At 44.5% G+C, this 72089-nt stretch overlaps 1 protein-coding gene across 1 annotated transcript; it reads left to right on the forward strand.

The window, feature by feature from the left end:
• The first annotated feature begins 8263 nt into the window (after nucleotides 1–8263).
• Nucleotides 8264–41263, forward strand: PSAT1 (phosphoserine aminotransferase 1). Its single transcript, XM_002819889.5, has 9 exons — nucleotides 8264–9209; nucleotides 12527–12587; nucleotides 13892–13961; nucleotides 16664–16869; nucleotides 17856–18028; nucleotides 19910–20079; nucleotides 28796–28924; nucleotides 39233–39370; nucleotides 40145–41263. The coding sequence occupies exons 1-9, from the start codon at nucleotides 8889–8891 to the stop codon at nucleotides 40248–40250; spliced, it is 1374 nt and encodes a 457-aa protein (XP_002819935.3). The 5' UTR covers nucleotides 8264–8888; the 3' UTR covers nucleotides 40251–41263.
• The last annotated feature ends 30826 nt before the right edge of the window (nucleotides 41264–72089 follow it).

The following is a 72089-nucleotide window of genomic DNA, read 5'->3' on the forward strand; positions in this document are numbered from 1 at the left end:
TCCGTCTCAAAAAAAAAAAAAAAAAAAAAGTGATCATGTGTCACATTTGCCTCAGGAAACCTTAAAAGGGATAAAACAGTTATGGAACAATAAATGCTATTAACATTTTTCCTACATGAGGAGATCTAGAAAAACAAAGGCAAAGTATTTTAGTACCTGAAGAAACAGGTAATAAACAGTGTATAAACATGTCAAGTTCAACCAGTAGGGAAGGAGAGAGACTCTTCCGTTCACTGAGTCTTCTACATAAACACGTCTCAAGATTTTTATTGCAAACCAATAGCTTCTCCTCTGAGCCATACCCCTAGGATGGTTAGACATTTCCCTATGGCACTCAGCAATCGCAGAAACATCGAAGTCCAGGATAATGGCAACAACTAACTCGATGTTAGACAATGAGAGGTAAGAATTAACTGAGCATGAAAAGAGGAAATGTACAGAGAAAAATGGAAAACCTTAACCCAGGCTGCTTAAGAGACTCTGAATAAAATCTGGGGGTGGCGGGATAGGAGGGCATCACCAGCAAAAAGCCACAGGAGCACTCTTTGAGGCCCTTGTCTCCCGTTTGGAAAGGATGCAGCATTTTATTGAGGGAGCGGCAGCATCCCCAGGCAGCAGGGCAAGGCAGGGCATGTCACACGCTTGTGCAACAGCTTCCTCGCCTCACACCCTTGACTTCTTAGATCCCATCTGATTGCTCAGGTTCAGCTTGTATTACTCGGAGCTTGCTCTCTTCTGGGACAATTTAAATGACTTTACTGACACCTTTACATCATTTTTAAAATAGGGCAGTGTGCTTAACACAAAGAGTTGTATTCTTTGGAATAGAAATGCAATGATTTGATGTTCTCTCCATGGTTCAAAGCCCAGAACAGACTCCTGGTGATCCTGGACAAATCCTGGATCTGGGTTTTGGCTTTTCTTTCTATGAAATGGAAAAGTATGTTACCAATAGGTTCCAGGACATCCATGTGTGAAGCCACAGGTGGAAGAACTGGCCCAGCCTTACAGCATCACTTTACCTCTTTGCACAATTTTTCTCATCAGAAAGTGAAGGAGTTGGCCTAACTCCTGAGATTTGTGAGTCAAATTGGATAATTCAATCACAAACACCCCAAAATATATGTAAGACACACTGGAAATACTTTATATTTTGATACATGAAAATGACCCTGTGTTGTCTGGAAGAGAGTGGGTGCTCTTGGCATTATTTGTCATAAGCACACTTGGTGATTTTCTTTGATCTCTAACCTTACAGTTTAGAATGTTTACAGAGTTCCTTTTGGCTCCTTGATTCCACATGGTTAGTATACCCGATTAGGATTCATTAATCATCTTTGGCTGTCCAAGGAAGTTTATGCATGTTTAGCGACTTGAGACACTGGGGCCAGCCTGGGGACACCAAGTCATTCTGTTACCTAAGAGTTCCATTTTGGCGATGAAAGTTAAAGTATGCTGGGATATACAGAATCAGCATAAATGTTATTACTTTAAAAATTCTTTCATCTCACTCCTCAGTTCTGCAAACCTCCACCCAAATCCTTGGGCAGTCATCTGGGAACGGCTTTGTACTGATTTACAGGGCAATGTAATTTTTCCTTCCCATTGCCTCAGGACAATGCTAGGAGAGACTGGCTCTCAGAATGCATGGGTAGATGATTCTAAATGACATTCCAAGATTCCTTCCAGTTCTGTGAGTTTGAGAAACAAACATATGCTACCCTGTGGGCCTGGCTCTCTAACTAACTCTTCTCCCTCCACAAAATACATCCCTTAACAACCTGCAACTTGCCACTGTCTGCCATGAACTTTGAGTGGTTGTGCAAATTCAGACAAGTGTGACTGGATCCAGTGCAAGCTGAATGGAGGTGAATTATTTGGTGTATTCATCCACTCTCGCACTGCTGAGAACTACCTGAGACAGGGTAATTTATAAAGAAAAGAGTTTTAGTTGATGCAGAGTTCCATGGGCTGTACAGGAGGCATGGCTGGGAGGCCTCAGGAAACTTACAATCATGGCAGAAGGCAAGGGGAAAACAAGCACGTCTTAATATGGCAAAGTGGTGGTGGGTGGTAGGGGGAAGTGCCACACACTTTTAAACCATCAGATCTCATGAGAACTTACTCACTAGCATGAGAACAGCATGGGGAAAATCTGCCCCCATGATCCAATCACCTGCCACCAGGCCCCTCGCCCAATATTGGGAATTACAAATCAGCATGAGATTTAAGTGGGGACACAGAGCCAAACCATATCATTTGGTAAGCTTCCACATGCAGCTTCACTCAGCATTGAAGAAACTGACCTAGAATCCTAATTGCATGGCGACATGTTAGGACTCGATGAGGCCTTCAGCCTTGGCAGAAATGACTTGTGGGAGGATGGACCTGGAGAACCACAGGCTCTCAAAGGGTGCAGAGTGGCGTCCCAGGATCTTCAGGGGTTTTTGGTGTTCTTATGCCTATCCTCACCTCATTCTTTTAGAATTATCAACCCAGCAACAGACTGTTAGCATTTTCATTAATCTCCTTCTTCCTGCCCTGTACATTCACTCGAGAAATACTTATCAAGCACCTAATATGCTTGATGCTGGGGATACAGCAGTGAAAAAGGCAGGTGCAGTCTCAGCTTCTCTAGGAAGTTACGTTCTAGTGTGGAAATGGACAACAAACAAGTATTATTGCAGAGGCTGGTGAGTTTCCAGAGAAACAAGCAAGGGCTGAGCCAAGAGATGACCAAGAACCAGGCTAAGTATGGTCTTGTGGGCCCATTAGGAGTCTGATGGTTGTTCTAAATGTAACGGGAAGCTGTTAGAGGGCTTTGAGCAGAGGAGCTACATGATCTACCTTACATATGTTTTCAAAAGTTCACTGTGGTTGCAGTTTGGAGAGTGGATTCTAAGTCAGTGATGTCAACGCAAGGAGTCCAGGCCCCGGAGTCTAGAAGAGATCATGGGAGCTCGGACGAGGCAGGCAGCATGGGGATAGAAGTCGATAGAGTGGAGAAAAGTTGTGAAGCAGAACAGATTGAATTTGAGAATGAGGAAAGATGAAACCTCCTTTGAAACTTTGCTGAAAGGGGTGCAGGATAATTAATAATAATAAGCAGTTTTCTGTCTCTAGGGGTGAAGACATCAACTTTGGAACAGACCTCTCTTTGTTTTAGCAGAATTACCACAATAGGTATAGTAGGTGTAACCTCATTCTTTCATTCAACAAATCTTCACTGTATTCAGTGCAGTAACATGCTGTATAGGCTTAGGCTGTATCATATAGCCTAGGTGTGTGCAGGCTGTGCCATCTAGGTTTGTGTAAGCACACTCTATGATGTTCACACAACAATGAAATCGCCCAAGGATGCATTTCTCAAAACATATCCCTGTTGTTAAGCGATGCGTGACAGTATTTGTTGAATGAATGAATCTGAACACATCTGTTGATGTTCTGGTTTGGGACTATCATTTGTTGTCTAAGTTTGAGTAGAATTTGTGACTCCAAGGAGGTGGGCTTAAAAAATTGTTTTTGGAGATAATTGTTGTGCTGATGAGAAGCAGCTTTTTCTTTCATTTTGATATTTCATGTGAGGCGTATTCTTACGTCATTAAAAAGTCTTCACACACACCCTGCTTAGATATGCCTCAGATGCACACACCACAACATGCTGAGCCAGTCTTCCCTCCCCTCCAGCTCCCTCCCCTCAAGCCAGCTGCTCCCCTTGCCCCTGCCCAGTTCGTTTTGATGGTTACAGAAATGCCTCTCACCCCCAGCAGCTTTGAATTCTTGTTATTTTTAATTAATCTTTGCTGCCTTTCTGTACAAAACATAAGCAAACAATACAATTAAATGACAGTCCCTGCTTATCTCTGAGGCAGTGTGCGTGGTTCTTTGGAGCTGGCACTCAGTTTGAAGCATGAGAAAAAGAAGAGGAAAAAGCAAGACTTTTCACATCCTGAACTGGCTTCTGCTCCCGTCATCCCTGGATTTTCTCTCTCTGTGCTTTGCGTTAGTATTTCCTCTGGCCTCATAAAGAAAAGCAAAGAACAAAACAACCCACAGACTATTAACTCTACAAAAGTCGTTCTCAAACAGCCTGGATGGTTGTCTGAAATAGGCACGTGTTGACTTTGCACAGGTGGTGAAACGAGTGGTCTGTGGCTAGTTTTCAGGCTTCCATGTGGAACCCTTCTGTGAGGCAGCCCTCATGAAGAGTGCTGATCCCAAAAATGCACACGCATATGAGCAGAGCCAGCGAGGCTGGGAGTGGAGAATACCAGTGTGTAAACACATTACAGAGATGGTGCCAGGAGTTGTGCCCCTTTCTCTAAAAAAAAAAAAAAAAAAAAAAAAAGTTAAATAAATTCTGACGCTTTTTCTACTTTGGAATCTTTTTAGGATGTAAGAGGTAGAAGTGGTGTGCATCCCCTGTGTAATTCTGCCCACTAGTCCACAGAGAGCGTGCCTCTTAAATAGCCTCTTTAGGGATTTCACTTGTGCAAAGCTTGCAGATCTTTTAAAGATCTATACTAATCTTTAAAAATAAAGCAAAATGAGGCCAGGTGCAATGGCTCATGCCTGTAATCCCAGGACTTTGTTAGACCAAGGTGGGAGGATCACTTGAGGGCAGGAATTTGAGACCATCCTGGGCAACATAGTGAGACCCCTATCTCTACCAAAAAAAATGAAGCACAATGGGTAAACCTTGAAGACATTATGCTAAGTGAAATAAACCAGTCATACAAAAGGGCAAATTCTTTATGATTCCACTTACAGGTGGTACTTAGAGTGGTCAAATTAATACAGACAGGAAGTAGAAGGGTAGTTGCTGGAGCTGGGGAGTGGCGGGAGTTGTAGTTTAATGTGTACAGAGTTTCAATGTGGGAAGATGAAAGGTTCTGGTGGTGGATGGTGGTGACTATTGCACAAAAATATGACTGTACTTACTGCCACTTAACTGTACACTTGAAAATGGTAAATTTTATGTTATGCATATTTTGTCACAATAAAAAAATGAAGCAAAGTAGGTAAGGAAATAAATTGAGGTAAAGAGAGTAGGATGGATATCTTCTCCTATCTGTTGGGGTCAGAATAAAGAAAGTAATAGGACTTTGATTTTTGGTTTATTTTTGCTACATAAACTATGATTACTGCCTCTCTCCCACTTTTTAAAATTGTTGTTTGTTTTTGAGACAGGGTCTCACTCTGTCACCCAGGCTGGAGTGCAGTGGCGCAATCTTGGCTCATTGCAACCTCCGCCTCCCGGGATCAATCATTCTGTATGATTCCGCATACAAGAGGTACTTAGAGTGGTCAGATTCATAGAGACAGGAAGTAGAATGGTGGTTGCTGGAGCTGGGGGCAGCGATTCTCCTCCCTCAGCCTCCTGAGTAGCTGGGACTACGGGTGCCAGACACCATGCAAGGCTAATTTTTAAATTTTTTTTTTTTTTTTAGTAGAGACGGGGTTTCACCACATTGGCCAGGCTGGTCTCAAACTTCGGACCTCAAGTGATCCGCCTGCCTAGGCTTCCCAAAGTGCTGGGATTATAGGCGTCAGCCACCGTGCCCAGCTTCCGTTCCTCATGTTCTCTGGGAATAATGATAAGGGAAAAGGATCTTTAGCTCCAACTACAAAAAGGGCAGCAGAAATAATCTTGTCTCATTCCAAATAGATTTTCTCCCCTGCTCATGTTGCCTGCTTCTCTTCTCACTCCTCTCTAAACAGGATGGCTGGATCTGATTGGCAATCGCAGCAGATCCCAGCATCTTTCACGTATAGAAGTACTCAATGAATAATACTTGTGAAAACTGAATTTCTGCCTTTTTACAAAATATGTATTTCATAAAGAAGCTTCTTGTACTTGCTAAATGAGAATCTACTAAGAGGGGAGGATCCCTCCCACATGCAGGGGTTCCTCTGGACTGTCTTTTTTTTTTTTTGAGACGGAGTCTCACTCTGTCTCCCAGGCTAGAGTGCAGCGGCGTGATCTTGGCTCACTGCAAGCTCCGCCTCCCGGGTTCATGCCATTCTCCTGCCTCAGCCTCCCAAGTAGCTGGGACTACAGGCGCCCGCCACCATGCCCAGCTAATTTTTTGTATTTTTAGTAGAGACGGGGTTTCACCGTGTTAGCCAGGATGGTCTCGATCTCCTGACCTCATGACCCGCCTGCTTCCGCCTCCCAAAGTGCTGGGATTACAGGCGTGAGCCACCATGCCCGGCCTGGACTGTCTTTATAGATCAGTGCAAAACAGGCAAGAAGGACAAAATAATATTTTGAGATTAAATTATGTTTCCTCCTTTGCTGCTTCTTTATTCAAGCACTTAGCTGAGAGTGTTCCTTGTTGAACTGGAGGAAATTTGGGGGCAGAACACTCTAAACAGTCCTTCAGAGAGCTTGTTACCTGTAGGCTCAATAAGGCCTCAGATAAGCTGGAGTTTGCCCCTCAAAATATTGATCTGTACAGTGTTTTGCTGAAATTTACATTTGTAGATGTTTAAAAATGAGGAGACGTCACATAAAAATCTGGGTTCCTGGGTTTTCTTTCAAAATGTGAAGATAGCTCAAGCAACTTCATTTGCCTACTTGGCAACAACAAGCTGGATCTGAACTTCAGCTGTTGCATTTAGGATGGCATAATAATTAGGATAATGTGAGCTGCTGTAACAAATCGCCTCTCATATTTCAGTGACATAGCACAAAAGAAGTTGATTTCTCACTTACATATGACAAGTCTGGTGCAGGTGATTCAGGGACCTGGGGCTCCCTCTTTGCTGTGTCTCCACTGTCCTTAGGGGCCAGGGAATTTTTTGTTTTCAGCCTGTGGAATGGGAACAAGGAAGTGGAGAAGCACACTCATTTCTCAACTGCCCTGGCCTGAAAGTGACACACATCCACTTGGCCCACATTCCACTGGGGGGACCCAGTCATGTGTCTCACCTAGATGCAAAGGGAGCTGAGAAACATGAAGCCGGTCTGAGCAGCCACTTCCTGCCACCAACCCTATCCCATGGATGGGGGAATCATAAATGTGCAGTGGCCGAGTGCACCTCTGCCACAAATGGACAGATGAACTCAATTTGCCACAGTTCCCACTACTTGTTTCATATCCCTGAGTGGCCCCTGGAGGCATTTGAGTTTGTGGCTCTGGTTTAAGGTGTTTGTGGGCACAGTGTGAGGAAGAAACATGGAAAAGACAGATTTTCTCTAGACTGAAAAGGAGATTGCCCAGGGGTGGGAGGAAGACAAACAGAGGTCCTGAGGCTGAGGGTATGTGTGACTTGTGTCCCTGAAATACCATCTTGGAAACTGCAGGATCCCCGGGAGGAATAGCTGCAGGGGATGTCTTAGCAGATGAGACAATAGCCACCGCCACCCCACCCCAAATTCCTGTGCCCCTAGTGGGATACAGAAGTAGTAGGGAACTCATCAACCCAAGCAGCCACATCAGCTTGGGCAGTGGAAACAACTCAGCCATATCTTTTGGGAACCGAGGACCAAACGGATGTGCCATCCCTTCTCCCAACCCACTACATGGGACTGTGTATATCCCTGGTGTTAGGAACTAACTCCAGGAAGGATGAAGGCTGACTCCCTTAGTCTCCAGTAGATTAGCTGCTAGGGGCAGCTACTAATATATAATAACAGAGTTATTTACATAAAATAATGGATATGTGACGCTTCTTGCATGCCTGAGTTTCTAGGCTGAGATTTATTCTGTCTTCAATGTTGCGGTTTTCTTAATGAAGTTGCTGAGGAACGCAGGGGCCTTGTTCATTTTGCCTTTTTCTGGAAACTTTGTCCTCCAATTCCCAGATCCACAGCAGTGCCTCTGCTCTCAGCCCCACACCGCCCACATTCTCATTAGGAAAAGCAAACAAAAGCCAAAGCCCTGTCCAGTTACAAGCCTTCTCTAAACGGGGCAGTTGGACTGTATATATTCCTGGCGCATCAGTTTTACTCAGACAGGGAAAATATTTTTACATTAAAAGAAACTAGGTTAAATTATGGCAGAGAATGCAAAATTCACAGTTTAAAAATGATGAAATTCCAGACTTCAAAGGAACTTCTTTCTTGCAGGGTAGGGGGAGGGTTTTCTGTTTCAGAACCCCATGCGGGTCTCCACTGGAGTTCTTTTAAGAAGGACACTTCTGTGGAAAAGTTTGAGCAGCTCTGGCCCTGCGCCTGGCCTGGCTAGGGGCCACCTTCTTCTGGTTTGGGCTGCAGCGCCCTATGGGTATCGCGTTCTTGTTAATATCTCCTCACGTTTCTAAACTCACAGCTTGTCAGCGCGGGCGCAACCTGAGAGCTGTCGCAGGGTTCCAGCTCACTCGTTTCACAAAGGAGGAAATGGAGAATCAGCGACTTTAAAGGACTTGCCTGGGGGGCATCCACGCTTCCCAGGCTATCGCTCCTCCCTGCGTCCTCGGCCACCTCCGTTCTTTAATCCTGCAGGAACTCGGGACCCACGTGCAAATACAAAGAACCGTATCCACCCACCCCCGGCCCTTCTTCATCCTGCGCTTCCAACCTTGGGGGGTCCTCTCTCTCCACTGGGGTATCTGACGCCTGTGGGGGTGCTTAGAAAAGTTTGGTAGATTAGTGACAGCTGGTTCTGGAACAAATACATCACAGCCCAAACTGGGGGCTGGTGGTGGAGAGGTGGGTGGATGGGGGCTACAAATCTGCTCGGCAACTGCCCTTTCGGCCAAGAGAGAGGAGCTGAGGTCCTCTGGGGTTGGAGGACTGGAACCGGCCAGATTGAGGGCTCAAGGGGCAAAGGCAGGTTGGCAGGGGCAGCCTCTTCCCGCCGCCCACAATCCTCGGGCGGGCGCGCAGCCGAGCCGGCTCGGCTGGCTGGCGCAATCTCGCGCTCTCCTTGCATTGATCAAAAATGGGGGTTGAAACAGTAAACACGAGGAGGAGCAACTGCTCCGACTCGGCTCAGAAGCGCGACCAATGGGGATGCCAGCTCCTTCGCGCGAACCAATTAGCGCAGGGCCTGCGACAGCACGGGCCAATGGGGCGCCGACTCGGCGCTGTAACAAGGCGGGGGTTCGGAGCCGGCTGCAGACTCTCACCGCAGCGTCCAGGAACGCCAGCCGTTCACGCGTTCGGTCCTCCTTGGCTGACTCACCGCCCTCGCCGCCGCACCATGGACGCCCCCAGGCAGGTGGTCAACTTTGGGCCTGGTCCCGCCAAGCTGCCCCACTCAGTAAGTCCCCGCGAGCGGGCGCCGGGAGTGAGGTTCAGGCGGGAGCACGCACGCGGGTGGGTTTGCATCCCTAAGTGTGGCACTCGGATTCCCGCTCCCTGCCTTGAGTCCCGTAGGCGCTTTGCATCAGCGTGCACAGCGGGATCAGCAGCTCTGGCAAGCGGGCTTCGGGAAGAATGCAGTTGGTGAGGAAGCTCGGCGAGGCGTGCCCGTGCAGCTGCCCCTGGCCCTGACTGCTGGTGCGAGGCAGTGCACGACTCAGCTGGCCGGGGCCTGCTGTCCCGCCGGTGCCACGCACCTGCAGACGCCCGGGCTGTGCCGTCTCCTGGGCCGGTCCGGGGGCTGGGGCGGGGCGAAAAAGAAAAAGCTCTGATCTCTGCGTTCGCCTCGCGCAGCTGTGCGGCGAGCCCGGGCAGTGAGGAGCGGATGCATGAATGGACATAGTGTGAATGAGTGATGAATGGGAATGAACCGATGACAGGTTTTGCATATTGCAGTGGATCACGTTAGCTGAAAGGGATTGCAAACTTAAAGGTCCGCGTGTGGGTGCCCCCCTACGCCTTACACCAGTGTTTGCTTTAGCCAGCACTTAGGAACACTGCTTTTCAGAAATGTAAATTTGAACCTTCAGTCCAACTTTCCCCTCCTTGTCCCCTATAGAACCTACCCTTTCCTAAAGCCTTTCTCCCCACCTCCCTCCTTTTTTTAACCTGCTTGTCCCCTAAAGGCGTTCGAGTATTCGAACTCTGGTAGACTTTGGGCTGCTTAACCCAATTCCTTGTTCATTTCGTTCTGGAGTAAACCGAGTGATTGAATTCTCTCCCGGGCCACAATCAGATCTTGCTGGTGGAACTCATTCTCTGCCTTCCCAGGCCCCAGCCCGGCTCCTCCCCTCCGCCGCCAAACCCACCGTCCCCAGCCCCACCCGCAGTGAAGAAGGCAAAGTCTCCGATGTGCCTTGAGCCCATTGTCAGGCGGCTGCTGCTGCTGTTAAATTTTTATTTTTCTAACCAGGATAGAGCTGATAATACGTTGGAGCAGCATGAGGCATAGCCAAGTATTTTACAATTATCAATTGTTGAGCAGAGTAGAAATCTCCCTGGGACAGAGCCTCCTCTGTGTTGTGGTAAGAATAGAGAATCCAATTTTAAAGGGGAAAGGACTTCTTACTTTTCTAGGGGTAGCACTCACAGTAGCTGAGAGGACAGGGCTTATTTTTTCTCAGTCGTTACAGTTCATTTTAGACGAGATTCCCTGCTCCAGCTGTGGAGATGTTTCCTGTAGCCTCCTCCTCCACCCCCCATGTTTTGGAGTGTTCCCAACGTTTGTTCCCTACGTAATTCTTTATTAATTTATTACTATAATTGTAATGGCAATTGTCATCAGTAATACAGTTATTTATTATTAATTTTTCTGGGAGGATTTTTGCCCTTGGATTGCATGTAACCTGGGGGGCAGGAGGGTGAGGGGGCAGGCAGATGTTGCTTTTTATGTGTTTCCTTGATTTAGTTGAATTGTAAAGATAAGAGAAGCTTTCAAACTTCTTTTGACTGTAACCTACAGTGAAAAGCATGTTTACAAAATGACAAAGTATACACATTCAATTGTAACAAAAAGAAATGCCTTATGAAATGATGTGTAGCCTAATTACCTGTGACATACACTATTTTGTATTCTATCCTGCTCTAGTCTGTTCTGTTTCATTAAAAAAATTAGTCGTGAGCTGGGTGTGGTGGCGCACGCCTGTAATCCAAGCAACTCAGGGGGCTAAGGTGGGAGGATCTCTTGAGCCCAGGAGTTTGAGGCTGTAGTGAACTGTGATTGTCCCACTGCATTCCAGGCTGGGTGACAGAGCAAGACCCTGTCTCTTAACAACAACAACAAAAAATTGGTTATGATCCACAAAAGCAATGCATTCTTCAACTGGAAAAAAAAAACCTACTGGATTAGGGAGGTGTGATTTTTCAGTAGGAGTCTTTAAAACTCTTTGTAATTATTTTGTTTATAAACTTTTATAGAACTATTTTCAACGAATGCTGTCTATAAGAAAGATACAGTCTCAGGAGCGAGTTCAAAGAGTATTCACAGATGAATGTTTCTCTTTACTAAAAGAAAAGATTCACTCTATTTTATTTGATCAGCTAGTGCTAACAAGCATCCAACATTTCAGAAAACAATAACACATTCTTAGACCCAGTCGTCAAGGCAGTCTTTTTTTTAATCTAATTCTTTTTTTTTTTTTTTTTTTTTGAGAGGAGTCTTGCTCTGTCACGAGGCTGGAGTGCAGTGGCTTGATCTTGGCTCACTGAAACCTCTGCCTCCCGGGTTCCAGCAATTCTTCTGCCTCCACCTCCCGAGTAGCTGGGATTACAGGCACCCACCACCAAGCCCAGCTAATTTTTGTATTTTTAGTAGAGACGGGGTTTCACCATGTTGGCCAAGATGGTCTCAATCTCTTGACCTCATGATCTGCCCGCCTTGGCCTCGCAAAGTGCTGGGATTACAGGCGTGAGCCGCCGCGCCAGGCCTTGTCTAATTCTTTATTGTTAAAATACTGTTTTTTGAGACAAGTTGCAATCCAGTTTAGGTTATAGCTGTGTTTTAATGATGCCCTCCTTAGCAAGCACCTTAAAAAAAAGTGCCTCCTATTTGTAGACCTTCTCTGGCTGGTTGCTTTTGCACTTATTTTATGTTCATTTTTAAAGCCTTTCTTTTTCTCTTTATTTTTTATTATGGGAATCCTCACATACACAAAGATAAAAGTAGTGTAATGAACCTCCAAGGGCCCATCTCCGAGACTCAACAACTATCAACATTGTGCCAGTCTTGTTGCAGCACCCCGGGATAAATCTTATTCACAGCAGGCTCTTCCTTCTTCCTGCTCACCCCACGCTTCCCAGTCTAGCACCTTAGACCAAAAGAGATCGGAAAATTGAGTTACCTGCATAATCTGGGCATAATTTTTTTATTGTTGTCCCTTTAACCCAGAACTTTATGCATTCTTTACTTTAGCTTTAGGAGAGTGGTGAATGAGATTTGTGAAGGGGACATTTTCTAGGGAATCGGTAAATTCAGGCCTTTGGAAAAAGTGTATCAACATCAGTCACATTGCCTAATTTCATGCTTACCTTGTGTGTAAGTTGCATAATCGCTGGCTTTGTGGACATGGGAAGGAAGGAGACTGGCTGTGGGTGGGGATGGATGCCTGGGGACCTCACTGTAGACCCTTCCTTGTCCTCTCGTCAGGTTTGTATGTGCGGACGGAAAGCAGTGCAGAGCATATTTAAATAACCCTATTTTCCTTTATTGTTTTCTAGGTGTTGTTAGAGATACAAAAGGAATTATTAGACTACAAAGGAGTTGGCATTAGTGTTCTTGGTAAGATTTACTTTTGAATTCTGTGAATGTCCATGTTTCAAAGGAAGCTTTTTTTTTTTTTTTTTTTTTTTTTTTTTTTTTTAGAGGCAGGGTCCTGCTCTGTCACCCAGGCTGCAGTACAGTGGCATGATCATAGTTCACTGCAGCCTCCAACTCCTGGGCTCAAGTGACCCTCCTGCCTCAGCCTCCTGAGTAGCTAGGACTATAGGTACACATCACCACACCTGGCTAATTTTTTTTAAATGTTTAAAACATTTTTTAAAGATCCCATGAGATGGAATCTCACTTTGTTGCCCAGGCTGATCTGAAACTCGTGGCCTCAAGCCATCCTCCCACATTGGCCTCTCAAAGTTTTGGGATTACAGGCTTGAGCCACTGAGCCCTGGCCCAAAGGGAACTAATTTAAATGCATCAAATATAGAATTACAGGGCCTATAGGGTCTTCCTATAGGCCTTTATAGATACATTTTTAAACTTTAATAGCTTGGGTTGCATGTCTGATAGAAACCATTTTGAAAATAGCATAAATGCTGGTGAGAGGTTCTGACATCTCAGCTTACCCTGTCATAATTGGTTTTTGCTAATCATAGGATTTAGGATCAGAAGATACTATATATTTGCATAACAGTGCCTCCAAACATTTATAATATTGCTTTACATTCAATTTACAGTTTTTATTGTACTTAAATACAACCTCATTAAAGTTTAAAAGTACATAAGCCTTTTATGAAGACCTCGCACATTGATAATCTTATCAAGTTTCCCCTATATTTTTTGGGAAGAGGACCTCTGCATTCTAAAACTTATTTTCTTTTATTTTTGGTGGTTCTGAAGACTGCATGGTATTAAGAGACCATAAGGTTAACTGTATTGCTTATTTCTGTTAAATTTTGTTCCTGTTGGTTTGGGACATATACTTAGATTTCTGTGAAGTCAGATCACAGCATGGAATTTTGTGCTCTAGACCTAAAGGGCAACTGTTGCACATAGATTCCTGTTTGTGAGAAAGAGATGGTAAGAAGAATCACAGAGAGCATCACGGAGTGACGAATTAATAAATAGCTTGCTCAATGAATGTACCACTTGAAAAATCCTTCTGCCATGACTATAAAGCTAAAATGTTTGCAATTTGAAAATCAGTTTGGATGGTCCCCTAAACTAAGTGAGCCTTGGCCCACAATTTGAATGCAGAATAACTCAAAATTTCCCTGTATTATTGTTTACTTGCAAATTTCATAGGTATTTCCGTTCATTTGGTTCTGAGCTGGAATTTTTGTTATTGTTGTTTATCTTTCCTTTCACAGAAATGAGTCACAGGTCATCAGATTTTGCCAAGATTATTAACAATACAGAGAATCTTGTGCGGGAATTGCTGTAAGTTTAAAAAAGATCAAATCATGTTACTTTTGTTAGATACTTCCTAAACCTGGATGTCTTCCATTATTTTCTACACTCTATTGTTTGTTCAGAATATTTCATAATTTAAAATAATCCTTTTAAGATTCTCTCCAATTCACTATTAGTACCTAATGCTTTTTATTTGTTCCCCATCCTGTGTTTGTATGTTTTTGTTTTTATTTTATGTGATATTTCCAAAGATTTGAAATCATTGTATCTAGGAAAGATTTTTCAGCACTGTGGCAGTTAAACTGGCATGAAAGAGGTGTAAATGACAAAGAAATGGTCATCTTTGTCAGCATAATTGACTATAAACTGGTTCAGGTGTTCTCGAAGTTTGAGTCTCATACGATCTGTCAGAGTCACCTGGTTAGGGGGAATATTAAAAAATTCAAGTGGGGCCAGGCAAGGTGGCTCATGCCTGTAATCCCAGCACTTTGGGAGGCCGAGGCGGGTGAATCGTGAGATCAGGAGATCAAGACCATGCTGGCTACCACGATGAAACCCCATCTACTAAAAATACAAAAAAAGAAAAAATTAGCTGGGCATGGTGGCGCATACCTGTATTCCCAGCTATTCGGGAGGCTGAGGCAGGAGAATCGCTTGAACCAGGGAGGCGGAGTTTGCAGTGAGCCCAGACCGTGCCACTGCACTCCAGCTTAGGTGACAAAGCGATACTCCGTCTCAAAAAAAAAAAAAAAAATCAAGTGGCGGGCACCACTTAGTCCTGCTGAATCAGAATCTCTGGAGAGACTTTATTTTTAACAGGCTCTTTGGGTAATTGTAAGAGTTCTGAACTGTAGGAACTGCTGCTTAGACGAAATCTCGTGGGTTATCTGTACTGCCTTTCCTATCCAGAGAATACCTTATTCTTAAATAGATTGCTATTTAAAGGAGAGATTTTTATATATTATATAAACATGTTCACATAAACCTACGAATATAGCAAGTTTGAAAGCATACCATTTTTTTTTTCCTGCTCACAGAAATAATGCACATTTATGGTAGGAAAAACACTGTAACTCACAACTAAACTGAAATTAACTTTACCCCCACTAATCAGGGATAATCACTAATATGTTAGGACCCATTCTTGCATTATTACATTAACAAAATTGGAATTATACTGATTATTTCAAGTTTTCTTTTTCGAATTGCTTGATAAAATGATTCAGATGGGGCAGGCTTGGTGATATTTCTGTGAGGAGCCATAGACGCTAATTGCAATGTGAATGTTCAGAGCTGGTAGCCATCTGCTTGGCTTCTCTTGTTCATTGGCCTGCTGAGTATCATGTCACATTCATAGGACAATCCTGTCCTTCATGGAGTGGGTATTTGGAACATTAGCCTGGGAGAGATGGCATTTGACCACATGGCTATGAACTTCCTCTGACTGGGGTCCCAGTTCAATTGAAGGGCCTATCTTTTCTTCTCCTAACCTGGTTCCTACCTTGTATACCTGTACCTAGACCTCGGCCTGGTTTCTTTCCATCTAATTCTTGGCCTTGTTAACTGCCCTGCATCTGAATAATGTGAACCTGGAACTCTGTCTTGGGTTATCAGTCTTCCCAGCTGCTAAGAACCTCATGGCTAGAGTCTCCTAAGACCTGCTGGTTGCTTGCTATCCTGCTAAGCACTGAATTTAGGTCATGCATCTTTCAGGACAAGATATTTACACTCCTACCACCCCATTCCCCAAGACTCTGCCACATTGCCCTGTCCTTTATTAATTTACCTCTATATCTTTGCTGGAGGTCTGTTCCCTGGCCATCTGCCTTCCGTACACCTATTCCCAGGCTCTGACCTTACTCAAAGGCTTGGGTCCAGTTTCCATGGCCTTGTCCTTTTGGAGCTGGGCTTATTTCTACCGCCTGTAGCCATTCTCATCATTATCTTAATTTTTCATCCTGGAGTCAAAGAGTTTTGCTTTTTATTTTGATGTATAATAGATACATGATTTCATGGGTAGGCCTAAAACATTATCAAAACCCCCTGCCCAACATCCACCTGGTTCATAGCATGGTGCATAACACAGGATTATTGGGTGCAAGTTATAGGACCCCCAACTCACTGGCTTAAGTAAAAAAGAAATGTATTATCTCACCTAACAGATAAATGCAGGAGAATTTAGGTGCTTCTAAATGATTGCAGAAAGGTGATTTCCCCCCATCTTCTGGCTCTGCTTTCTTATGTGTTCTCTTCGCTGGGTGGCCACCATTGGTTGCAGGATTAGCTCCTACAAGTTTCTTCTTTCCCTCAATAGAAACAGCTTTCCTTACCTAGAAGTTTGAGTAAAGGTCTCAGTACCAAATTCCATTGGCTAGCCTGGGGCAGGTGCTCATCCCCTTGAGCCAGGGTTGACCACAGTTGAACCATGTCGACTGAGAGTGGCAGAGGGGTAATTTCCTAAAGGAACATCAGGCTGTTGTCACTAGGAAGAGGAGGAAGAGCTTCAGGTCAAACAGTAACCCTAGGCTTTCAACGCAGTCTCCAGTAAATAGTTGTCCAAGGATTGCATAAATAAATGAGTGAATTAGGGAAGACAAAGTAGTATTGGAACATTACCATATTTCTTGTAGTAAATCCACCCAAGGTAAAGCACTTGGTAGAGCATCAGTTGTTCTCAATCTTTGACCACATGAGTTTATGTATTTACTGTTACCTGTGCTTCTGCCCAGAGCTGTTCCAGACAACTATAAGGTGATTTTTTTGCAAGGAGGTGGGTCCGGCCAGTTCAGTGCTGTCCCCTTAAACCTGATTGGCTTGAAAGCAGGAAGGTGTGCGGACTATGTGGTGACAGGAGCTTGGTCAGCTAAGGCCGCAGAAGAAGCCAAGAAGTTTGGGACTATAAATATCGTTCACCCTAAACTTGGGAGTTATACAAGTAAGTTCTGGGAGCTGAGCTGGGTGGTGACATGCTGAATGGTGGCGACCCAGGGCAATCTGTAGTTTTCAATTATTTTCTTCCCTTGACAGTTGCTAGTTCATTACCATTTAGATTGGATGGCTGTACTAGCTAAGACTAGAGCCTATGCATACTCTTACTTTATTTTATTTTCTATTTTTTTCTAGACAGAGTTTTGCTCTGTCATCCAGGGCTGGAGTGCAGTGGCACAATCTCAGCTCACTGCAACCTCCGCCTCCCAGGTTCAGGTGATTCTCCTGCCTCAGCCTCCCGAGTAGCTGGGATTACAGGTGCCGGCCACCATGCCTGGCTAATTTTTGTATTTTTAGTAGAGACAGAGTTTAACCATGTTGGCCAGGCTGCTTTTGAACTCCTGACCTCAGGTGATCCGCCTGCTCGCCTGGAACTACATGGGCTGAGAGTGGGTGAGGGCTGGGGTTCCAAGAAGAAGCTACTAGTCCATCAATGGATGTAGGATAGATGGATACTGGGTGCCAAGTAAAAACTCAGATATCTCCCATGCCTTTTGAAAAAATTTACTTTATTTTATTTTGTTGAGACAGAGTCTTTCTATGTTGCCCAGGTTGGAGTACAGTGGCTCTTCACAGGCAGGATCATAGCACATTGTAGCCTCCAGCTCGTGGGCTCAAGTGATCCTCCCACCTTAGCCTCCTAAATATCTGGGACTATGGGCATATGCCACCATGCCCACCTTCCCATGCCATTTTTGAAGATGATTTGTTCCCAGTAAAAGTCGAAAGGTTGGATCGCTCATCCTCTCAGGATGTTGGTAACGATGGTAACAAAGGATGAGGCTGGGAGGGTGCTTTCACTCGTGCAATGCTTTGGAGTCAGTTAGTCTTTCCCTGCTAGGGGAGGCCTGTCAGTCTCCTGGTTGACTCCCATCTATGTAAGGAAAGAGGAGAATGAAAAGTGCAAAGTCTCAAACTTGTCTTCTGTGATAGAAATTCCAGATCCAAGCACCTGGAACCTCAACCCAGATGCCTCCTACGTGTATTATTGCGCAAATGAGACGGTGCATGGTGTGGAGTTTGACTTTATACCCGATGTCAAGGGAGCAGTACTGGTTTGTGACATGTCCTCAAACTTCCTGTCCAAGCCAGTGGATGTTTCCAAGGTAGAGTATAAAAGGCAGGGTGGGGGGAACCCACTGACTCGGTTTCTGCAGGGACATTTTAATATATACAAGAGCGGGAAGAACCATGGGTGTCTGAGGCCTGCAGAACCCGTGAGCCAGTGCAGCTGCCAGTGAGCAGACTGCCAGGTGCAAATTCCCAGCTGTTGCAGTGCCTGAGTCCTGCTGTTCCCAGCCTTGTGGTGATGTTTGCCTCACAGGGTCCCACTCGAATCCTTGGGGAACTACCTGCTTTTGAGAGTGGTTCTTAGAAACTTGTTTGGTCAACAGATGAGGAGAGACTTGTCTTCAAGAGCAGATGCAGATTATCCCGAGCCCAGGGGACCTATGAGAGGGAGCTTCCCCTTGCCTGGTACCCACCTCCAAAAGCATCAACAGGATACCGTTTTATGAGTGGCTCGCCAAGGCAGGGCAGTGGGACCGGCGCTCTAGGTAGATGCCCCAGGGGGCGATGCGGGTAAAGAATCTAAGAACAACAGTTGAACTGACTGAGTGGTATTCTGCCTTTTTAATTGGGATAAAATATACTTATAATAAATTTTACCATTTAATATAAAAAGTACCATTTTAACCATTTTTAAGTATACTGGTCAGTGGCATTGAGAGCATTCACATTGTTGTGCAGGCATCACCACCATCCATCTCCAGAACTTTTACATCTTCCCAAATGAAAGTCTGTACATTAAACACTAACCCCCTCTCTCCCGACCCTCCAGCCCCTGGCAGCCTCCATTCTAGTTTCTGTCTCTGTGAATTTGACTGCTCTAGGTACCTCCTAGAAGTGAATCATGTACTATTTGTCCTTTTGTGTCTGGCTTATTGCCTTCAAGGTTCATCCATGTTGTAGTGTGTGTCAGAACTTCCTTTCTTTTTAAAGGCTGAATAATAATTGTTTAGATATACCGTATTTGGTTTATGGTCTGCTTTTTATTATCACCAGGCACTGGCAATTTTAAATAACTATAAATTACTTTCCCCCACCCCCAACTTCCTGCCAACGCTCAATTTTCCTAAGGGTTTCATGGAGAGAGGCATGGGAGAGGGTTCTGTATCTTGCGCAACAGAATTACCTAAAGTACCTTTAATCCTCTGTTTTCTATAATTTCTTCTCCCTCAGGCAGCTTGTCCCATCCCTTCTCTTTGTCATAGCAGTCCCTTTCTCAGCACCTTCTGACTGTTCTTTTATACAGATGTAAATAGATTAAAAAATCTGTTTTGGCCAGGCGCAGTGGCTCAGGCCTGTAATCCCAGCACTTTGGGAGGCCGAGGAGGGCGGATCATGAGATCAGGAGTTCAAGACCAGCCTGGCCAACATGGTGAAACCCCGTCTTTACTAAAAATACAAAGATTCGCTGGGCATGGTGGCACACGCTGTAATCCCAGCTACTCGGCAGGCTGAGGCAGGAAAATCGCTTGAACCCAGGAGGCAGAGGTTGCAGTGAGCCGAGATTGCGCCACTGCACTCCAGTCTGGGTGCCAGAGCAAGACTCCGTCTCAAAAAAAAAAAAAATAGTTCTTCTCTTGGTAACCAGGGAGAGTTAGAGGCCCCACTTTAAAGACTGATTTGGGGGTAGAAAGGAGGTGTGCAGAGCGAATGTGAGTATGTGCCAGGACTTTGCAGTGATGGGCTTGGGTTAGCCCCATCCAGGTGAGGACCAGGCTGACGGATCATCCTCAGGCTTTGGAACTCTGCGTATGGGTTTGCCGTCCACATGGAGATTGCTTTAGAGCATGAACTGCTCCCTACACAGGATAGAGTCATTTCCTTAAAAAAATTGTGCTTTGGGAAGAGTTGGGAAGTTTGCATACATGTATGAAAAATGGCCAAATCCTTCTTAAGCAGCATGTCTTTCTCTTTTTAAGTTTGGTGTGATTTTTGCTGGTGCCCAGAAGAATGTTGGCTCTGCTGGGGTCACCGTGGTGATTGTCCGTGATGACCTGCTGGGGTTTGCCCTCCGAGAGTGCCCCTCGGTCCTGGAATACAAGGTGCAGGCTGGAAACAGCTCCTTGTACAACACGCCTCCATGTTTCAGGTAACTCTGGGAGTCAGTCTTGTGGACCCAGGGAGGGGTCTCACTATTTTTCATCAAAGCAGAGGTTACATTTTAAAATAAAACATGTAAGCCTGGGCGCAGTGGCTCACGCCTGTAATCTTAGCAATTTGGGAGGCCAAGGTGGATGGACCACTTGAGGTCAGGAGCTAGAGACCAGCCTGACCAACATGGTGAAACCCTGTCTCTACCAAAAATACAAAATTATCCAGGTGTGGTGGCACATGCCTATAATCCCAGCTACTAAGGATGCTGAGGCAGGAGAATCGCTTGAACCGGGGAGGCAGAGGTTGCAGTGAGCTGAGATGGCACCATTGCACTCCAGCCTGGGCAACAGAGGGAGACTCCATCTCAAAATAAATAAATAAATAAGCAAACAAACAAACAAATGATAACTAAAATAAAGTAAAGCATGTTTCCAGGAGCCAGTGACCAAATGCCCCAGATATCCTATCAGATTCTCTGCCCAGCTCACCTCTCCTTCTGCACCCTCTCTTTACCATTTGATCAGCTTTTCCTCTTGCTCTTTTCTGGGCACATTGTTTTTTGTTTGGTCTTGGTAATCCAGGTTCCGGTGGTTCACCATTAACCCAAAAGCTCTCTATACATGAGGTGCTGTGGCCTGCATCTCAAACAGCCAGTGCAGCTTTGGAGAAGAACTTTCAAAGGCTGGGCCACCCCTGCCTTCATTTCTTTCTCTGTTGGGCCTGCGGGAAGCTGGCTGCCTGACAGAGAACATACTGGCTTAAATACCTTTCTGGGTTTTGTTGTTGTTGTTTTTTGAGACGGAGTCTCGCTCTGTTGCCAGGCTGGAGTGCAGTGGCACAATCTCGGCTCACTGCAACCTCCACCTCCCAGGTTCAAGCGATTCTCCTGCCTCAGCCTCCCGAGTAGCTGGGATTACAGGTGCGTGCCACCACGCCCAGCTAATTTTTGTATTTTTAGTAGAGACGGAGTTTCACCATGTTGGTCAGGCTGCTCTTGAACTCCTGACCTCAGGTGATCCGCCGGCTTTGGCCTCCTAAAGCGTTGGGATTACAGGCATGAGCCACCACAACCGGCCAACATCTTTCTGTATTTTAGCCTAATCTGAAGGGGTCCTTTTAGCCTGGCTCTCATTCGCTGAGTGGGAGCTGCGTTGCAGCACTTCAGGAAGAGCAAGGTTGCCCTGCCTCAGGATCCTATAACTCCCAAACTTGGGTATTTTGAGAAAATCTTCATGACTCTTAAGATTTGCAATTGCCTAAGAGAGTCTAGTATTTACTAGCTGTGTGACCTTAGGCAAGTCATTTAACATGTCTGTGTAGTAGGTTCTAGAAGTAATAATAGTACCCCTTTCATTGGGTTGCTGTAAAGATTAACATACATATAAATAAATATGTGTATATATATAAAAATTTTTAATTTTGCACTGAGTACCTGGCACTTGGTGATTGATAAATATTAGCTGCTATATTATTATTGTTATTGTGAGTTCTCAGAGCCTCAGCAGGAGCAGACACAAGGGAAGAGCTGGAGTTTGTAGATTTATCTTTACAGGGCCACTGTGATGCAGAATGGTGATGCTTTATGTGTATGACCGTTTAATCCTCCCAGCCACCCTAGTAGGTAGCCAGTGTTATGATCACGATTCCCATTTTGCAAGTGAGGAAGCCGAGGTCATATTTTAGGAAGTGGCCTGGCTGGGGTGTGAACCCAGGCCATCTGACTCTAGATCCTGGGTATGTACATTCTGCCATTAGTGCTCTCTCTTCACCAGCAAAAGGATGAGTGTGGATTTGCGTGTGTTTGCGGGATTCTGCCTTAGGAGAATAGGTCACTGTTGGAGTCCAGCTCTTCCCTCAACAGGATTTTCCTGTCTTGGTGCAAGTTTTCTTAAAGGAGCGTAGGAAAGAGGGAGCTCAGGCTGGTGCAGTTAGTGGTTCCATCTGGGCCAGGATTTTGTCAGAGCTTCCCCTCCTCCAGGTGCTGCTTAGGGAAAATGTCTTCTACATAATTTACTACGGAAAAGAATGATTTTTTTTTTTTTTTACAGAATCTAGCTCTGTTGCCCAGGCTGGAGTGAAGTGGCGTGATCTCGGCTCGCTGCAACCTCCGCCTCCCGGGTTCAAGCAATTCTGTCTCAGCCTCCCGAGTAGCTGGGACTACAGGTGCCCACCACCATGCCTGGCTACTTTTCATATTTTTAGTAGAGACGGGGTTCCACCATGTTGGCCAGGCTGCTCTCAAACTCCTGACCTCAGGTGATCCACCTGCCTCGGCCTCCCAGAGTGTTGGAATTACAGGCATGAGCCACCGCCGGAATTTTTTTCAATGTTAGAATTCTGGTGAAAATTCCGCTGGGTTTCTGCTTGGTCATACGATGCAGAGCAGCAGCTCCTCACATTGTGTCTCCCACTTTCCTCAGGGGAGTGTTCTGGGATGCACTCTCCTGGTCACCTCTAAACCCTACTGTCTTTCACCTTGGTTGAAATGTTTCTAAAATGCATAGTAGGGATGGGAGTGGGGCTGAGTCTTACCTCCCACTTGCCCGTCTTACCTCTGGGGAAGCACCAGTGGTCACTGGCCAACTGGGACACAAGAACTGGGCAAGCTGAGCGGTGAGGATGCAGCTGGAGACCTCAAGTGCTGGCCTCCTGGAGAAGGGGCCGAGATGCCAGGCTGCACATGGCAGGTAGAGGTAGAGGAGGCTGTCCTTAGCTGTTTGGAGATGGGGCCAGGGCCTGCCTTGCAGCTAGAGGAGGCTTTCAGAGGAGCCCAAGACCATCACACATTTCAGAAGTGAGAAGGTGGGAGGGAGCAGGGAAAGAGTACTGTTCCTGAACTGTCCCACAGCCTGTAGGCAGCAAGTTGTGATCAGGGTACAGCTTGGGGCAGGGCAGACAGTCACCCTCTGGTACCTTCTCCAAGGGTTACCTTGAAGAGCATTTTTTAAAAAAGGAATGAACACGGCCGGGCACGGTGGCTCACACCTGTAATCCCAGCACTTTGGGAGGCCGAGGCGGGTGGATCACAAGGTCAGGAAATCGAGACCAGCCGGACCAACATGGTGAAACCCCGTCTCTACTAAAAATATAAGAATTAGCCGGGCATGGTGGCGGGTGCCTGTAGTCCCAGCTACTCAGGAGGCTGAGGCAGGAGAATCCCTTGAACCTGGGGGGCAGAATTGCAGTGAGCCGAGATCACGCCAGTGCACTCCAGCCTGGGTGACAGAGTAAGACTCTGTCAAAACAAAACAAAACAAAACAAAACAAAAACCATGCAAGGTTAGAAAATCATTGCTCACCCAATGAGAACAAGCTGCAAATGGAGACATCAAGATGTGTGCAAAATCCCCTCCCCAGTCCGTGATGTGAGGCTGATGGGGTACCTGGAGCCCTTCAGAACTTTGTATCACATAGTAGAGTTCTTGAAAAGGCCTCACTTTTGAAAAGATGCCTTTTTTTTTTTTTTTTCCCCCACAGAGTCTAATGACCATAGGCCCTGGGAACTTTGATTTAATTGTGCTGGATAAAACTGCCTTCAAATCGTTGCTCCGTAGCCCTGAGTGATGAACTAGAGTGGAATAAAGAACACACTGCTGTTCTCTTTAACCCTTCAGTAGAACACACTAACCCCAATTAGTGGATAGAGAAAAAGATCCCTAAACTTCCCTTCTGACTGCACAAAATATTTTTTACTTACCATGACTAACTGAATACACAAGCATACATTTGTTTTAGCTGAAGTATGAGGTGAAGTAACTAATAAAAATACAAAACAAATAGACCATTAATCTTAGGCCATTTGTTAAAAGAATGGGAACAGGCTGGGCGCAGCGGCTCACGTCTGTAATCCCAGCACTTTGGGAGGTGGAGGTGGGTTGATCACCGGAGGTCGGGAGTTCAAGACCACCCTGACCAACATGGAGAAACCCTGTCTCTACTAAAAATACAAAAATTAGCCAGGCATGGTGGCACATGCCTGTAATCCAAGCTACTCAGGAGGCTGAAGCAGGAGAATCGCTTGAATCCGGGGGACAGAAGTTGCAGTGAGCCAAGATTGTGCCATTGCACTCCAGCCTGGGCAACAAGAGCAAAACTCCATCTAAAAAATAATAATAATAATAAATAAATAAAAGAATGGGAGCATGCAAATTAAGTCTGTGGGCATGTTTGGAAGGCTTCACTGGTCCCAGATTACCTCTTCCAGTGGGATGGGGATGCCTGGAACCCTGGAATTCACAGAGGGGTGTGTAGTAGAGCCAGTTTTGGGAGCTTTCCTCTGGGAAAAGTGCTCAACTCAGTGGCTACATTCACCGATTCCTGAGAAAACTGTGCCATAACATCAACTTCATAACCTCATCTGCAGGGCTGGAGTCTTAGAATAGCCAGGGAGAGTTTTCCAGGGGACTTTCTGGTGTCCTTTTCTAAGCCCTGATGCACAGGGACTATTTTGTATTGCTTTAAAAAATTTGTAACAGTAATATACTCTTAGGCTGGGTGTGGTGGCGTGCACCTGTAATCCCAGCTACTCTGGAAGCTGAGGTGGGAGATCACTTGAACCTGGGAGGCGGAGGTTGCAGTGAGCTGAGATCGTGCCACTGCACTCCAGCCGGGGTGACAGCAAAACTCTGCCTCAAAAAACAAACAAACAAACAAAGAAACAAACAAACAGTAACATACTCTTAGCAAAGACTTGCAAATGGGCAGAGTCACCAGGGTAGCCACTGTTCACTGCTTGCTTTGTATCCTAACAGACCCTTAACTGGGCATATGCAAATATACAGAGTCATATATTTAATCATGCAAATGGAACTTGAACTTTACCATACAAATTGTTCTGTGAATTCTATTTTTCCATTCCACAATATACCATGGGCATTCTGCTATGTCAGCTCAAATGCCTATTTTTATTTTTTACTTTTAAATTTTATTTTTGTTAGAGACAGGGTCTTGCTCTGTTGCCCAGGCTGGAGTGCAGCAGTGTGATGATAGCTCTCAGAAACCGCAAACTCCTGGGCTCAAGTGATCCTCCCACCTCAGCCTCCTAAGTAGCTAGGACTACAGGCAAGTGCCACCATGCCTGGCTACATTAAAAAAAAAATTTATGGCGACAGGGTCTCAATATGTTGTCCAGGCTGGTCTCAAACTCCTGGCCTCAAGCTCTCCTCCCACACTGGCCTCCCAAAGTGTTGGGATTACAGGCATGAGCCACCACACCTGGCCCTTTTTTGTTTTAAAATGTATATGGTGTCCTGTAGAATGGACATACCTCGATTTATTTAATCATTTAATAGGCAGAGTTAGGAACCCTATCCTGTGTGTTTGCAGGTGGCACTTTAGAAATGAAGGCATAAATCTGTTAAAAATGTCACACTGGTAGTGGGAAGAATTGAGACCACGCTATAAGCTGTGTAAGCATTTTAGAGCCCTTGTGTTTTCAAGATTTTAGGTGGTATGGGAGTTGAAACATGAGTTAATAAAGAACTGGAAGCCACGAGGGTCTTGTGTTAAGTAGAGTCACAGGGGCTAGACATCAGTGCTCTGCAGAGGGCTGGGTGGGAGGGGAGGCAGGACCTCCTACCCCAGGGATGTCTTCAGTCTTCAGGACAGCTTGCTTGCTTCTGAGTTGTCTGCCTCTTGTTGAGGCTTCATAGAGCCAAGTTATGGGTGCTGGCTCCAGGCAGCCCCTAAAAGTGGGTGAGCTTTCTGCTGGCCTTGCCTCCTCAGATCCCATTAAGAAAGCCAGAGAGCATGGGCGGCGAGTGTGAGCACAGTCAGCTAGGGGTTCAGGCGTTGGTACTGAGGTCTGGCTAGGACGGTGGACCTGACATGGGCCCTTGCTGCACTTTGGATTTAGAGAAACCAAATCTACAGTGCAGCAAGGGCCTACGTCAGCTTTGAAACCCTGGGCTAACACAGAGCTGCAGGCAAAAGGGAAGCTTGGTCACCTGGAAGTATTGTTGGTGACCTGGGCTCTGCTTGGATTCAGTCACATGGCAGGGTGTGTTTCTGTGGTTCTGTGTGGAGGTGGGGGGTGAGCAGGCTGCAGGTGTGGGAGAGGAGCAGTTGGAAGTGAAGTGGGAATTGCAGAGCATCGGATGAACAGAGGGCTGGGCAGCCTCGTGTCTGGAATGCACACCCACGTGCATGTGTGCTGTGTGCTGGACTTGGCCACTGTGACTGGTGTGTGGTGATAGCTCTGCAGTCCCACTCGCAGGGGAGCTAGTGGCTGGAGCCCTGCAGCCCCTGGCAAAGCAGAGGGCCTGGATACTTGTGGGAAGAGCTTGCATTCTTGGAGTCAGACAGGCTAGAGTTGGAGTCCTGGCTTTAAGCTGCTTGCCGGATGACTTGAGGCAAATTAAGCTCTTTGAGCCTCAGTGTCCTCATCTGGAAAATGGGATGATGGGGGCTCTAACCCGAGGATTATTGTGATCAATAAAGATAGGCTGAGGCCACAGTAGACTTCAGGAAGTACTCATTCCCTTCTCTTACTTTCTCTCTTCTTTCTCTTTTGTCCCTCTGACTTCTTGGACGTTAGCCAGAGAGCTACCGCTGAGGCTGTGGATTTCTCAGGGGCTGTTTCCTCTTCCTCCCTGCCTTCCCTTTCTGTCAGCAGCCATTCTTGCTCTTTCTTCCCAGTGCTGTCTGGGGAGGTAGGCTGGGGAAGCTTCAGGAGAGGTTGTTGGATGTTTGTGGGTGCTGGCTGCTCCCTGCCTAAGGCCCCTCTGGGCAGCCCGGTGTTGGCTTTTGCCAACATGAGCTGGCATAAGCCACCGCACCCAGGCCTTGGGTCCCACTTGGGACAGTGAATGAGCCAGTTGGTATAGGGGGCTTCCCTGTGACAAGCTGCTGGCTGTTAGAGCATTTTCCAGACCCCATAATGTCCCCTCCTGTTAATAAAAGAGGAAGCAGCTGGGTATCCCCACCCTAGATCTTAGCTGAGCATTGACTCCCAGTAAATTTTTGCACAATTCCCATAGGGGATCTTTGATTCACACCACTGGAGAGGGCATAGTTGGCAGCTGACCTCCAGACTCCCAGCTCAAAAGAGATGGTGTCATCCCTGGGCGACCTCTCCTCCTGTGCCCTGGGCTTTTACTGAGTACACGTGGAGCCTTTAGCACCTTCTTAAGGAGAGGGGCTTTCAGACTGGGGAAAACCATGCACCGCTCCTCAGTGTTTCATATTTTCAGCTTAAGTTTAAAGGGACTACTGACTGCCATTTGTGTGGCCCACCTGCCACGTGCCAGGCCCTGTGCTAAGCATTGGTCTGGCAGGAAGAAGTTGAAATACTTGGTTCAGAAAGGGATGGTCCTGAGCTGCAGGAAGGGCCCAGGTGCAGCTGGACTTCCTGGAACCAGGGACACAAATCCTCCTCCATCTGCTCTCCACTTCTCATCCTGGCTTCTCTCAGCGGGAATGTTGGCTTCATTTTCAGATGGGCCTTCTTCAGATGTTTCCTAGAAACATGATCCCCTAGGGCTCTCATCTCCTGTCTCGCAGTTGCACTAATATTCTGCCTCTTTTTCTGCTCTCCCCACTCTTTCTCCCCACACCCAGTTCAGAAAATCTCAGGGAAGGCCCTGATTGGCCTAGTTAGGTCCTATGCCAAACTCTGAGACCAGGGAGCCTGGGGCCTTGCTGGACCTGCATACTGGCTGGAGGGTGGAGTTGGGAAGAGCAGGGTGGATAAAATGCCAGGTGTCTACCACAGGTAGGTGGATCTCCCGGTTCCAGATGGGAAGGCCGAGGTGACTAATTCTGGGTAGTCTGTTAGTGAGTGGCTGCCCTGCAATGGGAGTCAGGACTGGGAGGGGGAGCCCGTCCTTTTAACCACTCTGCCACAGTGCTCTCTGCTGGCTGGAAGGCACTGTGCTAAGGCTGTGGGTAGAAAAGATGAACAGTGTGGGCATCTAGCCTTCCAAGACCACAGAGGCCAAACCACAGGCACACAGAAACTTAAAATAAAAGAGCAAGTGGAAAAAAACTGTGCAGGTAATATGGGCAAGGCGCTCTGGGAGTTCAGGAAGTGAAGAGCTCGCTCTGGGTAGGGGCGGGATTGGGGTCTGCTGATGCCTTCTGGTGGAGATAAGGAAGTGTGTTCTGGCTGTCAAGAAGAGTTTACATTAGGGCTTGAGCTGGACAAGGAGGGACTGATATGACGTTTAGTGAAAAATCTGATTAAACCTTTTTCTGAATGGCCCTCAGGGGTCTAGAATTGGATTGACCCTAGTTTTTGCTTGATGACATGCTCTTGTTCACATGGGCCCTGCTTTTGTTTTGTGAATTTTCTTCCTTTATTTTTTTTGGAGACAGGGTCTCGCTCTGTCACCCAGGCTAGAGTGCATTGGTGTGATCATAGCTCACTGCAGCCTCGAACCCCTCGGCTCAAGCATTCCTCCCTGCTCTGCCTCCCAAGTAGCTGGGACTATAGGCACATGCTATCACACCCGACTAATTTTTCAATTTTTATGGAAACGGGTCTTGCTATGTTGCCTAAGCTGGTTTCCAACTCCTGGCTTCAAGCGAGACTTCCGCCTCGGCCCTCCAAAGTGTTGGGATTACGGGCGTGAGCCACTGCACTTGACTATCTTGTCTGTTTCAAATAACGTGTTTAAGTCTGTTTTAATGCACCTTAAACAGCAGTTTGCTTGAATATAGTTCTACTTTTGCAAAGATGAGCTAAATGGATTTTTAAAAAATCTTCATTTTAGCATCTACGTCATGGGCTTGGTTCTGGAGTGGATTAAAAACAATGGAGGTGCCGCGGCCATGGAGAAGCTTAGCTCCACCAAATCTCAAACGATTTATGAGATTATTGATAATTCTCAAGGATTCTATGTGTAAGTCAATGGATTTTATCTCCTGTTTTGCCTCTTGTGAATTTAAAACTGTGTATATACTGTGTACCTTTGAAAAGTGGACATATTCACCTTTCTCTGAGACATTAAAATACTGGTGAGTGTGGGTGGTCCTGGGCCCCATGAGCAGGGGAGTGGGTGGTGAGTTCTTCCCTCCTGTACCCCACCCCGGGGCTCTCAGGCTTTGGGACCTGTGTCCCAGTGGGTGGTGATGTTTCTCACACCAAAGACATCGCCCTGGGGAAGAATCTCAGTTCACCCTCTGGAGTAGGTCCTGTCTACTCCCTCCTTTGTATATCTTCTGGGAAAAAAACAAATGTACTTTCTGAAATGTGTCAATTTAAGGACTCCTGTTAGTGATCTTTGGGATAAATACTCACTCCTGGACTCCTCTTCTGCGTTATTTCCCTTTTTAAGAAAATTCACTCCTTTCCTTATTATGAGACAGATGCTGTTATCTGGAGTCTGTGAATGGAATTGGCTTTGGCATGGGCTGACCCCAGTTTAAGTATTCCCACGAACAAATGATTAATGAGTACGTCTTAACCACTGCCCCTGCACCTGGGAATTCTGCAGAAAATGTCTGGGTCTTGTATTAGTTTCCTGGGGCTGGTGTAACAAAGTACTACAGACTTAGTGGCTCAAAACATCAGAAAACTTATTCTCACTCTTCTGGGGCCAGAAGTTCAAAATCAAAGTGTCAGCAGGGTTTTGCTCCCTCCAGAGAGCCATGCCTTGCCTCCTTCAGATTCTAGTGGCTCTGGGTGGTCCTTGGTTTGTGGCTGCCTCCTCCAGCCTCCACATCTATCTTCACATGGCCTTCTCCTTTCTGCCGTGTCTTCCCTTCTGTCTCTTAAAAAGAGAGGTCTTTGGATTTAGGGCCTGTCCATATAATCCAGGATCATTTCATCTCGAGATCCTTCACATAATGACATCTGCAAAGGCCTTTTTTTCCAAATAGGTCATATTCACAGATTCTGGGGGTTAGGACATGCGCATACCTTTTCAGGGTCACCATTCAATCCACAACAATAGGCCCTTCACCAAAATGCCAGATGGGAAGTACCTAGTGCGGTGCCTTGGATGCAGAGAAGTGTAACAGGTGGTATCTTCATTTGCCTTTTCCTTTCCCTTAAGGTGGATACAGGTATACAAAGACCAGACTTTCTGCTGTGTACACGTATGTGCACCTACACATATACATAAATGCTTAAACTCACCAAACTGAGAACCCCCTTCTTAGTGGCCATTGCTCTTTGGGGTTCAGTCTATTGCAACAAAAATATCTGCTTGATGGTAAGTTGGAAATTTGCCTTCTCTCAGATAATTCAGTGGCCACATGGGACCGACAAAACGATGCCTCAATCCTAACTTGGAATTGTACTTTTTAGCCAAGACTTAACTAACACATCTCCATAACCACTCATGGGCGGGCAGTGCTGGTGCACTTTTTGGATGGCATGCTGCTGCCACCTTTGTTCTTGCAATGCTTGTTGCCTGCTTCTGTGAGCTCTTGACATGCAGTGGCCCTCCTCTAGCTGCAAGCCCAGGGGGAGTTAGGCTTGGCAGGATGCCTTGGCCTTTGGGCTCCTTTCCCAGGCACCATCTCAGGGAAGGGGTACACACTCTGCATTACTGCCTGTTCTCTGCTTCTGTGCAACAGAGAAGCAAGTGCAGGCTGGGGGCTCGGTGCTGGGGAAGCTTCCACACTAGACCTTGATGTGTGAGTTGGGAGGCCAGGATACCCTGTCTGTGCTCACTGAAGCCATTTAACGTGCACGATTAGCAGTAGGTATCCAAAGATTTCATAGCCAAGGGCTAAAGAATGTGGCATGAGCCTGGAAAAGGGGGATGCTCTTTGGTTGGAGGTGAAGAGAGGGCTTTTGCATGAGCTTATTATGAGCCCTGGTCATGAGTGGAATTAGGCAGAGAAGAGGGCAGAAGTACTTTTAGAAAGGTTAGAATCATCCACGCAAAGGCACAGAGGGAAGAGTGTACAGTGTGTTTGGGGAGCAGAGCATGGGCTGCTTGAAGGGGATGGTTTATGCTGGGATTGGGAAGAAGGTCTGTGGAAGTGTGTGAGGGCATGTTTAGTCCACCTATTTATTCATTCATTCGTCTACTCACCCACCCATCCACCCACCTACCCATCTATCCATCCACTCATTCACTCATTCATTCATTCATCCATCTGTCTACCCATTCACCTCTATATTCATCCACTCATCCACTCATCCATCCACCATTGACCCACCCTTCCATCTATTCATCTACCACCTGCCTACCTATCCATCCATCTACCCACCCACTCATCCATCTATCCATCCATTACCCACCTGTCCTTCCACGCACCTATTCACCCATCTACCCATTCACCCATCCACCCATCTATCCACCCGCCCATTCATTCACCCATCCACTCATCCATACATCCATCTGTCCACCCATTCATCCATCCATCCATTCATCCATCCACTCATCTACCCATCCACTCATCCATCAATCATCCATCCATTCATCTATGCATCTATCCATCCATCCATCCATCCATCTACCCACCCATCCATCCATTCACCAACCCATCCACACACCCACCTATCTATCCATCTACCTACCCACCCACCCATCCATCTATCCATCCATCACCCACCCATCTATTCATTCACCCTTCCACCTATCTACCCATCTATCTATCCATCCATCCATCCATCCACCCACTCATTCATCCACCCACCCACCCACTCATCTGTCCATTCACCCTTCCACCTATCCGCCCATCTATCTACCCACTTGTCCATCCATCCATCCATCCATCCATCCATCCATCCATCCATCCATCCACTCATCCATTCTCCCACCCACCCATCCACCCACCCACCCATCCATCCATCCATCCATCCAACCGTCCATGCATCCATAAAATGGCTCCTGAGGAACTGCTCTGTAGACTAGCCCTGTTCTAGTCTAGGCTCCTGGAAGACGGAGAAGAATAAATCATCTTCCCTGGCTCCCTAAAAAGTGCTGAGAACCTGAATGTAAGTAAAAGCACTTGGTGGGTATAGTGGATGGGAGACCAATTTTTCTATTAACTTTTAGCTCTATATATTTCTCAGGAGATGCGTAGACATGATGTTAGAGGACAGAAAGAACGGTGATACCACTGGGAAAAAAATTAAGGGCATCAGGAACAAAATAAGAAAGCATAAAAGGAATTCTGGGATTCTCCTGAATCCCCCCCACCACCCCTAGGTCCTTTAACTCCAAGCACTAAACCTGGGCCTCTCTCAGAAGGCAGCCTGCCAAACTAATGTGGCAGACGGGTCATCTCCTGGGGAATCTGGTCACCCTTCACACCCAGAGCTCTTCACTCACTTATGAACTGCCTTGACCCAGGACTTCCAGTCCTTTTAAGAATAAACCTCTTTCTAGGAACTCCCACCACCCCCTCGTTGCCTGCCTGGAAAGCGTCATCCCAGGTGCTTGGTGTCCTGTGGGACCTTGTTACTGGAGTAGAGAGGAGGCTGTACTCTGTCTCTCCTCTGTTTACAGCTGGAGACTCCCAGGCTTTGCCTGAACTCACTTAGATTTTCAGGAAATTCTTCTTTTCTTTGGAACTATGGAAATAGTTGAGCAACATGGCCCCATGGGAGGCGGGCACTTTTAAAGAGGAATACTTAGAATTAGAATTTGCAATTTACCACCACCTTTGCTCCTCATTTTTGTCTCTGAGAAGATGCACTCGCTCCCCACTTCCATGCCCCTGACTCGTAAGCCAGCTCCTTTACTTAACATAGTTTCCAGGTTGTTTGCTGGGGGTTTCACCAGCTCTGCCAGTGACCTTGGCAGGGAATTCTGGGACTAGATAAGACAACCATCGAAGCCTCCGAGTTGATTCCATAGCCCAGTCACCCACACTGTGCTAAGTGACCCCGTGTTGAGCCCACGTGGGCAGTTTAGCACCTTGGGCTTAGAAGCCCCATTTTGCCACTGTGGTGCGTGTGACCTCACGCAAATGACCTAACTGCTCTAAGCCACAGTTTTCTCATCTGTACAATGGAGGTAATGATACATACTTCTTAAAATTGTCAAGAGAATTAAAAGGAAATGCTTCTGAATCAAGAGTATATAATATAAGGATTGAGAGCATTTTTACATTAAGGATTGAGGACTCTTGTGCTGGTTAATTTGTATAAAGTGCTAGAAATAGTGGTTGGCGCATAGGAAGCATTCCTTGCATGTTAGCTCTTAATATCATTATTTGTGGTTATTGTTATATAAAGCAATTATGATATTCCTGACACACAGTGCTTATATAATATAAGCTTATGTAATATAATTAATTATATAAGTATATAATAGATATTAATTTTATTATATAAGGATGTCCAAGTGACAGAGTCCATGTCTGGATCTGAGGTCACCTTTATCACCTTTTGTGGGTACCAGGCCTTAGGAAAGAGAAGGAGGCACGTGATGGGTCTAGCGAAGACCCTAAAATAAAATGAAGCAGGCAGAGTCCTAGGCACCTTACACATGTGAATGCATTTTGTTGTCATCACAACCCTGTGAAGTAGACATTGAGCCTAGGCAGCAGAAGCACAGTTAGGACAAGGATGCAGCTGGGAAGTGGGACCAGCCAGGCTATGAACATAGGGGTGGAAGGCTCATTCCAGAACCTCTGCTGCTGTCTATGTCCAGGAGTGCAGAAGGCCTTAAAGACACCATACAACTCAAGCTATAAAGTAAAAGAATGACATATTTAATTACATGAAAATTTTAAAATTTTATATGGCTTAAGACATCATAAACAGGATTAAAAATGACAGAATGAGAAAGATTTTGTAGTATATTAAACATAAAGGTTACTATCCTTAAATTAGGCAAGAACCCACAGATGAATGAAAAGGATAAGGAAATAAAAGTGGGGGTGTGGTGGTTGCTAACAGTATGAGGTAACAACTCAGAAGAAATGCAAGCTGCCTCATAGACAAATGGAAAGATGCCACCTTCATTAGTTCCTTAGGAAATGCAGATTAAACCCATGAGATATGTTTTGCCTTTGATCTGCAGACATTAAAAGGATTGATAACATCTGGTGCCAGCAAGGGCATGCACTTTTGGTGAGAGTATGAATCTGGACAAATTTGGAGCAAAGATTGCAGCACTCATTATAATTCAAAACTTACATGGGCTTTGACCAAGGATTTTTGTGCCTACAGATTTACCCTTCCCCAGCACTCTGCCTGGGTACAGTGGTGTGTACAAAATTAGGGACCAACAAGTCCAATGTAAGATGTAATGGTGAAAATATGGAGATGTGCCCATCAGTAGGGGTCTGATGAAAAAAATTAGGATCTGTGGGTAATATGGAATAACTGCATTGAGAAGGATGAAGCGGGTCTCTTAGCAGACATGGGAAGATGACTGTGTTATGTCATCAGACCAAAAGGAGCAAGAGCAAGTGTAGAAAAAGACAAATCTATTAGTCTTTAAAAACTACAACAAGGCCAGGCACAGTGGCTGATGCTTGTAATCCTAGCACTTTGGGAGGCCAAGGTGGGAGAATCGTTTGGCCCCAAGGAGTTTGAGACCAGCCTGGGCAACATAGTGAGACCTCGTCTCTACAAATAATAAGAATAATAATAAATTAGCCAGGTGTGGTGGTGCGCACCTATAGTGCCAGCTACTTGGGAAGCTGAGGCAGGAGGATCGCTTGATCCCAGGAGGTCAAGGCTGCAGTAAGCTGAGATTGGACCACTGCACTCCAGCCTGTGTGACAGAGTGAGACCCTGTCTCAAACAAAAACAAAAACAAAAAACCTACAACAGTTACATATACATACATATATACACATAGACACACATACCTGTATACATGCATATACACACAGACGTACATGTGTATATCTAAAACGATCTTGAGGAATGCACAGCAGACCATTAGGGTAGCCACCTCTTGTGGGAAGAGGGGTGGCAGATCTTCACATTTTTATTCTAGATTTTCATAATCATGTACAAATTTAAAATTAATTTTTTGTTGACAAAACCAGGCAGTAAGGAGAGACCTACATAGGGTTGCATTTGGTAGGCTTCTCTTCACGTAGACTTCTTTCGCGTTCCCTGTGTATCTGACACATCCTTTCAGAGGGTCCTGACCGTGGAGTGATGTTTCTTCACCGCCTGCTCATCTCCTGTGACTTTCTTGCGTTCCCTTCTGAGCCTTACCACCTTCGCGGGATGGGTGTCCCTGGCTGATGGTGTACCTCCGCCATGTTCCCCTCCTCCAGTACCTTGGGAAGTCCCGGTGTGTCCCTGAGCAGCGTGTCTCCCAGGGGACTGTCTGGAACTCTCATCCCCATAATAGGAAGGGTTTTTCAGTCATGGGGGAACACTGCGTTCCTGTCTGACCTCCTGGAGTTCCTCATTTACGTGGTCGGTGAGCTGTTGAGAGGCTTCAGGAAGTCAGGAATGAGGAGGCCTGCCTAGCTCCGTGAATGCAGCTTTCCTAAGTTTCTCTGGCCATGGAACCACTTTCCCAGAATGCCTGTTGACATCTTCTCCGTGCTCCACCAAGACGTTGGGAAGCGCGGCTCTTTCCCTGGTTCCCACTTGGACTTTCCCCTTAAATCTTTGCAGCCCTGGGATTACCAGCTGGTTGCATGCTCATCCATAGCCCACATAGCCTCTCAGTCTGCCTTGGCCCCTTCTCCTACCTCGCCCCTCAACCCATTCAAACAACAGACCTGGTCACCTCTGAAATTTGGTGTTAACTCCAGGGATTGATTGCTCACTGGGGAGCAGGGGCTAGATCCAGCCCACAGTGGTGCTTGACGGGGGTCGCCCATGTTTAAAAACACAGCTTGAGCCAATATTGGGCTCTTGGAAGATACTTAGAGATCTGGTTTCTTATTCCATAATCCATGTGCCTGTGAAAATGGGAAAAAGAAACTTTGACAGGGACAGCCATATGTTTCAGGAAAAAAAAAAAGGGAGAGCCTCTTTTTCAGACTAGTCCGCCACGTTTAAAATGTGAGAGAGCTTGTTTGCACCTTCCACACTGGCCCGTCCTACTCGTTTATGTGAGTGGTGCGCGGACCTGCTGGCTTAGAGTTTGCCGCCCATGCTTGAAGCTCCTCAGTGCCGGCACCTTGGTACAGGCCCTAGCTCTTTTGACCTAGAAAGTTTTTTGTTTGTTTGTTTCCAGCCATTTCCTTTTTTTAATTTACAGTTTGCGTGCAATGCAAACCCATAGCATGAGACGTTACTATGAATCAAAGTGTAAATACATAAACGCAATATACAATCTAAAATAGATGTGCAGCATTCAGGAATGAAGCAGAAGACAGGTTCATTCACATGCACAGTAGCTTCAGGGCTGTGTGATCTGGTTGTTCCCATGTAGCTTCCTAAAGATGGAAAAAAATGACTTTGGTCATCAACACTACTGTGGCCAATTAGATACTGGAACCCTAGAAAGTTCTTCATAAGAGCTTTCCAGCAGATCGTGGGTTCCCAGTTTCTTCACCCCCAAGTCTCTCCTCTGTGTGCTGTAATTGTTTTTCCAAAACACAGACCACATTTTGTTGTACAAACTGGATTACTCCTCATTGCTCAAGGATCCAGTCCAGTTCCCAGCAGGGCACTCCACAGCCCCGGCCCTGTAGGTCTTCCAGCCACCCCAGCCAGGAAGCCAGTGTTCCAGTTAAGTCAGCAGACTTGCTGGAAGCCTTTGTGCCTTTGCAGATGCAGCTGTCTGCCAGATGCCCTTCCTTCTCATCTGTTGTAACCACGCCTCGTCCCCTCCCCTGAAACCTGTCAACCTTGCCTCTGCAGAATTCCTTATCTGGCTTCTCTGCCTTTGCAGCCCTTGGCTGTTACAGTACTTTTTACGAGTAATTATGATTCCCTCCGGAGCCATCTCTCTGTAGATTGGGAACAGTTAATTTCCCTTAATCTTTTTTTCTCCCCCCAGCCCCATACTAGAGACACTCTCCCATGGGTAGTGCATAAATATTTGTTGCATGACAATTTAGTCTTTAATTTCTCACTTTTATGACATTATTGCTTTGTGATATCTTCTACTTTCATGATAGGATGGGTAAATTGGAGGGAGAGGAACTGTAAATACAGATGCTTAATTCTTCCTGCTTTCAATTTTTTTCTCTTAAGTTAAATGTGCTTTTTGTTGCTCCACCTCTCTGATTGGAGCCTCACATTGGGAGCCTGAGGCAGTGGAATATCAAAAGAGGGTAGCCATTGAATGTTTAATTTCAATGTCAGCCATGAAACCTACCACTTCGAATAATGGGGCCTGGAATTCAGGCTCAAAGTCTTTTCCCCATATTTGTTTCCCCCTTTGGCCTCTCTTTTGCTTGAAGCTGTGTACTAGACTCTCATTAACTTTAACAAGAATTACGGATGTACCCTCAAGGGGCCTCTCACACTGCCTTTATTTGCTGTAATTTTAATGAATTCCACCCTTAGAAGTGTAAGAATAAAAGAGGATATACTTGAGCAAAGGGAAAGAGAGGGTTATTACACATTGTACCTTTTTTAAAAAAAATTGCAGAGTAATGTCAGCTTTTCTTCCATTTGTCTCCTTTGGTTGCCAGTGAAAAATAATTTTGGCTGCTTATTTTCCAAAGCAGAAACTGAAGTCAAACACGAAACTTTCCTAGACAAAAATTCACTCATAATCATTTTTGAGAGTCGATATGTACCTTATGCAAGGTGCTGGGAGTAAAAAGATGAATTTATTCCCATAAATACATACACCTACTATGTACCCAGAAAAATTTAAAATAAAAATTTTTAAAAAGATAGATGTATTGACAGGTACTTATATAGCATTTAATATGTTGCAGACATAGTTTTAAATTGTGTCAGTTATTTATTTCTGCATCATAGAACACCTTAAAACTTCAGTGACTGAAACAACCACCATTCACTTGCTCGTAGTTTTTTGGGTCAGTAGGTTGGGCTGAGCTCAGCTAGGGGGTTCTTCTGCTGGTCTTGGGATGCCTCATTCTACTGAAGTCATCATCTGGTTATTCATTTGGAACCAGATGGTCTACAGTGGTTTCACATATCTGGCAGTTGGTGCTGGCTGTTGGCTGGGACACTTATCTCCAGTACTCTAGTTCAAACATGCTTAAGTGACAGCAATATATATATATATATATATGTATATATATATATATATATTTTTTTTTTTTTGAGACAGAGTCTTGCTCTGTTGCCCAGGCTAGAGTGCTATGGCACAGTCTTGGCTCACTGCAATCTCCGCCTCCCGAGTTCAAGCAATTCTCCTGCCTCAGCCTCCTGAGTAGCTGGGATTACAGGCGTGTGCCAGCACGCCCAGCTAATTTTTGTATTTTTTTTTCAGTCGAGATGGGGTTTCACCATGTTGGTCAGGCTGGTCTCAAACTCCTGACCTCGTGATCCACCTGCCTCGGCCTTCCAAAGTGCTGGGATTACAGGTGTGAGCCACCGCGCTTGGCCATGACAGCGATATTTTAAGAGAGCGGGAGGAGAGGCTGTAAGGTCTTTTGAGGCCTAGGCTTGGAAGGTGCAAAGAGTCTGTTGTAATCTCTTGGCCAAAGCCAGTCAAAAGGCCAGCCCAGATTCAAAAGATGGAAAACTAGATTCCACCTCTTCTTAGTTTTAAATGGGCCACAAAAATTCTCTATAAAGACTGACTTATTTAATGCTTACAACAACTTGAGGTGGTTGAGGTAGGTTCCTCTATTATTCCCACTGTTCAGATGAGGAAGGTGAGGCATAGCAGAGAGGTTAAGTAACTTGCTCAGGGTCACACAGCTTGGGGCAATACACCATGGTAAGTCCTTTGGAAGTTGCTGCTTGTTATTTTTGCCTTACAGCCACTATAGGACCAACTTATTATTTCTCTGCAGCCTTGCAGAGAAAGAGGTCAGTCACATTTGCCGTGCAGCTGCCATGTGTTGGAAGCTTCATATATGTAGTACCACTAAACCATCACAACTAGTCTGAAATGGAGATATTATTATTCCCAGTATTCAGGTGAGGAAACTGAGGCTGATGGAAATTAAGTACAAGTCATACAAGGGGATGATAACCCACTGCTCCATATGCAAGAGTTTGTTTTCCCTAAGTAAACAATAAATGGGCTGGGGCAGATTTTTTGTTTTTTTGTTTTTTAAAAAATCTTCTGCTTGCATCTAGGAAGTGTGAAGAAAAAAAATCTGTTGATTTGTTTATGACAACCCATACATTTCAGAAAAGTAGCTGGAATAACAAACATGTTTTTCAGATGTCCAGTGGAGCCCCAAAATAGAAGCAAGATGAATATTCCATTCCGCATTGGCAATGCCAAAGGAGATGATGCTTTAGAAAAAAGATTTCTTGATAAAGCTCTTGAACTCAATATGTTGTCCTTGAAAGGGCATAGGTGAGTACATCTGCAATGCACGAGCCTGGCAAAGAATTAGCTTAGTTTTTCAAATGCAGAATAAAACAAATCTATAGGAGCCTGCTTAGCTTGGAGTAGCAGTTATGTAATTTGTTGGGCCAACCCAGCTGTTATAAGGATGTGCCTTCTTCCTGTTGTTTATGGAACCCTTTGCATAATTCCCCAGCTGAGAATATAATGGAGCTCCATCTTCCATGAGGGTTTTGGCAAAATTACCTTTGAAAATCTCTTACACTGCTCATATAGCACAGAGGTTGCCATTCCATCTCTGATGAGGCCAGCACCACTCTGTTCTGGAGGTAGAGCATCATTATTATTCCAACGGAACATCAAATTAGTAGCTAGTCTTGCCTGCTCTATGAAAAATAAATGTCCTCACATGAGAATAGCAGCAGGGAGATGCGCAGCCCGCATCTTGCTGGCACTGTCACGGCAGGCTCATGAATGTTGAACAGAATCACTATCTTCTTCCAACTTATCTTTTCTTCCCCACATCTTGTTTTTTCTTTGCCAAGAGTGAATAGTTCGAATGACTCTAAATGTGAGCATGGTGAACCTTCACAGCTTAAGGGAGAATTTTCTGATGACTGAGACGTGTGAAGCTGTGTGCCAGGTTTCGGGAGTTTTTAGGTAGGAGACTGGAAATGATGGTCTCAGGTGCTGCAACTCTCAGGAGCCAGTGGCTAGAAAAAGTTGTTTTGATGCGAAATTAGACGTGTTTGTTCTCAATGCCTGGATCTTTGGTCATTCTAGGTCTGTGGGAGGCATCCGGGCCTCTCTGTATAATGCTGTCACAATTGAAGATGTTCAGAAGCTGGCCGCCTTTATGAAAAAATTTTTGGAGATGCATCAGCTATGAACACATCCTAACCAGGATATACTCTGTTCTTGAACAACATACAAAGTTTAAAGTAACTTGGGGATGGCTACAAAAAGTTAACACAGTATTTTTCTCAAATGAACATGTTTATTGTAGATTCTTCTTTTTTGAAAGAACAACAGCAAAACATCTACAACTCTGTAAAGCTGGTGGGACCTAATGTCACCTTAATTCTGACTTGAACTGGAAGCATTTTAAGAAATCTTCTTGTTGCTTTTCTAACAAATTCCCGCTTATTTTGCCTTTGCTGCTACTTTTTCTAGTTAGATTTCAAACTTGCCTGTGGACTTAATAATGCAAGTTGCAATTAATTATTTCTGGAGTCATGGGAACACACAGCATAGAGGGTAGGTGGGGCCCTCTAGGTGCTGAATCTAGACATCTGTGGGGTCTCCTGGGTTCAGCGGCTGTTGATTCAAGGTCAGCATTGACCATTGGAGGAGTGGTTTAAGAGTGCCAGGCAAAGGGCAAACTGTAGATCGATCTTTATGCTGTTATTACAAGAGAAGTGACATACTTTATGTATGTTTATATTAGCAAGGTCTGTTTTTAATACCATATACTTTATATTTCTATACATTTATATTTCTAATAATACGGTTATCACTGATATATGTAGACACTTTTAGAATTTATTAAATCCTTGACCTTGTGCATTATAGCATTTCATTAGCAACAGTTGTACCCCCTCCCCAGTCTTCCCCTTCCTCTTTTTAAGCTGTTTTATGAAAAAGACCTGGAAGTTCTTGATTCATTTTTACCATTCTTTCCATAGGTAGAAGAGAAAGTTGATTGGTTGGTTGTTTTTCAATTACGCCATTAAACTAAACATTTCTGTTAAATTACCCTATCCTTTGTTCTCTTGACTGTTTTCTTTGTAATGTTTGATGACGAGAGTGATACTTTGCTGAAAAGTCTTTCCCCTATTGTTTATCTATTGTCAGTATTTTATGTTGAATATGTAAAGAACATTAAAGTCCTAAAACATCTAAGCCCTTGTCAGTGAATTTCTCTACCTGCTTTTTAGACAAATTGTTCTTTTTAAAACTTTATGATGGGAAAGCTTGAGGTCTAAAAATAGCACCTGCTAAGGGTAATTTAGTTCAACCAAAGATCTAAGACTTAATTCTTGTGCATCCATTTAAAAAAATTCAACACAGTGTGGGAGCTTTCCATTTGCTTTTGGAATGGGCGTTATCAGCAAACACCACCTTCCATTGCTGAAGGTGTAAAGTTCTTTTTTTTTTTTTTTTAGATGGAGTCTCACTGTCACCCAGGCTGGAGAGTACGGTGGCGCAATCTCAACTCACTGCAACCTCCCCTCCCAGGTTCAAGCAATTCTCCTGCCTCAGCCTCCCGTGTAGCTGGGACTACAGGTGCCGGCCACCATGCACGGCTAATTTTTGTATTTTTAGTAGAGACGGGGTTTCACCATGTTGGTCAGGCTGGTCTCGAACTCCCGACCTTATGTGATCCACCCTCCTCAGCCTCTCAAAGTGCTGGGATTACAGGTGTGAGCCACCGTGCCCGGCTCTGAAGGTGTAAAGTTCTATGAGCTCTGTCCCATTTGCCCCAGAAACATGCCACTAGGACTGTTTTGAGCTATCTTCCTGGTTTATTTGATTGCATAATGAGGACTCCACCAGTGTCTTGTCCCATCTCTGCACTGGTTAGTTGGCTCCCCTATTCAGGTCACAGCCTCCAAGGCTTGGTTCTGTCATCTGTAACAGGAGGGTTGAAATAACTCCCCCACTTACCTTAAGGATGTTTAAAAGTTTAAAACAAGGGCTCGATACAGGATGTGAATAATAACCACAATGAAGTTTTAAGTAGCAAAAGCCAGGCAGTCCCTGGATTCCAACTAAGTGTTCACACATAAAAGTCATGCTCAGAGTCAGCCTCCCCTCCTTCCTCATCCTTTCATATGTGGTTGCACATCTCTGTCATCTGTATCAGACCTGTGCTTCTCAAATATCTGCTAATTTTCATTCCATTGCCATGTCAGCTCTGCTATGTCAGCCCTCAGTGGATTATTCAGCAGTCTCTTCTCTGTCCCCATATTCCCCTCCCACCACAGCCAGTTGAACTATGACTTCCCCTTGTGCTCTTTGTTGATGCATACAAAGTCCAGTACTCCTAGCCTGGCAGTCAGGACTTTGTAGCATGGGACATGGCCCCTTGCACCTCTCCTGTGTTTGTGATTCTTGGGAAGTGGCATGCATTTGCCCACACTATGACATAAGCCTGGAGTTTCTGTGCCCACTCAGGAAGACCAGATGACACCCGCGAACCTTTTCCTAAACTCATTTGTGTCCTTTCCACTGAGACAATGTTCTTTTCCTTTGTTCTCACCAGGGGGATCCTTTTCTCCCATTATACCATCTCTGTTTTGTTCTTTACTGTGCCGAGGTGGCTGCCTATGTGCCTTCCCCATAGAGCAGCATGGAAAGAACGATGGTTCTCTACCTCCAGCACCTAGTGTCCTGCCTTGCCCTTCGAGGTGCCCAGTGAAGTCTGTTCTTTTTAGAGACAGGATCTTGCTTTGTCACCCAGGCTGGAGTACAGTGGCGTGATACTAGCTCACTGCAGCTTCGACCTCCTAGGCTCAAGTGATCCTCCTGCCTCAGCCTCCCCAGGCTAGGACTACAGGTGTATGTCACTGTGCCTGGCTAACTTTTTAAATTTTTTCGTAGAGACAGGGTCTCACTATGTTGCCCAGACTAGTCTTGAATTCCTGGCTGCAAGTGATCCTTTTGTCTTGGCCTCCCAAGGTACTGGGATTGCAGGCAAGAGCCACTGCGTCTGGCTGAATGGAAAATCTTAATGTAGGTCATGTTGGTCTTTCTGAGTATTGTAAACTGAGCTTGGAGTAAAGGCAGAGAGGTATGACCTGTCACATAACATGGACCTTTTTTTTTTTTTTTGATGGAGTCTGTCTCTGTTGCGCAGGCTAGAGTACAGTGGTGTGATCTTGGCTCACTGCAACCTCTGCCTCCTGGGCTCAAGTGATTCTCCTGCCTCAGCCTCCCAAGTACCTAGGATTACAGGCACTTGCCACCACGCCTAGCTAACTTTTATATTTCTTGTAGAGACGGGGTTTTACCATGTTGGCCAGGCTGGTCTCAAACTCCTGACCTCAAGTGATCCACCTGCCTTGTCCTCCCAAAGTGCTGTGATTACAGGCATGAGCCACCACCATATACATGAACTTTTAATATATATATTTTTTCAAGAGCTTAGTATCCAATTTCATTTTCTACTAAAATGGTCAAATATGATTCTGCGGTTGAATGAGGAAATTTAGTATCTTGTGAGTTCCCCCAGAACCATCTTTATAAATCTGAAAGCTTTTGGAAAATGGTTAACTACCACATACGGACAAGGGGTAATCACTGGTGTCTGTCCAAACAGGGAGATTCTGGAATAGATATTGCTGGAAAATATTTATCAGAGCAAAAAACTTGACCTTTGTATGTCTCGAGGGAATGAACTGATGCCAACCTGCTGACCACGCAGAGAGCGGTGAAAAGGGGAGATAAAGATACAGGCTTCTGGGTCAGCAAGCTGCAGGAGCCAGAACTGGTTGGTCTTTCCTTGAAGATTAAAATGGAAAGCAAGGTAGATTGACAGGTGTCTTTGCAGCCTTGCAGAGGCTGGGAGAGGGGCTGCCTCGTGTTCCTTTGGAGCCTCTAAATTGTACTTCTTCCCCAAATGGAACTTGGAACTTTTTTTTCCTTTTAAAATTGGTTAAGGCCAGGTGCAGTGGCCCACGCCTGTAATTCCAGCACTTTGGGAGGCTGAGGTGGGCGGATCACCTGAGGTCAGGAGTTCGAGACCAGCCTGACCAACATGGTGAAACCCCGTCTCTACTAAAAATACAAAATTAGTTGGGTGTGGTGGCACATGCCTATAATCCCAGCTACTCAGGAGGCTGAGACAGGAGAATCACTTGAACTTGGGAGGCAGAGGTTGCAGTGAGCCAAGATTTTGCCATTACACTCTAGCCTGAGCAACAAGAGCGAAACTCTGTCTCAAAATAATTAATTAATTAATTAAATAAAATACAATTATTTACAACATGTAATCATTATAATGCCATACAACCAAGAAAAACCAAATTTTTTTCTTGTGTTCTTTGTGTTTACCTCTATGCACTGGTTTGTCTCCAATACTGCAATTCTGTTCTTTGCATGAGAAATAAAATCATGTCCTGTCCCTAAGGCCTGAATCCCCTGCTAGAGCCCGTTGATTGAAATGCCTAATGCTGTCTCATCACAACTTACCCGAAGCTGGCAGGTTTGGCATGCACTTAAGTGAATTATGTGAGGTAACAAAGAAGTAGTCCCTCCTCCCTCCTTTTAGAGCTGAAGGGGCTCTACAAGCTGAAGACGCATAAAAATGGACAAAACATTAGATGTTGTCTAATTCTGCCAAAGGCATTACCAGGTCTGGCCTTGCCCTCCATGATTAATGTTTGTTGTATCACGTTCTTTGGAAGGAAAATAAAACGAGGAAGAATTTTTTCACATTTGATGGGAATGAGTATAATTAAAAAGTGAAATGCTACTTGATTGATTTCTGCTAAGAAATCAATCATTTTAATTGGAAGGAAGATTCCTGGTTTCTGTCAGTAATTGGGCTCTCGGTAATTTAAAGATGGAATTCCTGACAGTTTGTGATAAATTGGCTTCTTTTGGGCTAAAGAAGGTAAGAAGTTCTAATTACCCCTGGATTATTATTCCAGAGTGGACAGAATCTTGGTCTTGATCCTGATCAAAGAGATTGGAAGAGAGACAGAAAAGCTAGCAATGAGCAAAGGCTTATTGAATTTATTTTAAGAAGCTAAAGAATAAAATTGTTCATTTGATGTGACAGAAATAAGAGCTTGTGGTATCTGAAATCCTAGAGATGTTGATTGGATTTTCTAAGAAAATAGGAAATAGGGCATATTAGAAGTTTATGTTTGCAAAAGTTAGGTTATGCAGAAATCTCTGCTTATTTGTTAGCACACACAAGAATATTAACAAACTTAGACCTCACTTAGGGACAAGTATGGAATTTGTGCTTTGAGTGTTTAAACATATAAGAAATCTGCATTAGGTTTAAGGAAGTGTGAAATGTTTTAGTCTAGTGACAAAATAAGTTAATAGGAATATAGGCAGGGCCCTGATTGATGTATCCACTGACCCTGTTTCTGTGGGTAGCCTGCCTTTGTTTCTATATATATTGCCTAAGAATACCTGAACCTGGGGAGTGTTCCAAGATGGCTGAATAGGAACAGCTCTGGTCTGCTGCTCCCAGTATGATTGACGCAGAAGATGGCTGATTTCTGCATTTCCAACTGAGGTACTTGGTTCATCTCATTGGGACTGGTTGGACAGTGGGTGCAGCCCATGGAGGGTGAGCTGAAGCAAGGCGGGGCATCACCTCACCTGGGAAGTGCAAGAGGTCAGGGGATTTCCCTTTCCTAGCCAAGGGAAGCCGTGACAGACTACCTGGGAAAATGAGACACTCCCCACCCAAATACTGCACTTTTCCCAAGGTCTTAGCAACCAGCAGACAAAGTGATTCTCTCCCATGCCTGGCTCAGTGGGTCCCACGCCCACAGAGCCTTGCTCACTGCTAGTGCAGCAGTCAGTCTGAGATCAATCTGTGAGGCAGCAGCCTGGCTAGGGGAGAGGCGTCCACCATTGCTGAGGCTTGAGTAGGTTAAAAAAGTGGCCAGGAAGCTCAAACTGGGCAGAGACCACCGCAGCTCAACAAGGCCTACTGCCTCTAGACTCCACCTCCATGGGCAGGGCATAGCTGAACAAAAGGCAGCAGACAACTTCTGCAGACTTAAACATCCCTGTCTGACAAGCTCTAAAGAGAGCAGTGGCTCTCCCAGCACGCATTTGAGCTCTGAGAATAGGCAGACTGCCTCCTCAAGTGGGTCCCTGAACCCTGTGTAGCCTAACAGGGAGACACCTCCCAGTAGGGAACAACAGACACCTCATATAGGTGGCTGCCCCTCTGGGATGAAGCTTCCAGAGGAAAGATCAGGCAGCAATATTTGCTCTCTGCAATATTTGCTGTTCTGCAGCCTCCGCTGGTGATACCCAGGCAAACAGGGTCTGGAGTGGAACTCGAGCAAACTCCAACAGACCTGCAGCTGAGGGACCTGACTGTTAGAAGGAAAACTAACAAACAGAAAGGAATAGCATCAACATTAACAAAAAGGTCATCTGCACCAAAAACCCATCTGTAGGTCACCAACATCAAAGACCAAAGGTAGATAAAAATCACAAAGATGGGGAGAAATCAAGCAGAAAAGCTGAAAATTCCAAAAATCAGAGCACCACTTCTCCTTCAAAGGATTGCAGCTCCTCGCCAGCAACAGAACAAAGCTGGATGGAGAATGACTTTGACGAGTTGACAGAAGTAGGTCAGAAGGTCGGTAATTACAAACTTCTCCGAGTTAAAGGAGGATGTTTGAACCCATTGCAAGGAAGCTAAAAACCTTGAAAAAAGATTAGATGAAATGGTTAACTGGAATAAACAGTGTAGAGAAGACTTTAAATGATCTGATGGAGCTGAAAACCATGGCATGAGAACTTGGTGACACATGCACAAGCTTCAATAGCTGATTGGATCAGGTGCAAGAAAGGATATCAGTGACTGAAGATCAAATTAATGAAATAAAGTGAGAAGACAAGGTTAGAGAAAAAAGAGTAAAAAGAAACGAATGAAGCCTCCAAGAAATATGGGACTATGTGAAAATACGAAATCTACATTTGATTGGTGTACCTGAAATTGATGGGGAGAATGGAACCAAGTTGGAAAACACTCTTCAGGATATTATACAGGAAAACTTCCCCAAGCTAGCAAAGCAGGACAACATTCAAATTCAGGAAATACAGAGAATACCACAAAAAAATCAATGAATCCAGGAGTTGGTTTTTTGAAAAGATCAACAAAATTAATAGACAGCTAGCAAGACTAATAAAGAAGAAAAGAGAGAAGAATCAAATAGATGCAATAAAAAATGATACAGGGCATATCACCACCGATCCCACAGAAATACAAAGTACCATCAGAGAATACTATAAACACCTCTGCACAAATAAACTAGAAAATCTAAAAGAAATGGATACATTCCTGGACACATATACTCTCCCAAGACTAAACCAGGAAGAAGTTGAATCTCTGAATAGACGAATAACAGGCTCTGAAACTGAGGCAATAATTAATAGCCTACCAACCGAAAAAAGTCCTGGACCAGATGGATTCACAGCTGAATTCTACCAGAGGTACAAAGAGGAGCTGGTACCATTCCTTCTGAAACTATTCCAATCAAGAGTAAAAGAGGGAATCCTCCCTAACTCATTTTATGAGGCCAACATCATCCTGATACCAAAGCCTACCTAGAGACACAACAAAAAAAAGAGAGGGAATTTTAGACCAATATCCCTGATGATCATTGATGCAAAAATCCTCAATAAAATACTGGTAAACTGACTCCAGCAGCACATCAAAAGGCTTATCCATGACGATCAAGTTGGCTTCATCCCTGGAATGCAAGGCTGGTTCAACACATGCAAATCAATAAACGTAATCCATCACATAAACAGAACCAACGACAAAAACCACATGATTATCTCACTAGAGGCAGAAAAGGCCTTCGCCAAAATTCAACAACCCTTCATGCTAAAAACTCTCAATAAATTAGGTATTGATGGAACATATCTCAAAATAATAAGAGCTATTTATGACAAGCCCACGGCCAATATCATACTGAATGGGCAAAAACTGGAAGCATTCTTTTTGAAAACTGGCACAAGACAGGGATGCCCTCTCTCACCACTTCTATTCAATCTAGTGTTGGAAGTTCCGGTCAGGGCAATCAGGTAAGAGAAGGAAATAAAGGGTATTCAATTAGGAAAAGAGGAAGTCAAATTGTCCCTGTTTGCAGGTGACATGATTGTATATCTAGAAAACCCCATTGTCTCAGCCCAAAATCTCCTTAAGCTGATAAGCAACTTCAGCAGTCTCAGGATATAAAATCAATGTGCAAAAATCACAAGCATTCCTATACACCACTAACAGACAGCCAAATCATGAGTGAACTCCCATTCACAATTACTACAAAGAGAATAAAATACCTAGGAATCTAACTTACAAGGGATGTGAAGGACCTCTTCAAGGAGAACTACAAACTACTGCTCAATGAAATAAAAGAGGACACAAACAAATGGAAGAATATTCCATGCTCATGGATAGGAAGAATCAATATCATGAAAATGGCCATACTGCTCAAGGTAATTTATAGATTCAAAGCCATCCCCATCAAGATACCAATGACTTTCTTCACAGAATTGGAAAAAACTACTCTAAAGTTCATATGGAACCAAAAAAGAACCCGCATTGCCAAGACAATCCTAAGCAAAAAGAACAAAGCTGGAGGCATCATACTACCTGACTTCAAACTATACTACAAGGCTACAGTAACCAAAACAGCATGATACTGGTACCAAAACAGATATATAGACCAATGGAACAGAACAGAGGTCTCAGAAATAATGCCACACGTCTGCAATCATCTGATCTTTGACAAACCTGACAAAAACAAGAAATGGGGAAAGGATTCTGTATTTAATAAATGGTGCTGGGAAAACTGGCTAGCCATATGTAGAAAGCTGAAACTGGATCCCTTCATTACACCTTATACAAAAATTAATTCAAGATGGATTAAGGACTTAAATGTTAGACTTAAAACCATAAAAACCCTAGAAGAAAACCTAGGCAATACCATTCAGGACATAGGCATGGGAAAAGACTTCATGACTAAAACACCAAAAGCAATGGCAACAAAAATCAAAATAGACAAGTGGTATCTAATTAAACTAAAGAGTTTTTGCACAGAAAAAGAAACTACCATCAGAGTGAACAGGCAAGCTACAGAATGGGAGAAAATTTTTGCAATCTACTCATCTGACAAAGGGCTAATATCCAGAATCTACAAAGAACTCAGACAAATTTACAAGGAAAAAACCAAACAACCCCATCAAAAAGTGAGCAAAGGATATGAACAGACACTTTTCAAAAGAAGACATCTATGTAGCCAACAGACACATGAAAAAATGCTCATCATCACTGGTCATCAGAGAAATGCAAATCAAAACCACAATGAGATACCATCTCACGCCAGTAGAATGGCAATCATTAAAAAGTCAGGAAACAACAGATGCTGGAGAGGATGTAGAGAAATAAGAATGCTTTTACACTATTGGTGGGAGTGTAAATTAGTTCAACCATTGTGGAAGACAGTGTGGCAATTCCTCAAGGATCTAGAACTAGAATTACGATTTGACCCAGGGATCCCATTACTGGGTATATACCCAAAGGACTATAAATCATGCTACTATAAAGACACATGCACATGTATGTTTACTGCAGTACTATTCACAATAGCAAAGACTTGGAACCAACCCAAATGTCCATCAATGATAGACTGGTTAAAGAAAATGTGGCACTTATACGCCATAGATTACTATGTAGCCATAAAAAAGGATGAGTTCATGTACTTTGCAGGGACATGGATGAAGCTGGAAACTATCATTCTCAGCAATCTATCACAAGGACAGAAAACCAAACACCGCATGTTCTCACTCATAGGTGGGAATTGAACAATGAGATCACTTGGACACAGAGTGGGGAACATCACACACCAGGGCCTGTCGTGGGGTGGGAGGTTGGGGAGGGATAGCATTAGGAGAAATACCTAATGAAAATGATGAGTTGATGGGTGCAGGAAACCAACATGGCACATGTATACCTATGTATCAAAACTGCACGTTGTGCACATGTACCCTAGAACTTAAAGTATAATAATTTTAAAAAATTGTTTTTTAAAAAAGAATACCTTAACCTGAGGACTAGGTTGGATTTTAGGTTGATGCACTGGGTTATCAACTTATTTTGAATGGTGTGTATATTACATATTTGCAGCTATCTATCTGTATCTCTATATATCATACAGATAAAATTTCAAACTTAGAGAAAATTTGCAAGATTAGTGCAAATACCTCTTATTCTTTACTTCACCCATATTCAGCAATTATTAACATTTAGCTTCACTGCCTTTGGCATTTACTCTTTTCATACATACATATTTTTTTCCTGAACTGTTTAAGGATAAGTTGAAGACATTGTGCCCTTTTATATCTAAATAGTGTTTATTTCCTAAGAACAAGGACATTCTCCTACATAATTACAGCACAATTATATAAATCAGAAATTTAACATTGATACATTTAACTAATCTACAGTCCATATTCAAAATTAGCCAATTATCCCAGTAACATCTTTTGTAGCTATTTTGTAAGCTCAGTATGCAGTTCACAGTCATGCGTTGCACTTACCTCTCATGTCTCTTAATCTAAATATGAATTAGTTCATCAGCTTCTTCACTCTTCATTTTATTGACAATTTTTGAAAAGTATAGGCCAGGCTGGGCACAGTGGCTCATGCCTGTAATCCCAGCACTTTGGGAGGCCAAGGTGGGAGGATTCCTTAAGCCCAGGAGTTTGAGACGGGCTTGGGCAACATAATGAGATCCCATCTCTCCAAAAAAAAAAAAAAATTAGCTGGGCTTAGGGGTGGCGTGTGCCCGTAGTCCCAGCTACTCTGGAGGCTAAGGTTGGAGGATCACTTGAGCCCAGGAGGTTGGGGCTGCATATTGCTCCACTGCACTCCAGCCTGGGTGACAGAGTGAGACTATGTCTTAAAAAAAAAAAAAAAAAAAGAAAGAAAGAAAAGAGAAAAAAAAGAAAAGAAGAAAAGAAAGTATAGGCAAGTTGTGGCATCTCTCAGTTTGGATTTGTTCAAATTTAGTTCTTCATGACTGTTTCAGGTTAAGCATTTTTGGCAGGGTTACCATGGAAGTGATACTATGTCCTCCTCAGTGCATCCTGGGAGGAGGCACCTGATAATTGGTTCGTCTTATTGGTGATACAGTCGCTGGTGTCTTGGTTCATGTGGTGTCCACGAGGTTTCTCCACTATCAAGCTATTACTTGTCTCTTTGTAATTAACAAGTGATTATAAGGAGATGTTTTAAGACTGTAAATATCCTGATAGTCACCAACCAAATTGCATAGACGTTCCACAAAAAGGATAATACAAGAGGAATTATTTGACGGGAAAGGTGAAGTGATTTATTACTGCTTTTCTACCAGTATTTCTTGCAACCTATTCTTCCTCCTTCCAAAAAAACACCTTAAAGTATAAGCAAAAGTGTGCAAAAGATACACTGGGAAGTCAAAAATCAGTAGTTGTAGGATATATATTCCAGCAACCCTGAGAGTAACAAATGCATTTGAGAATGTAAATAGTCTGGGCAAGTGTGCTTTTTGGTGAACGAGGAAAGGAGGAAAAGAATTCCCTGATCAAAATATAGGGACTCAACTTGTAGAATTTTCATTCCCTGTCTGGTGAAGTTTGTTTGTCTCTCAGTATTTTCAGAAGTGCAGCCCTTTGGCAACACATACCTTTAATCGAATAGCCAGATCATGAGCCATACAGCCTGATTATACTTTGAAAGATATCATATAACAGCCTAAAGTTAAAGCTGCCTCTGATGGCTCTGGCTCAGCAGAATAGTCCCCAAGAGAATAATAAAATCTTGGCTTCCATCTAGCCGGGTAAAAAGCCCAAGGCATCTTAAATGTCTGAGAAATGAGACTTGAAGTTGAAATCTAAGAATTTACAGGTCATTTGGGGGGAGAAAAAAAAAACATTATCTTATCCAGCAGAGTGAACAGCAGATAGAGCCAAATCATTCCTTTCTGCTCCCTTCCCCAAGTTTAAAAGCCTAGTTTCTTGAGGTTGAAAGTCCACGGCTGAAGCAGAAATATATTCAGGAGTTATTGGGAAACGACAGGTAAGCAGGTTAATCTCAGGTAGCAAACATTCTGCTATAAAACACACAGGGACACACTTTAGGATTTCAGATGCATTTAAATCTAGGGCAACGTTACACACTTTCTAAGGAAATAGGTTCAAATTAAGGCTTCAGCTGTCACCCCCTCTATTAAGCCACCCCAAATTCTCCCAGCTGCACGTTATACAACAGATACAGTAGTTACTCAGCATATTCCATGAGCAGGGTTCTTGTGGATACAGGGACAAACAAAACAATGAATGTTTTGTATCAATTAGGATTTGATGTTCACAATAAATAGAAAACTTGATCCAAACTACCTAAAGCCAAAAAAAGAAGAAGAAAAATTGCTGATTGATATAATCTGCTCTTGCAGTCAACGATCCAGTCCCACAAGAGCAAGAACTCACTCTCTAGAGAGACTGAATTAATCCCTCATGAGGCGGGATCCTTCAAGACTCAAATGCCTCTTTTCCAGTTTGTCCCTGGATCTAAACAAACAAACAAACAAACAAACAAAGAAACCAAAAAGATCCCACCACCTCTCAACATGTTTACATTGGCAATTAAATTTCAACATGAATTTTACAAAGACACACCATATCTAAATCAGAACTCAGGGCCAGCCCCAGGTATGGTTCGCTCCAAAGGGCCTGCTCTTTTAGGGCTCAGTGACTTTGCCCTTCTTCATGTCTTGTTTTATTCTAACCACAGGGCACAGACATTCCTGACATTGCCTCTTCATATGAGGTTGCCCAGGTGAAAAAAACGGGTCTCTCAGCCACCCCAGTGATGGTGTCAAGGGTCGTTCTGATTGGACCATCTGAGGTCAGGTTCTCATTTCTAAACCAATGAGGAAGGGCTATGCTAATTGGCAAGAATAAAAATCAGGGCCCACCTTGGAGCTGGGTGTGGAGTCAAGCACACCTAAACCACATGGAAGCCTGGGTAGTTTGCCAAATAAACTCTGCTTTCTTTTGCCCTCTTAGAGCTTACAGCCTAGTTGGGGAGCCAGACATTAACAAGTAAACAATTGGATGTAAAATATGAAGTAAAGCAACACAGAGCTGTGAGACTGTATGTCAGAGGGGCACCATCCAAACTGGGATGTGGGAGGTAACATCTGAGCTAAGATCTGAACGGTAGAACAGGAGTTAATTTTTTTGAAAAGCGATTAAGGAGAAATGAGCAATTTGGGCATCTTTGAAAGGACATTTTTCGTTTGACTTTCTCTTAAGAGAGTTGGTATGTGATACTCAAAATATACAAGCAATATGGTACCCTCCAGAGGCTGACGTTCTTGCAAGTGGCCACAGGAACAAGCACTCTCATATATTGTTGATGGGAATACAAAAAGGTATAACTCTGATGAAAGGCAATTTGGCAATATCTTTTTTTTAATTTTATTATTATTATACTTTAAGTTTTAGGGTACATGTGCACAACATGCGGGTTAGTTACATATGTATACATGTGCCATGTTGGTGCGCTGCACCAGTAACTCGTCATTTAGCATTAGGTATATCTCCTAATGCTATCCCTCTGCCCTCCCCCCACCCCACAACAGTCCCCAGTGTGTGATGTTCCCCTTCCTGTGTCCATGTGTTCTCATTGTTCAATTCCCACCTATGAGTGAGAACATGCGGTGTTTGGTTTTTTGTCCTTGCGATAGTTTGCTGAGAATGATGGTTTCCAGTTTCATCCATGTCCCTACAAAGGACATGAACTCATCATTTTTTATGGCTGCATAGTATTCCATGGTGTATATGTGCCACATTTTCTTAATCCAGTCTATCGTTGTTGGACATTTAGGTTGGTTCCAAGTCTTTGCTATTGTGAATAGTGCCACTATAAACATATGTGTGCATGTGTCTTTATAGCAGCATGATTTATAATCCTTTGGGTATATACCCAGTAATGGGATTGCTGGGTCAAATGGTATTTCTAGCTCAAGATCCCTGAGGAATCGCCACACTGACTTCCACAATGGTTGAACTAGTTTACAGTCCCACAGTGTCACAGGGGGCTGGCCCTGAAAATGTCACCTCCCAGAGCTCTTTGTCAACTCTTCCAGGTAGGTTCAGCCAACGGAAAGCATTGGCAGGAGGCTGGAGAACAGGAGCAAGAGAGAAGCCAGAGTGTTTCTTCCTCTCTGTCTACTCAGGCTGTTCCAGCAGCTGCAGCTGTGGCAGGGCTACTGGCTGCTCTGTCTCTGGAGTCCCTACCCTCACCGGGAAGCTCTGTGCTAGGGCTGTGGCCACACCATCTCCTTCATTCACCCCCAGCCATGGGGTGGCTGTGGCTTCCAGCTGTTGTGACTCTTTGGGCTGTCTTGACCTCCCATTTGGCCTTTTGGCTTTTCCATCATCAGGTGAAATATGCTTCGTTGAATGACCTTTCGTGGGCTGTTTTTCTGACCAAACATTGACTAATATGGGTGAGTTGAGTTTCAAGTGTCCGTATGAAACATTCAAAGGGAGATATTTCACAGGAAGTCATATATAGAGGTCTAAAGCTTTGGAGAGTGGTCTTGGAGGGAGACAGATTTCAGCCAGGGGAGTCGGAGGAGATCCTCCAGGGAGACAGCCAAGGAAGAGAGCAGAGGACTTGACACAGAGAAACACCAAAAGGAAAGAGAAGCTCAGAAGAAGACTGAGAGGGCATGGTGTGAGGGAGAAAACCATCAGGAGGGTGGCGGCACAGAAACCCAGGAAAGAGCTATTGTCAAGCTAGAGGCATCATTTAAGAGGTTCAACTCTGCTTGGAGGTCACAAAAGATAAGGATTGAGACATAGTGCTTTGGATTTGTCAAAAAACAAATCATCATGGGCTTCAAGGAGAGCAGTTCCTATAGAATATTGCGGCAGAAACCAGACTGCAGTGGACTGAAGGGGAGAGGGGAGGGGAGCAACAGGAGGCAGGTGGAGAAACCCAGTGGTGGAGGGAAATACTAGAGGACTGGACGGAGGGACACCAAGGACAGAGAAGAGGGAGGGCGTTTCCCCCAGGGTAGAGCCTGTGGCTATTTCAATGTGGGCGGGAAGGAGTCAAGTCAGTAGAGAAGGAAAGTGTAGGATGTAGGAAGAGAAGATGGCCTGCTAAGCCCACGGGACACTGGGCTCATGTCTTCTCTAGGATGTCACTAAGTGAACATTCCCTTTCTCTAGTTTTCCACAGGCTCTCTGGAGGGTGCCCCTTGACTTCTTGGGTCAGCAGCCCTTGATTCATTTGCCTTTCTTTATCTTCTCTTTCAGTACATCTAAGTCATGCTATGGGAAGGTTAGATTCTTTTGCAAAAAAATTAATTAGTATTATTATATTTTTTCAGAAACGGGGTTTTGCTATATTTTTCAAGCTGGTCTTGAACTTGTGAGCTCAAGAGACCCTCTTGCTTTGGCTTCCCGAGTAGCTGGGACTATAGGCATGTGCCACAGTGCCCAGTGATAAATTTTTTTTAATTGACAAATAATAATTGTACATATTCATGGGGTACATGGTGATATTTTGGTACATATGATGTACAGTGATCAGATCAGGGTAATTAGCATATCCATCATCTCAAACATTTATCATTTCTTTGTGCTGGGACCGTTCAATATTCTTCTGGCTATTTGAAACTATATATCATCCTTAACTGTAGTCATCCTACACTAGTATTGAATGTTAGGACTTATGCTTCCTGTCTAGCTGTAATTTTGTAGCCTTTAACAAATCTCTCCTTATCCTTCCCTTCCTACTATGGGAAGGTTAGGCTCTTGAATCAGTACATCAGACCAAAAAAATTCCATTGATAATGGTTAATTATTTTTGAAAAATTCCCTAGGCCTATACCATTTGGGAGACCTAAATGATTGTTTCTCAAAGAGCCGAAGTAGTCTATTTTTCTCCTCTCATTAGGAGAGATTGCTGTTTCTCTGAGAACCAGGTGAAGGGGTAGCTTGCCCTTAGGAATATTTTTGCTTGTGTAGAGCAGGCAAAACTCTACCTGTACACTCTTAGGTCATGGCTGGGCTTGAGAACTAAATTGACATAAGATAGATGAGCAGGAGAAAAGCATTTCAGTTTTATGTGACATGGGAGCCCTTACAAAGAAATGAGGCCCCAAAGAAGGGGCAAAACCCACATGCTTTTATATTAGGTTGAACAAAGAGAGGCAGTTGTAGAAAAGTAACTAAATTATATGGGGAGGCCAAAAGAAGATAAGAATTATTTGAACAAGGTCTGTGCGTACAGAAATCTCCTGGCCATGGCTCCCCATCGAAGAATGTTTCTTTTCCCCTGGCACATCTTTCACACTTGAGTTTTTATCTTCTGTTTTTAGGAAGAAATGGGACGATTAGGATGTTCTTCTTGCATCTGCTATTTTTAAAGTACCTTTTGCTCAAAATAATTCTTATACCAAATTGGTATATTTTGGGATGCATATTCTGTCAACCTTCACTTGAAAAATGCAAAAAGCAAGATGCTTCTGGAATGAGAGGCTCCCGAGGACTGGGACTTCTTGAGAGAACAGCAGATTGACACTCCCCATTTCCCTCTGACTCTACGCTCTGAACTCATTGAGCAGATTGGTGAGTGAAATCATGTACATGGTTTCAATGATCATTTTCTCTCTTTTTAATTCAGAACAAATTTAATTGAGTTTATATAAGATATATAAATTAAATATCCATATTATGGGGCTTGTCTGTATCCTCATGATCGCCCTTCCCTTGTTCTTTTCCTACATCCACCTCCTCTGGGCCTTCAGAACTCAACCCCATGTCATCAGTCCACCCAGCTGCTCCACTGAGCGTGTCTTCCTCCTTCTCATCTGGTTGTTAGTGACAACCTGTGTTTCTCCCTGACTTGTGGTGGTCTCATCCCTCCCTGATGGCTGTAGGCCCAGGGAGATGGACTTTGAGCAGGTGGCTGTCAACTCCATGGATAGGTGGAAGTGATGAGGACACCCAAGTGAGCCAACCCTGAGTCATTTATACTGATGGGCATCATGGAGGATGGAAAAATTAACAGCCACATAGAGCCTCAGAGGTGTAGAAACACATATGCTGGGATCCACGTGTTACACACCCAGTCTTGCCCTTTGTTGTTCTCTGTTTTGACTCCAGTCAGGTTTCTGTCCTTTTGTTTCTTAGGAAGGTCAGTACCAGCCCAGGGATAGTCCCCTGATTCTTCCTACTGCCAAGCCCTAGTTAAACTTCATATCCACTTCCTTGGGTTGCCCTGTCAATCAGTTTAACATGGGGAGTGACTTCCTGCCCTAGGCTACCTTTCTGGCATCCTTCTTTATTGATGATTTTAATGCTGTGTTTTCTTCCAAATATGTACAACTCATATAATGCATGTGTGATCAAAATTATACAAAGAACCAAACATATACTTCCCATTATACTCTAGAGGCAGCAGTTGGTGTTAAATTAACTTATTTCTTCACTGCTCTTATTCTTTGGACTGTTTTCTCATCCAAGTCTGTTTTTCTTCAGATGATTGTCTGAAGAAAATTTATATATATTTATATATTTATATAATATACATAATTACTATAAATATATAAAAGTATGTATTTATATAATATACATAATTACTATAAATATATAAAAGTATTTATATATTTATATAAATATAGAAAACATTTTGTGAGTTTGGATAGATCATTATATTTTACCCTCAATTTCAATTTACATAATTACTCTCTAATAATCATTGAAGTGTTATTTTTGATATGTTCATACAGGGATTCACAATATCAAAAATGCTTTTGAAAAATAGTCTGTTTGCAGAGGAGCTCATACAGCATATTCACATACAAGAGTGAATTCTTTTTGTTTCTTTTTTTTTTTTGAGACAGAGTCTCACTCTGTCGCCCAGGCTGGAGTGCAGTGGCGTGATCTCGGCTCACTGCAACCTCCGCCTCCCGGGTTCACGCCATTCTCCTGCCTCAGCCTCCCGAGTAGCTGGGACTACAGGTGCCCGCCACCACGCTGGGCTAATTTTTTGTATTTTTAGTAGAGACAGAGTTTCACCGTGTTAGCCAGGATGGTCTCCATCTCCTGACCTCGTGATCCGCCTGCCTCGGCCTCCCAACGTGCTGGGATTACATGCGTAAGCCACCGCGCCCGGCCACAAGAGTGAATTCTTAATTCTTTCCCGAAACCCAGCTGATCCTGGCTGGAATTGCTTCTGCATCTGTGGGGTAAGCTAGGGGTTGGCTGTCAGCACAGCTCATGGGGCTGATGAGCCGCATGTCTCTCATCATCCAGCAGGTCGCAGGGGCTTGTGCTTGTGGCTGCAGCAGGGCTCCAGGTGGGAGAGTAGAAGATGCACGTCTTCCAAGGGCCTAGGCTCCCAAGTGGCCCACCATCATTTCTGCTACATTCTTTTTTTTTTTTTTCTTTTTTGAGACAGGATCTCGCTGTCAACCAGGCTAGAGTGAAATGGTGTGATCTCAGCTCACTGCAGCCTCGACCTCCCCGGCTCAAGCGATCCTTCCACCTCAGCATCCCAAGTAGCTGGGACTACAGGTGCATGCCACCATGACCTGTTTTTTTTTTTTTTTGTATTTTTTCTAGATATGGGGTTTTGTCATGTTGCCCAGGCTGGTCTTGACCTCTTGGGCTCAAGCCAGCTGCCCACCTCAGCCTCCCAAAATGCTGGGACTACAGGTGTAAGCCACTGCACCTGGCCATTTCTGCTGCATTCTATTGGCCAAAGCAAGTCAGAGTCAACCCAGATTCACAGGATGAGGAAACAGACTCCACCTCTTGATGGGAGAAGCTGTAAAGTCACATTGCTAAAGGGGAAGATATAAGGAGGAGACTAGTTGGAACCATTTTTGCAATTTTGGAAGATAACTGCTATCTTATTCAAGGAGGTCACACAACCTCTCACTTTTCAAACATCCCAGATTTCTATAAATTTCCATCTCTGGCTTGGTGGCCCCTATGAATTCTCAATCCATCTTGGTGAGGGGACATTTAGTGATGAGTGTTGTCTTGTGACATGAGTAGTTCTATTATTGGCATTCCCTTGCTACTCATCCATTATTTATAATGCTTTCCTGTATGTATGTGCAATTATATTTCTGTGTATATTTTGAGAAATAAATTGCACTGGTCCCTTTTCTTTCTCACCCCCTAGAGATGTTATAGAGACAGTAAAAATGTCCAAATTTGTGAGAAATTGGAATAATCAAGAGTTACCTGGATGGAATGCTATTAATGATAGCAATTCACGTTAGAGTCCCTTTCATCCAAGACACTCAGGGTCTGTTAACAGATTAAAAGTACTAAAAGACACCGATCTAGAGAATTTTCATTATCTTGTGCTCTGAAAACTCAGAATTTCATTGGTTTGAATGGGCCTGAAAATACGTTTTTATTACTAGGGGCATAGAAGCCTCTAGCAGCATTCTTAATAAAGCAAGGTGAGTTATAAGCAATCCTTGGATAAAGGGTAAATGTACCATACTCCATTTTAAGAAAAATACAATATAAAAGCCTTAGCATGGAAGAAAATCTTTATATGATCTTTTAAGAAAACTCAAGAAAAATAAAGACATGACACAATATTAAATTTAAAGCCAGGGACTTAGAAGCAAAGAAAAGCAAAGACAGTCTGATTAAGGTTGTTGCATTGTTCTGGCATTTTTTATGTCTCCCCCGTTTCTCTGGCCTTTTTAGATCATAAGCTTTTAGGGCACACAGAACAACTCCATCTTGATGTGGTACTGAGCAAACGCACCAAGAGGTTCTCAATAAATGGGCATTAAATCCTAAGTCCAGAAGGGACCTTGAGATGCCCTCTGTTCACTCCTACTACACCTGGTGGTACTGTGTTTTAAGCAACCCAGAAAAACAGATTCCTTTTTCTTTAAGTCTCCAAATTCAGAGACTCCATAGTATGAATTCATTTCTCACCTTTGCCTTGTGCTCTTTTTTAATGTCAGTTTTTTTATTGCGGTAAAAAACACATAACAAAATTTACCATCGTAACTATTTTTAAGTGTCTAGAATGGTAGGGTTAACTATACACACAGTGCTGTACTACATATCTCTAGAACTTTTTCATCTCGCTAAACTGAAACTCTACGCCCATTGAACAACCACCATCCTTCTTCCCTTCCCTCCCAACCCCTGGCAACCACCACCTTACTTCCTGTTTCTAAGAGTTTGACTGTGTTAGGTACTTCATATGCAGTATTTGTTTTTTTATGATCTGCTTATTTCACTTAGCAAAATGTCCTCAAGATTCATCCATGTTGTTGCATGTGATAGAATTTTCTTCCTTTTAAAGGCAAAATAATATTCCATTGTATGTATGGACCCCATTTTGTTTATCCATTCATCCATCAATAACATTTGGGTTGCTTCCACATCTTGGCTATTATGAATAATGCTGCTGTGAACATGGGTGTACAACATTTCTTCAAAACCCTGTTTTTAACTCTTTTGGATATATTCCAGAAGTGGGATTTTTGGATCATATAGTAATTCTATTTTTAATTTTCCTAGGAACGTTCATACCGTTTTCTATATCAACTGCACCATTTTACATTCCCACTAATAGTTCACAAGGGTTCCAGTTTTTGTGCATCCTCTCCAACACTTGTTGTTTTCTGTTTTTCTGTTTCTTTTTTTTTTTTTTTGTAGTGGTTTTACTAATTGGTGTGAAGTTATATCTCATTGTGGTTTACCTTTGCATTTCCTGGATTGTTAGGGATATTTAGCATTTTTTCAGATGCTTGCTGTTCATTTGTATATTTTATTTGGAAAAATATCTATGTAAGTTGTTTGTTCATTGTTAAATTGTTTTTTTTTTAATTTTTATTTTTGAGACAGAGTTTCATTCTTGTTGCTCAGGCTGGAGTGCAGTGGCATGATCTCAGCTCACTGCAACCTCCGCCTCCCAGGTTCAAGCAATTCTCCTGCCTCAGCCTCCCGAGTAGCTGGGATGACAGGCATGTGCCACCACATGCCCACCTAAGTTTTCTATTTTCAGTAGAGATGGGGTTTCACCATGTTGGCCAGGCTGGTCTCGAGCTCCTGACCTCAGGTGATCCACCTGCCTAGGCCTCCCAAAGTGTTGGGATTACAGGCGTGAACCACCACGCCCAGCCAGGTTATTTTTGTTGTCGTTGCTCAGTTATAGTTTAAATAATCTGGATATTAATCCAGTTATTTACCATATTATATGGTTTGCAAATATTTCTTACCATTTTGTACTGCCTTTTCACTGTTTATTTTGACGGGCAGAAGTTTTAAAGTTTATGTAATCACATTTATCTATTTTGTTTTTGTTGCCTGTGCTTTTGGTGTTGTATACAAAAAATTATGCCAAACCAAATCCAATGTCATGAATCCTTTCCCCTATGTTTTCTTCTAGAAGTTTTATAGTTTCACATCTTATACTTAGGACTTTAATTTTTTTTTTTTTTTTTTTTTTGAGACGGAATCTCACTCTGTCACCCAGGCTGGAGTGCAGTGGCACGATCTCAGCTCACTACAACCTCTGCCTCCCAGGGTTCAAGCGATTCTCCTGCCTCATCCTCCTGAGCAGCTGGGATTACAGCAGCCCGCCACCATGACTGGCTAATTTTTGTATTTTTAGTAGAGACAGGGTTTCACCATATTTGCCAGGCTGGTCTCGAACTCCTGACCTTGTGATCTGCCTGCCTCGACCTCCCAAAGTGCTGGGATTACAGGCATGAGCCACTGCGCCTGGCCAGGACTTTAATTTTGAGTTAATTTTTACATATGGTATAATATAAGGGTCCACTTTCATTCTTTTGCATGGGAATATTCCATTTTTACAGCACCATTTGTTAAAGAGACTATCCTTTCTGCGTTTTGTAGTTTGGCACCATGGTGGAAGATCATTTGACCATGTATGTGAGGGCTTATTTTTGAATTCTTTATTCTGTTCCATTGGTCTATGTGTTTGTCCTTATTCCAGTACCATACTGTTTTGATTACTGTAGATCTGTAATATGTTTTGAAATCATGAAATGTCTGGCCTCTAGGCTGTTTTTCTTTCTCAAGATTGTTTTGGTTATTCAGGGTTCTTTGGGATTCCATATGAATTTTAAAAATATTCCCCGTATTTCTGCCAAAAAAATGCCATTGAGGTTTTCTTAGGAGTTGTGTTAGATCTACAGGTTGCTTTGGGTAATATGGATATTTTAACAATATTAAGTCTTTCAATCCATGAACGTGGGATGTCTTTCCACTTATTTGTGTCTTCTTTAATTTCATTCAGCTTTGTTTTGTAGTTTTTAGAATACAAGTGTTTTGTCTCCTTGGTTAATCCTGGGTATTTTGTTCTTTTTGATATAATTATAGATGGCTTTATTTTCCTAATTTCCTTTTTCAGATTGTTCATTGCTAGTGTATAGAAATGCAACTGATTTTTGTGTGTTGATTTTGCATTCTGACCCCAGGAGTAGAAAATGTCGGCAATGTGAATACTATAATCCACTTGCTTCATGAGCATTGGCCTGTACCACAAAGTCAAGGTAAGCAGAAGAGCTCTGTAGGCCTTGACTCCAGCTCCAGGCTGCTAGAATTAGAGGTAGATGATCTGGGTTTAAAAACTGATTCTCCCAATTGCTAGCTGTGTGATCTTGGGTAAGTTATTTAACCTCTCTGTGCCTTTCTCTCCATCAGCAGCATGGGCATAATAATAGACCTTCTCCCAGGAGGCTGGATTATTGGAATTAAGTGAGATAATAGATGTATGCCTGTAGCAGCACCAGAACAAAGTAAGCATGCAGTGTATGTCATCTCAGCTCTTATTTTTATTAGGAGACAAGTATTGTTAGAAGATACAATGTAAACAGGACTAAATATACTCTAAAACAAAAGATCCTACAAAAATGTCAGTCTCCTTTCTTCCTGAAGCTTGCACAAACAGGAAGGGAATGGCTGGAGTAAATAACTCCACACTAGGGACCTCTTGCCTCCAGCAAACAGGGTCTAAGAATTGCTACAAGGGCAGGTATGTCAGTCCCTGTCACCCCAGGCCTTCCCTTTGATTTCTCTCCCGTATCCTCTGTGGGTGGATTTCCCTTTTATTGCAGGAAGAGAGAAGGAACTTATATTAAAACTAAATCTATGCTTACTTGGAAACTTCATGACTTTTTAAATTGAAAAAATTCCTGACCAAGAGAAAGGAGCCAATTCAGGATAGGCTTTAATTGGCTATTAGAGCACTTACTGGGTGGTGGAAATCACTCGGCCTTTGGCTTCAGGCCGTGCGGGGTACCCATGGCAGGCATTAATAGCCCATTAACACACACCCTGTCACTGCTTTATTTCCTAATTGATACTGCCTGCTTTAGGGATAGCAGAACACAGCTATAAAATTGTTTTATCTATTGCTTCAGCAATGAGGGAGAAAAAAATGTTATTAGCATCTCATGCCTGTCACACATTTGTGGCTGGACTAGAGAATCAGAAGGATCAGTATGAGATTTATTTTCTGAATCTTCACCCCAGAGTGGAGAAAGGTCAATCCCAAACCAAACCCCAAGGAGGCTTGAATTTTGATGGTATTGTCAGCTCTTGGGTTTCCTTTAGCATCTTAGAAATTTGTGAAGCAGAAAGAAATGATCAAAGGCAGGGCAGATTAGCCTTATTCTCCTTTCAGGCTTGAGGAGAGAGAGAAGGGGAGGACCACCGCGTACAATTGGGCAGGTTGTGCACTGTGCAAGGGCCGGGGTTGGGGGGGTGCCTCTAAGACAGCCCAATTTATACCATAGATGTAGAATGTTTACATATCTTGCCAGGCGTGGTGGTTCATGCCTGTAATCCCAGCACTTTGGGAGGCCAAGGCAGGTGGATTGCTTGAGCTCAGGAGTTTGAGACCAGCCTGGGCAACATGAAGAAACCCTGTCTTTACAAAAAATACAAAAATTAGCCGGGCATGGTGGTGTGTGCCTGTGGTCCCAACTACTCTGGAGGCTGAGGTGGGAGGATCGCTTGAATCTGGGATGCAGAGGTTGCAGTGAGTGGAGATCGTGCCACTGCACTCCAGCCTGGGTGACAGAACAAGACCCTGTCTCAAAAAAACAACAAGGAATGTTCACAAATCTTATAGCTTTCTGACAGATGGAAATAAATGTCTTAAGTAGTATTTTTTCTTCCGTTTCTCTTATACTGTAGAAGAGTGTTTCTCAACAGGAGTTATTTTGTCCCCTAGGGGATATTTGGCCATGTCTAGAGACATTTTTGGTGTCACAAGTAGGCAATGTGTAGGGCAACCTCCCACGACAAAGAATTACCCAGCGCACAATGACACTAGTGCTGAGGTGGAGAAGCTCTGGTCCAGAGGACAAAGGCAAGGTTCTCTGTGTCTCAGTCTGACATCTCTTCTCTGCTTGTCCTGGATAAATGACTGCTGGAGAGGATGTGAACCATTTCTGACATTATGTCCTAGCAGCCCATCGCGCACCCTAAGTGCCTGCAGGGGCCAACACGCCCAGAGGAACATAAGGCCACCTGACAGCAGGCCCATGTCCCTGGCAGGGCGGAGGATCAGGGTGGCGGCCATCCTGGGAAAAGCCTTCCTGTCCTGGGGAACCTCAGTTCATCAGGCTCAGCTGTCTCTTCTTTTCATCCTGTGGCCTCTGAGATGAACCGGCTTTCCTTGTCTTTCCAAACCTTCCCAACTTGTGATTCCTTGACTCTGAAGAGCGGGACAGAGTATCCTCAAATTTGCCTTCCACATTGCCTCCAAGACCCATTTTGGAAGGTTTTGTGGATGATCAATCGGGGGATAGGGGCAGTAATTTTGAGACACAACAGAGAATTCTCCGGCTGGTGACTGGGTTTCAATCCCAGCTTTTCCACTTGCCAGATGCATGGCCTGTTCACTGAATCTATCTGTGCCTCAGTTTTCTCATCTGTAAAATGGGGTTGATTACAATAGTGCCCATGTCATAGGGTTTTGGTGGGGATTGAGTTAATACATGTGATGCATCCAGAGCAGCTTTTGGCATGTAGTAAACACCACATAGGTGTTAGCTAATCTAGGCCTCCTTTCACATTCATATTTTGGGTACTCTTGATGGCAGTGGCAAGCCATCCAGAGCGGCCACTACCATCACGCTGGCTGCAGCAGGGAGGCACAGGCAGTGATGGCAGGAGTGGCTGTGGGAGCAGCATGGTCGAGCATGGAGGGGTGGGCAGAGAGGGGCCCCGAGGTGGAGCTGGGCCCAGAGCAGTGCTGCACTCCATCGAGCCGGTAAGAGCCAGGAGCAGGCAGGAGCCCCACTCTCCCAGGTGCAGCTGCAGCCACCCAAGTCGCGGCTGTGGGCCCAGGCATCTCTGCACTCTCGAGGGTCTGGAAAGGGCCCCCGTTTCCCCCAACAGGCTCGGAGTTGTCTGCTCCCCGTGCCTGGCACCTCCCCACTCCTGGTGCTTGCTCCAATCTCAGAGCAAGGCTGGGCCCAAGACTGGACACTGTCGCAGCCTGGCCGGGTGTGCACAGTATTGGGGCAGCGCTGACATGCCAGGCCCCTGCCACCTTGGCCCCCTCCAGACTTTGGGCACCAACTAGCATGGGAGGAAGGCCTAGCAAGGGCTGAGGGCAGTTTGGTGTGGGCCTGCAGGTGCCCCTTGGCACGAACAGCCTGGGTGGCATGAAAGGTGGCGGGAGGCAGATGGCTCCTGGGTGGAAGGGGGCGGGTCTCCAGGGAAGTCCCACCTTCAAGCTGGGGAGTGCCTGAAGCCTGGACGCCTGGCTGCTGGTCCCTCGGACAAGAGCGGGAACTTGTGGTGCTTTTCCCAGGCACGCCCATGGCCTCCCATGGACCAATCAGCACACAGTTCCTCCCCTCTGAGGCCCATAAAAAGCTCCAGACTGAGTCACACCAGAAGAGACGCTGGGCCAACCAGCTGCAGAGAGGAACTGTCTACCCCAGGGTCTTCTGTCTGTTGAGTGCTGAAGAGATGATGGGATGACCTGCCTGCGGAGAGGAGCTACCGTCTCTGTTGAGAACTGAATACTTGTCTGGACACCCTGGCTACAGAGAAGAACTACCCACTGCAGGTCTCCTCTGAGCTGCTCTATCATTCAATAAAGCTCCTTTTCGTCTTGCTCATCCCCACTTGTCTTTGTACCTCATTCTTCCTGGATGTAGGACAAGAACTTGGGACCCGCCGAATGGCAGGGATGAAAGAGCTGTAACACAAACAAGGCTGAAATACACCCCTTGTTCACCACATTGAGGGTGACAAGGAGAGAAGAGAGAAGGAGAGAAGAGCTGCGGCTTTTCGAGGAGCCCAGACCTAGGAGCTCCTTGAGCCACGGATGTGACACCCTCTTTAAGGCTCTGTGGTTTCTGGAGTCTCCAAGCTTCTGGGTGCCACCATGTTCCCTGGTGTCAGCTACGGAAGCTGCTTGTGGTACGCCTGGTCCAACCGCAGCCTCGCAGGGAGCTGGCGCTTGTGCCAGTGCCTGGAGCTGCCCGCCCTGCTTTAGCCGGTATGCCTGGCTGTGCACAGTGGCCCAGACCCCACGCATGCTCACACACCCCTCGCCACTTTGCGTCCGGCTCACCTTTGGCAGGCATGGGATCCAGGCCAGTAGCGTGAGCTGAGTGCAGCCTACCAGGCTGAGTGGGCGGAACAAGCCCAGCAGGTCAGAGCAAAACTCGGGCAAAGGCACAACTGGCCACAGAGGTTACCAGCTGGCAAAGCAACACGGTAAGGATCCCATAACAATGTTTTCAGTTAGCTGTGACTGCCATAACAAAATATGGCAGAGCCCAGCAACCGGAGAGCTTAAACAACAGAAATTTATTTTCTCATGGTCTGGGTCTGGAAGTCCAAGATTAAGGTGCTAGCAGGTTTGCTTTCTTCTGAGGCCCCCCTTCTTGGCTTGCAGATGCCACCTTCTCACTGTGTGGACATCGTCGTCCCTCTGTGTGTGCCTGTGTCTGGTGTCTCTTGGTGTTTCCAAATTTCCTCTTCTTAGAAGGACACCAGTCAAACTGGATTAGGGCCCACCCTAGTGGCCTTGTTTTAACTTAATTACCTCTTTGAAGACCTTATCTCCAAACACACTCACATTCTAAGGTACTGGGAGTTAGGCCTTCAACATACGAATTTTGGCAAGGGGTAGAGCTACAATGGAGCCCATAACAGGAACCTACCACTAGGGGTGTCCAATCTTTTTCTTCCTTTGGTCACATTGGAAGAAGAATTGTCTTGAGCCATACATAAAATACACTAACAATAACTGATGTGCTAAAAAAAAATCACTAACAAATATCATAATGTTTTAAGAAAGTTGGCTGGGTGCAGTGGCTCACACCTGTAATCCCAGCACTTTCAGAGGCCAAGGTGGGCAGATCACCTGAGGTCAGGAGTTTGAGATCAGCCTGGCCAACATGGTGAAACCCCATCTCTACTAAAAATACAGAAATAGCCAGGCATGGTGGCACATGCCTGTAGTCCCAGCTACTTGGGAGGCTGAAGCAGGAGAATAACTTGAATCCAGGAGGCAGAGGTTGCAGTGAGTCGAGATCATGCCATTATACTCCAGCCTGGATGACAAGAGTGAAACTCTGTCTCAGAAAAAAAGAGAAAGTTTACAAACTTGTGTTGGGCTACATTCAAAGCCATCTTGGACCACATGTGGCCCATGGGCTGCTGGTTGGAGAAGCCCACTCTAGTCCCTGGACCATACAGCAGGAAAATGTTGAACAATACAAGCCTGATCTGCAAGAGCTTAGAGTCGGGGGATGGCAAGAGACAAATAAATAATTCTATCTTTGTATTTCTATGAGTAAGGCAGTGCCTGATGTTTGTGGTTCTCAAAGCGTGGTCCAGCATGGAGCAGCAGCAGGAGACTTACCTAGAGTCTTATTAGAAATGCACATTCTCAGGCCACATCCCTGATCCATTGAATCTAAAAGTCTGAGGCTGGGGAAGGGTCTGTGATCGTGTTTTAAGAAGCAGTGTAGGCTGTTCTGATGCTTGATGGAGTTTAAGAATGATTGCTGGAGATGAGAATGGGTGGGATGTGGTGTCTGGCAGGTAACAGATGGGTACGTGGGGTCAAGAGTTAGACAATTGTAGATTCCTATCTCAAGCCAGAGAGACCTGAGTTCCAATCCCTGCTCCGTTCCTGATACCAACCTAAATAACAGGGAGAGCCTGTCTAAAAGAAAATGATGTCTATATGGGCGTCGAAAAATTAATTACAATTAGAAATTAATTTTTTCACAGTTCCAGAGGCTGGAAGTCCAAGATCAAAGTTTTGGCAGGTTTGGCTTCTCCTGGGGCCTCTCTCCTTGGTTTGCAGATGCCACCTTCTCACTGTGTCCCCACATGCCTTTTTCTCTGTGCTCACACATCCCGGGTGTCTCCTCTTCTTTATAAGGACACTAGTTGGATTGGATTAGAGCCCACCCTTTTGGCCTTATTTTCACTTAATTACCTCTTTAAAGGCCCCATCACCAATACAGTCACACTCTGAGGTGCTGGGAGTTAGGGCTTCAACAGATGAATTTTGGGGGGGACACAATTCAGTTTATAACACTGGGAAAGAATCTAACATAGGCTGGACGTGGTGGCTCACGCCTGTAATCCCAGCACTTAGGGAGGCTGAGGCAGATGGATCACTTGAGGTTGGGAGTTCGAGACCAGCCTGGCCAACATGGCAAAACCCCCTCTCTATAAAAAAAATACAAAAATTAGCTAGGCGTGGTGGTGTGTGCCTATAATCTCAGCTACTCGGGAGGCTGAGGCAGGAGGTAGCTTGAACCTGGGAGGCAGAGGTTGCGGTGAGCTGAGATTGCACCTTTGCATTCGAGCCTGGATGGCAGAGCGAGACTCTGTCTCAAAAAAAAAAAAAAAAAAAAAAAGAACCTAACATAGACTGTGTTTAACTGTGATACCAGATGAAATGAGAACCACAATCTCAGGTATAAAGCCTCCTCCCTTCTCCTTCCCCATCAGATTCAAGGTAAGAGCTCAGGCCCAGTTTTGCATCTACCTTATTTATGTTCCCATGTCAATAAACAGTAGGTGTTTCCCTTCCTTCACTTTCCTTTTCTAGCTATTTAGGGGCAGGTTAGAGCCACACTCTGACAGTGATCATGTATCTTAGATTTTTGTGGACAATCGTGATTTTAAACATTTTTGTCTGGTGGTCCCCCTAAGAACATGTCATTTTCATACAACAGGCTCCCAAATTAGGTTTAGAAATTATGGCCACAGTGCCTACTGCACATAAGATGCAACTTGGAGGGGTGGGGAGGGAGTGGCAGGTGACAGGAGGCAAAGCCAGCAGTCAGAGAAGGAGCAGAGAAAATCTGTAACTCTAGAACAAGTCCTGGGATAATAATAGTTTACTGTAGCAGCAAGCACTAGTCTCTAGTTTACCGATAACTCTATTCCTCAAAGAGTCTACTAGAAGGAACACTGAATTCACAATTTTCTAGCTGTAAAATGGACATTTTAATACCTGTTTGTTTTCTTTGAAGATTATTTCAAGAACTAATGCTAATACGAATAAAGCCCTTTATTTATTTAAAAATGAACTAAAGTAAGTTGGAAAGTATTACTTTTGCTCTCAACCACTCTTCATAGCTACCAAGCAGCAGCTCTATTTACATTGAATCCTGGAAGTATGAAATGATCCTCTTTATACCCACAAAATATTCCTGTGCAATGTGTGCAGATGATTAGGGTCCGGTGCTCAGGCCTGGTCTGGGAGCCACTGCATGACAGGCTCAAATCGATATACATTACAGCATCCTCAAGGGTCTTTGGCAAAAGCCTATAGATTACTTTGCTGAAGGCATTTGTTAATTGGACAGCAGACCCTGAGTGGCAGGAACAATGCACTTGTGAGCTGGGAAAAGCCCCTCCGAAAATCAACAGATGCAAGCAAGCCAATCTCAACGGTGAGGGCTGATTATGATGTGGCTTGTATTTTGGACAATAAACTCTATTTATGATAGCCTCCCGGTCATTAAAAATCTCTGCTGTAAGAGAAAACTGAGGCTGGGCGCAGTGGCTCACGCCTGTAATCCCAGCACTTTGGGAGGCCGAGGCAGGCGGATCACGAGGTCAGGAGATCGAGACCATCCTGGCTAACACGGTGAAACCCCGTCTCTACTAAAAATACAAAAAAAAAAAAAAAAAAATTAGCCGGTTGTGGTGGCGGGCGCCTGTAGTCCTAGCTACTCGGGAGGCTGAGGCAGGAGAATGGCATAAACTGAGGAGGCGGAGCTTGCAGTAAGCCAAGATCACTCCACTGCACTCCAGCCTGGGAGACAGAGCAAAACTCTGTCTCAAAAAAAAAAAGAGAAAACTGAGCTATTAACTTCTTCAGAAAAAACCGGGGGGAAGAGTGGTCATTTCTGTTATAAGCAGAAGGGAAAGTGCTGCTCAATAAAGATCAATTAAACATCTGTGTTAAAAGGCTGCTTGGGAGCCGGTGCCAATAGAAATTCCTCTATATTAAGCCCATGTTCCTACATTCCTCCAGCCTTCCCCATCTCTTTATTTTGCTCTGGGGAAAATTTTAAGGGGACACTGGCTATTGTAATTATATAAGGTGACAGTGGCTCTCACATCTATGGCTGAATGATCTTTGATGTTGAATGACTTCTCGTGCATTCAGTAGGGGCACACCCAGACAACAACAGGCAAATCAAATGCTTCTCTGGACTCAACTGAACATCAGCCACCTTCACGAGGGAGTTAAAAAAAAAAAAGCAGCCAGGCGCGGTGGCTCACGCCTGTGATCCCAGCACTTTGGGAGGCTGAGGCGGGTGGATCATGAGGTCAGGAGATTGAGACCATCCTGGCTAACACGGTGAAACCCTGACTCTACTAAAAAATACAAAAAATTAGCCGGGTGTGGTGGCGGGCTCCTGTAGTCCCAGCTACTTGGGAGGCTGAGGCAGAAGAATGGCATGAACCCGGGAGGCGGAGCTTGCAGAGAGCCGAGATCGTGCCACTGTACTCCAGCCTGGGCGACAGAGCGAGACTCTGTCTCAAAAACAAACAAACAAACAAACAAAAAACAGAAAAAACACAATAATACGTACCCCAAAAGATTACATGGTGGTCAGAGCTACTAAATCCTGGGATGCAGGAAGAGCTTGAGGGGCCCTGGGTGGTTCATTGTGTAAAGAGCATAGTTCAAAGCTCCCTGTAATCCCCACCATTTTCGCTTGAAGCCTCATCCTAGTCCTTTAAAATACTGTATGTTTCTATTCTTATGTTTATACGTGTCCTTATCATGTAAGCTCGAACTCTTGTTCAGAATTAACTGCCCTGTTTTCTGAGCTCTGGTATAGTCTTCTTATATTTCAATTATCGTACTTGCCTAAAAGTTAATTTTTCAAATATCTGTATCTTGTCCAAGATGTAAACTCCTTTTTTATCTTTTCATACCCTCTCATCCATTCATCCCGAGATTTGGTTTGAGGCTTTGCATATCACAATTGTATTGAAATAAGCTTGCAAGTATCACAGTCTGCATCTTGACAGTCACATTCCTAAGAGGAGGGCTTGCACTCCGGCTGGAGTTATGTGAGAATCCACGTCCAACGAATGAATATGGCTTTAAAGGGGACACTTCCATTTTCATTTAAAACCAGAAATTGTTGAACTTAATTATCACCAGCAGTAATTCAGACATCAAAGCTCTAGGCCTCTCTGTATTAGTTTTCCATTGCTACGTATCAGAAATGTAGCGGTTTACTGTAATAAAAATTTATGAGCTTACAATTTTTATAGGTCAGAAGAATAGGCATGGTGTGGCTGAATTTTCTGCACTGCTCAGTGACTCACTGGGCTGATGTCAAGGTATTGGCCAGGGCTCTGGATCTCATCTGGGGCTTGGAATCTTCTTCCAAGCTCAGTAGCTATTGGCAGAACT

This window comes from Pongo abelii, chromosome 13 (assembly GCF_028885655.2).
Source record: "Pongo abelii isolate AG06213 chromosome 13, NHGRI_mPonAbe1-v2.0_pri, whole genome shotgun sequence".
Lineage (NCBI taxonomy): Eukaryota > Metazoa > Chordata > Mammalia > Primates > Hominidae > Pongo > Pongo abelii.

Excerpts from the sequence above, each read along its gene's own strand:
- PSAT1 (XM_002819889.5), top strand. The coding sequence starts at position 8,889 with ATGGGGGTTGAAACAGTAAACACGAGGAGGAGCAACTGCTCCGACTCG. Across the intron at positions 12,588-13,891 it reads AGTTGGCATTAGTGTTCTTG|AAATGAGTCACAGGTCATCA; the intron begins GTAAGATTTACT and ends TTCCTTTCACAG. Across the intron at positions 13,962-16,663 it reads AATCTTGTGCGGGAATTGCT|AGCTGTTCCAGACAACTATA; the intron begins GTAAGTTTAAAA and ends GCTTCTGCCCAG.